Below are 71,412 nucleotides of genomic sequence, written 5' to 3'. Positions count from 1 at the left end.
TAGACCTTTCAAGCCAACAACACAGTGGAGGGTATGTGTCCTGATGAAGGGGTTTAGGGGTGAGCCCTCCGTCGCCGAAATTAGCTAAGGCATTGCTCATGCAAATGATCTTTACAGGACCTACTGTGTGCCATGCCTGGCTTCTGGCTCTGAAGATGCATCGGTGGAGGAAAGGCAAAAATCCCTGCATGTGTGTGTGTGTGTGTGTGCGCTTTTCATCCTAACTCAAGGAAATAAATTAACCACAGTTGCATGGCATTGCATGTTACAAAGTATAACATGATCTCCTGCTGCAGGGCAAAGGGATACAGAGAAAGGATCACAGTTTAGGATCTAGAGGTCAGGTCTTGGAGACAGAGATGACCCCCCCAAGCTGAAACCTGCAGGGAAGAAATGATGCTTGAATCTCTCTGAAGGTTGTCTGGTTGGGCATAAGCAACGGTGTTTTGCACCCTAGGAATTCAACGTTCGAATAATATCTCAAGAGAATCGGAAACAGGGGAACTCCCCATTGCCACACCAGCTGGAAATGAGGATGCCCATAGAGCTGAGCTTTCCCCAGCACTCATCTGTCGGCACACGTGTCTGCCCAAGCCCTGGAATTCTTGCGATTCTCCCACCACCATGAGCCGGCATCCCTTCCCGAGTGGTCTTCCCCCAGGTGCCTGGATTCCCAACACATCACTCGACCTATGGTGGGAACTCAGGCAACGTGGCCCCAAACGGCTCTTGACAAGGGAAGCAAAACTCAGCGGAACACCCAAAACAGAGCAACCAAGGACAAAGAGAATCCCCTTCCTCCATAGTGACGTGAGATGTCTTTGGGGCGCATTGCATTTTTTTCAGCCCCAAACCAAACCAAACAAAATGCATCCTCCATCAACAGAGGGATTGCTAACAGCAGGTGAACTCCTTGTTAAAGAACCTCTGCATATTTCAAATGCCAACTCGTATTTCACCATTCCAAGACAGAATTCCAAGATGGTCCGTTGCATCCCTCCCAACGCTTCCAGAAGGTGTCTCAACACTCAGGACTCACCTCCACTGTTGTCAGAGCTGCCAGGCTGGGGACGTGGCAGTGGCTTTGGCCTTGGATAGATATCTGTTGGAAAACACCAAGGTGATGTTAGGAAAAGAATGACATCTTCCCGCAATGAACCATTCAGACAATACAAAAGACCGAAATACAAAATGACATTCCGGCTTATTTATATTTGCTGTTTATCGCTTTCGCAGGACCTCTGGTACTCAAAGTCTCCAAAGTTTTAAAAACCATGTTGATTTTGGGGCCCAGAACCTCCTTATTTGGTTCTGAAAGCAAGAAGTTCACGGATTCCTGAAATGAATCTGGCAGACGCTGCCCTGTGAATGTTCCAATGTTTAGCGTTATCGCGAACATCAGGTTGTTTGCAAAAGCCCGTCGTCAGTATTAGGACAAAAGCATCTCACATTTTTGATGACGTGTTACCCTTCCTGCTGTGCGTGTGTACATGCCCTCACTGGAGTTAATCTTAACTTTTGTCACAAATGCCCTTAATCTGTCCTTCAAACTTAGCCCAAGCTTCCTGCCCCAGAGCCTTGGCACAAAACACTGTCTCTGCCAGGATCTCCCATTCCGCCTGCAGGGCCTTTCTTGCACAGCAGAATGTTCCAGAACAGCCTATATTCAAGGGACTGCTCACCACTGCCTTCAATGACTCACCTTTCTTCTCGAGAGACACATACAGGAACTGGGTGAGCCAGGGAGCAAGCATGAAATTTAAGGAGATCTTCTACTCCTGTATTGCCATTTCCATACTTAAGTTCTAATCAAGTCCTTTCCCTTCTTCGTTTGCTGTGTGTGTCGAGTTTGCTGAGTCCCTGTTTTTACATGTTTTATCGTTTCATTATGAATCATTCCAAATGGGTTAGGCAGAAAGCATAGTCACTGAGGCTGATCAGTGTCCAAAACCTCTTAATCAAGACGTGTTCCCCCATAAACAATAAACCATCAGAAGAACTAGCATCTAAGGGAAAGTCAGGCTGATACCAAAAGCCACATAACTCATATCAAATATAAATTCATTATTTGGGGGCACCATTTTAAAGGCATCTCCCCACTGGATTTTAGCAAAGCTTGAAAACAAAGGCCAGAAAGCAACCTTCCTCTAATTTGGAATGTGTCAGCTGCTGGAACCCTGAGTCATAGAGGGACCCCTCCCAAGCGTGAGGCTTGCTACCCACGCCCTGGGGTGGATGAGTCACCCTGGTCCTGGTGACTCATCTTACAGGATGGCCAGCATCTAACATTCTCTGGACCCCGTAGGAGGGAAGCCCATGGGAATACGTTTAACCCGAGATCCCTAAATAGACTGTAGCAAGAAACACTCCCCAGGAGGGATTTCCATTGGCACCTTGTAGAATAACAGCGCTCCTTCGGACAATAGTTTGTTGAAAAGGCTGGGAGGAATTTTTACAAGAAAGGAATCGATGGAGCTGGGATGTTAAAATTGGAGGGGAAAAAAAAAACCAAAGAGGATGAAACCGAGCTCCCCGTGGAGCTCCTGGGCACAAAAGCCTTCCTGTGTCCCCCGTTTCTTGATTACAGGAAATAGGCTTCATTCAGCCCCCATGACCTTCCCTGAGTTCCAACGGGCAGATTCAAGCAGTTGCTAATCAGGGAAGGGAGGGGATGCAGAGACAAGGGAGGAGCCGTGAAGAAACAATAGTGCAGCCTTTGGGGCAGGTCCTGGTTCCCCCTCGAGGGATACACATGACAATACTGTTTGGCAGATATTGAAACCCCCAACAAACGGATGATGTTGACTACTTGATAAAGCATTCTTCATTCCAAAGAGAAGGCCACAGTTTGATAACCTCTGAGAAGCACAGAAACCCATCAGGAGACCACCTGAGCCCAGGTGATGTCTAGATTGAAGGAGTGCAGGCCCTGCAGGCACCCTGGTCCTTCTAGGCAACCCCACCCTCTGAACCATGGCTATAAAACTCCTCACCGAATCCCACCCCAGGTAGGGACACAGTTTTGAGGGCAGGAGCCCTCTGTGTCCCCCTTTGCTGGGCAAAGCAACGAAGCTATTCTTTTCTACTTCACCTGAAACTCTGTCTCTGAGATTCAATTTGGCATCGGTGTACAGAGGCCAAGTTTCGGTATCAAGGATGACAAAGCAGTGACGTAAGCGTCCCTTAACTAACGCAGTTAGTGGCCTGGGCTGCTTTGCAATTAGGTAACAGCTTCGTAGAACCTTACGTCTTACTTTTCGTGACATCTCCCTCACCATGGCCATCGCCACCGCCGAGGAGATGAATTTCCACCCATCTCAAGGCCACACTAAGCTTCCAGGAAGCTTCCGCAGGCCGTCAACTTGGCCAGTGTCACTGGTCACCTATGCCTGGTCAGCTTTTAGGTCTTTAGGGTTTCTGAATTGCTGAGGACTTTATGGGCTATTGGCTAAGATTACCCCCCGCCCCAGCCCCTTTTTTTTTTTAAAAAAGGTGATCTATAGGCGCAGTGTCTGCCAAGCTTTTAAAACAAAGGAGAAACTGAGGATAAATGACCTAAAATGCACAGTGCACGGGAAGTCATTAGGAACCACGGAAACAGCTAGACAAAGACTCGTCCTCCAGCCTGATTAAAATTCCAGCACAATAATGACCACCGTCCCCAAATGCTCAGTATTCTCCAAGCGTCTGAGCAACGAGGAAATAAAATAATGCAATCTGCTCCCCCCGCCCCCGGAAAAGCTAAGCTGGCTCTTACTTCAGAAGCAGCCAGATGAAAACTCGTAGTTAAAAACAAAACAAAAAGAAGCACCTTTCATCAGACTTGTTTTGAAATGAATGAACATTCTTACTTCCACTGTTGTCGGGATTTCCAGGCTGTGGCTGGTAGGGAGGCCTCGGCTTTGGGTAGATATCTGTGGGGAAGACAACATTGCATGTTTGGAAGAGAAAAATGTCCTTCCGTCAGTAGCAGCCTATAAAATAAGAACTAGAGCTTATATTTTATTCACAGTTGCTGCTCACAGACTTACAGATCACCATCGAGCCGCTAAAAATCACTTAGCCGCTAGAAATAAAACCTCAGAACGTAGAACTTAAAGAAAAAACTGCATACACACAGTTACAAGACTAACTGTTTAGCCTTTACATTGTACGCAAAAAAAAAAAAAACCCAAAACTGTTTATTCCTTGAAGATTATTTTGTCTGACATTGCTACGTGATGCCATTTTCCTCTGGTTAGTATCTGTCTCCAAATCTTTACCCAAACATTTACTTTCACTTTGTTTAATAGCATATTAAAGTGCTTTAAGCCCTGTCTTTTAACATAGTCGTTAAATCATTTTACATCTACAGTAATTAACGTTACGTTATTCCTACTATTTTTTTTTTCCTTTCTTTTCTTTTTTAAAATTTCTGGACCTCTACTTAGTTAATCAAGTTTACTTTATTCTTCATTCAATCAAGTTTATTTTATTCTTCATTTAATCCAGCTTATTCTTCATTTTTCTCTATTTAGTTAATCAAGTTTATTCTTCATTCAATCAACTTTATTATTCTTTTCATCAACTTTATTCTTAATTTTCCTCTCCTGGACTAATGTAGGAATTATACACGATCAACCTAAGTGTGTTCATTTGGGTCTATACCCAGGAGTAGAACTGCTGCATCATAGGGAAATTCTATACGTAGCTTTCTGAGCAGCTGCCAGACTGTTTTCCGCTGAGGCTGCACCATTTTCTATCCCCACCAGCAATGCACGAGGGCTCCAATGTCTCCACACCCTCACCGACACTTGGTATCGCCCATATTTTGATTCCAGCAGTCCTAGTAGGAATGACGTCTCACTGTGATTTTGATTTCCAGTTCCCCAAGGGCTAGGCTTTGCTTTAAACACCTGCCCCCCTTTCACACGCTCCACGTCCCTAGAAACACCTTCAGAAAGCTCATCTCAGGGGCACAGCCTCCTTTCTGTGCCGTAGTCACTCACCTGAGCTCGGCTTCTTGGTGGGCTCTGCGGACAAAGAGAGAACGTACATTCAACAGGCATCGAGGATTTACGTGCAGCTCAAAGAAAGAATCGTTAACGCCCTAATGAACCATGAGAATTTCAAGGCACTAACCCAGACATGATATGAACACAAATTCCACTCTGTATTCAGGGGGGGAAAAAAAAAAAGAACAAAAGCATCCTTAAAACCCATGCCCACCAGTCTCCACGGGAGCTGTGCAGAGGTCCAGCTAGGGGAGCAAAGCTTTCCTGAGGTGGTCAGCTCAACTCCTTAGGAAGTGAGTTTCATGCGAGCCTTGCAGGAGGTGAGGGAGCGAGATTTCGGACGCCCGCGGGATGACCGGCTGAGCAAATAGCATCCAGGGCAGGGGTGCGCAGAGCTGGTGCCACACAGGCGTGCAAGGTGACTACACGCCTGCAGAGCAGAGGAAGGGCGGGTGAAGGCCAATCTGGAGAGAAGCTTCCCCCGATTCCAGGACAATGCTTCTCTCACTTTCTTGCACGTGTTTCTTCACGTGACAAACGTTTGCGTTGTGCCTGTTGTTGCCGGGGGTGTGTAAACGGGGTGGTCCACAGCTTCCCAGGTGGCTTCGGTTCCCTGAGGTCGGCACTCACGGACAGGGCATCAGGTGCACAGTACCTGTCTGCCAGGCTCAGTGAGTCTGGGGGTGGAGTGTGGGTGGGCAGACAGGGGCAGCAGGAGGAGGGGGTTTGGGGAAGATGCTCGGAGGGGTGGCACCTGACAAGGGTGAGGGAGGTTGGAGCTGCCCGGGGGCACAGTGGACAGGGTCCTTCCTCTCGGCAGAAAGCCCTCTCTCATTGAGCATCGTGAGCTCAAGGTCCATCCACGTGGTAGCCTGGGTCAGAGCTTCACTCCTTTTCGTGGCTGAGTCATAGCCCACTGTGTGCATGGACCCCAGGCTGTTTCTCCATCCATCTGTCCATGGACATTTGGGTGGCTTCGGCCTTTTGGCGATGATGAATTACGCCGCTATAAACACATATGCGTCTGAGTCTCTCCTTTCAATCCTTCCCTTTCTTCCTAGGAGGGGAACTGCCAGCTCACAGGTTGATGATATTTTTTAACCGATAAAACGCCTCCGATGATTCTGCACCACAGCCCTCAGCTGTGTGTGCCCTACCCTGGGCGTGCTCCTTCTTTATCCATCCCAGACCCTGTGCCAACCACCCAGGCTGAATTTGGGGGGGTACCTCCCAATGCCCCGCAGTGTGGCTGCAACCACTGGCCCTCCTATAACCCTGACCTCGCAGCCCGTCCACTCTGGGAAGGACCGAGCCCTTCACCATTGCAGTCTGATGGGGGAAGCAGTGTGTCAGCCTTGACCTCCATCATTAGGTTTGTCCGCTGTTCTGACAATAATCTCATATCTGCTCTGTCACGGTTACCACTAGCAAAAGCCTCAGTTAGTGGGGAAAACTGGGGAGGGAGCTAGTCTTGCATCATTGGTTGTCATCCTTTTTCTTTTTTTCCTCATCCATTATTTTGTTCTTTCTATTTCTTACATGTCTGCAATTTTTCTGATTACAAAATAATACATAGTAAAAATTCCAACATATCAGAAATGTAAAGACTTAGATAATGAATATCTTTCAAAATGCAATTCTCTAGAGAAGAAATCTTGTTAAAATTTTATTATTCCTAAGGTGTATTTTCGTTTTAAAAAGCAGCTCCTTTGAGAGTACAGAAGTACTAAGTGTTGCCCCCTGGCTCATAATCTCTAGGAAATAGTGGAGAAGAGGTGACAGGCTGCTATAGGAGGTCACTCTGTCCCCTGGTTCTCAAGCTTCTTTTTTTTTTTTTGGTTGTCATCCTTTTTTAAGTTGAGGGGGTCTGGTGATCACGTCCCTTCCTTACTTCTCGGAAAATCCCCCGTAACTGATGTGCGATGAGTGACCTGGGGTTGCCCTGATGACAGAAGAAGCTGATTTCTCTCTGAGTAGACAAGCACTCATCTTTCTTCCCACTGTGCCTGCAGGTCACACCCCTTCCTTCTTCCCCAAGCCCCCCAGGTCTGAACGCTCCTGCCACCCAGCTCGACTGTGGGCCTTAATCCAGACCTTCCTCCCGGGCCCAGGAGATGTACAGTCAGCTTTCCAGCTGGCAAGAAGGTCCAGCTGACCCCAAGGGTAGTGGCCACACACAGGCGGGGTGTAGGGGGGGTCTTCCAAGTCGTAGATGCCCCGCGAGTAGAGGTGAACCACATTTAAGCGAAGGAAAACCCTCCAGCGTATGCTCGGACCCCGGGCTTGGGGAGCCCAGACCTACCAAGACATAAGACCGAGCCCCACAGCTAAGGCAGGACGTGAAGGACCATCTCCCGGTGCTTGTAATCTGGGGTGAAAACCAGAGCTCTCCCTGCCTGGAATTCGGAATCCCCGCCCCAGCCAACCCCAAGCCGCCACAGAGCTGCCACAGGCTGCGAAGCACAGCATCTCCTGGAGAAAGACGGGCACTTACCGGGGTCATTGAGAGCATCGGCCAAATCAAAGTCACCTTGACCTGTGGGGAGACATAGGGCGTTAGGTCACACCGCGATGCGACCGTCAGGGCCCCCTGACACCTGTCACCCCGACCCCCTTGGCCCCGTCTTCCCAGACATCCCCCCTGGTGCAAAGGTCAAGCCCACCACCCACTGTGAGGTCAGCGGAAGACCAAAGTCCCCCTCTCTCTCCACCTCCCCTGTGGTGTGTTTGTCAAACCAACATCTCAGCTTTCCTGGTAGGCTGTGCCCCTCACCAAAGACGCCTCCGAAGAAAGATGACGGCACCCACGTCTTTTTTTTTTTTTTTTAATTGAAGTATAGTTAAGCTACAATATTGTGTTAGTGTCTGCTGTACGCGGAAGTGATTCAGTTACACATATATATTTCTTTTCAGATTCTTTTCCCTTATCGGTTATTACAAGATATTGAATGCAGTTCCCTGTGTTGTACAGTAGGTCCTTGCTAATTATCTATTTTATACACAATAGTTGATATCTGCTAATTCCAAACTCCTAATTTATTCCCCCCTCCCTTTTCCCCTTTGGTAACCGTAAGTTTGTTTGCTATGTCTGTGAGTCTGCTTCTGTTGTGTAAATAAGCTCATTTGTATTATTTTTTAGATTCCACGTATAAGTGACACCATATGGTATTTGTCTTTCTCTGTCTGACTTATTTCACTTAGTATGATCATCTCTAGATCCATCCATGTTGCTGCCAATGGCATCCCCATCTTTTTTTTTTTAATTAGAATTTTTTTTTAAATTATTTTTTTGTCTGCGTTGGTCTTTGTTGCTGTGTGCGGACTTTTCTCTAGTTGCAGCGAGTGGGGGCTACTCTTCGTTGCGGTGCACGGGCTTCTCATTGCGGCGGCTTCTCTCGTTGCGGAGCACGGGCTCCTGGCACGTGGGCTTCAGTAGTTGTGGAACGTGGGCTCAGTAGTTGTGGCTCGCGGACTCTGGAGCGCAGGCTCAGTAGTTGTGGCGCACGGGCTTAGTGGCTCCGCGGCATGTGGGATCTTCCCGGACCAGGGCTCGAACCGGTGTCCCTTGTATTGGCAGGTGGATTCTTAACCACTGCACCACCAGGGAAGTCCCTGGTATCCCCGTCTTAAAGAGGAGGGAGATGCTCCTAGAATCTCAGCTGCCTCGAGCAAAACACATAGACGTCTTGGAAAGGCAAAGAACCCGTGCATTCTGCAAACATTTACGAGCTGCGACTCTGATCCAGGCACACTGTTACCCAGTGGGGACGGGACCTTCAATGACACTGGCCCTGCTTCCTGGTTCTTTAGGGGAGAGAGACCCGTGAATATCCCTAAAGGTGGGGACAGGGTGCAGCGGGGACCACAAGGCAGCGGGGGCAATTGCACGTCTTGTGTGAGCCGACCTGGAGGTCTGCCTGGAGGAGGTGACACATGAGCCATGTGGAAGATAGTGGTTTACTCACCGGGAAACACTCTGACCCCGGTTTACAGCTCAGGGGATGCCTTTGGGAAATGCGGTACGGTGGCGGCTCTGTGGCTGGAACTGTGGATATTTTCCTTTATGGCTAAGACAGACTGCATCTTGGACTGAGGCCCAGAAACACGCTGCCCTTGCCTCTCCGTGACACCCCCGCAAGCGTTTCACAAACATTTCAACCCCGGCTCCCTCCCAGTGCTCAGGGGCTCAGAAATTCTGTTGACGTGCGGGTTTCAGACTTGCTAAAAATACGATGAGGAAGTCTAGGGTCTGGAGAGAAGCGGAGGCTGGATTTCAGTTTTCTTACAAGCTCAGCTCGGAGAAACTTGGGTGCATAACAAGTGAGTCGGGGGACTGGCACTGACTGCTCACGGGTGCGGGGTTCCTTATGGGGGTGAGAAGAACATTCTGGCATTCGACGGTGGTGATGGTTGCATAGCACTGTGAACGTGCTAAACAAAAATGTCTGCACTATTCACTTTCAGAGGGGTCACAGGGTGACTCTTACGCATGTGAATTTTATCTCAAAAAAACCCAGAAAACATTTTTAACGAGCTGAGGGCTCCTTTCCTGCCAGTTTAAGAGCTTCTTCCCACACACAGCCCACCCATCACCTTCGCCGCCTCTAAAACTACAGAAGCCCGATCAGAAAACCTCTGAGCTCCTGACCAATTTGTATCTCATCTTTGGCTGATAAAAAAGAGCTTTTTAAAAGAGCTTTGTTGAGACAGAATCCATAGATTATACAATTCATCCGTTTAGAGCACGCAATCCAGTGGCATTTAGTATGTTTATAATGAAGGCTGTGCAACCACCACTTCTATCTGGTTCCAGAACATGCTTATCCCCCAAAAGGGACCCCGTCTGCATTAAGACTCACTCCCTATGCCCCCTGCCCAGCCCCTGACACCACAGACCCACCCTCTGCCTCTGTGGACTGGCCTGGTCTGGACGTTTCCTATCAACGGACTCACGCACGGTGTGTCCTTCTGGGTCTGGCTTCTCTCACCGAGCATCCTGTGCTCAAGGTCCAGCCACATGCTCAAGCGTCTCAGTGTGAAATCCTAAATCCGCCCGGGGCAGGGTTTCCTCAGGCAAAGACACTGCTTTCAGGCCCCCATGACCTGCTCCCCGCTTTGTCGCTCTGGCCCGCAGGCTCTCGGACGGCTCACCGCCCGTCGCTTTGCTCTCCAGGACCTCTGACGGCTGCCACGTGCAGACAGGCCTGCAGGTGGGGGCCTGGAGGCACCACCCCGTGCCCCCTGCTGCCCCGCACCAGCCCTGCCGCGAACACGTCGCTGGGGACCTATTAGGATGCGCAGCCGTCTATGAGCACCTACTCTGCACCAAGTCCCACTGCAAGCATCTGCAGGTCACCCGAGCATCCCTCTTTCCGCCCACGAGGGGACATCAGTGTTACGACTATGCACATGTGCCAGCCGAGGGGCCTGAGTTTCCAGGAGCTTAAGGGCAACGGCAGGTTTTGCACCCAGACCCTCCAGGAGCCCCAGTCGCAGCCCCTGTGCCTGGAAGGGGGCTGGCGGGAAGCGGGGGGACGCCGTTTTCCTAGACCCTGGGCGTCCTAGACTCCCCGAGTCTGCCTGGAGGTCGTTTTGACCCATCCAGCCTGGGGTCAGGGAAGCCCTTGGCCTGGCCCGGCTGGGATGCTGTGGGGGCAGCTTCTGGGGCTGCTTGTCAAGGGAACTGGGACCCCGGTGCGTGGACACCCCCAGGCAGGGGTCTCCTGACCTGGGACCGGCCCAGGCACGGGAGGGCAGAGGAGCTGAGGGCAGAGGGCACCCACTGGCAGCCCCATGGTCCGGACTGCAGGCCGGGGGTCAGCGCGTTTAGAGGCCGAACCCCGGAGAGCCGTCTCTGACACAGGGAGGTCCCGCATCTGTGCCCATCGCCCCTCTCTTTGGCCAGGATCTGTGTCCCTCCAGCTTCTGCCAGGTCCTCTTTTGGGGATCAGGCCGGCCACTCTCTGCTCTGGGTCACTGTCTAGGGGCTGGGGGACAGGACTCGGCACCGGCCTTGGGGACGCTGAAGACACATTCCTGCCAGGGCTGCCGTGGGGCTGTGGCGGACCCCCCTCTAGCGTGAAAGGACAGATACCCGTGCGGGGCCCCCAGTGCCCTCAGCTACGAGGGCAGCTCCGGAATTTGCATTCTAGTCGCCCATTGACAGTTTACAAACAACTCTCACCAGGCTCTTGCCAGGAGTTCCAGGCATCCAGTAAAGAGGCACCGAAAGGGTGTCCTCCAACCTGAGTGTCTGGCCACTCCCTGTTCTGAGATGATCGAAGCCCCTGTTATCTGTACCCCACCCCCACCCCCCACCCCCGGCCCCTCCCGAATCCATCGCACAGCTGGGCGGCAGCCGGCTGTTTTCTAAAGGGCCTCGGGTCGCCTCTGGGGCGGCGGTAGCCTTGCCAGCCAGCCTGCTTGCAGCCGGAAGCCAGGAAGCGCCCTCTGGGGCTTTGAGAGCAGCAAGTCCCTGCACGCTGCCCCAACCCCATCCTGTGTCCGCTTCTCTTTCCAGCAGCTTCCTTCCGTTTGGAAATGCTTCTGACGAGGAGGAGAGGTCGTGGAGGAAGCTGTCCCCAGTTGTGGCGCTACTGGGAGGCCCGTGAACATGACTGACGCACAGAGCCGGCGGACCGCACCCAGTGTGAGGGCTCCCCTACCCTCGGCTCGGCGACGATCCAGCCCCGCAGGCCAGGCTGCCGTTCAGCCGACGCACTCTGCTCTCCGGAGTGGCTGCAGCCAAGACCCTCCCCACGTGCTTCAGATCGCAGCCCCGCCGGGTGCAGCCCTGCCAGGCACATGGCTCAGGTGTAAGAGGCTGATTCAGAGGCTCAGTCTCGGTGGAGCTGGGGGGCGGGGGGGGGCAGCTCCCCAGGGCAATTACTTCCACTAGCTTTTTTTTTTTTTCCACTCAGAGCCTAAGACGGGGCTGGGAACATAAGACGTGTTTCTGATCTGCTTAGTTTAGCTGGCTCGGCAGTTTCTAATCAATCCCACATGTTCTGGGATCTGTAAACACCGAGGGGAAAGCAGCCGCGTGGGTTCTGGGATCATAATGCTGGTCACCCATTGCTGACATCCTGGAGACGGGGGTTTAAAATGACTCATGCTGCTGGGTGGGAGGTCTTAGCATCATACCCAAGACCCCCTACCCTCCAAAAAAAAAATCTATTTAGGAGGGATTTTGAGACGAAACCACCTGAATGGCCCTTGGAGGAATTCTTTCGTTATCTCTAGTAACCAATCCCCTCCCTCCCCCGTCAAATTCTACCCCAACGAGATTCTAAGATGCTTTGTATCAGAGTTTGCGTCCCTGAACTTCTCAGACCCACAAGCCTACAGAAGAAAGGGCATTTTTGCAAAGGGCAGAGCTGTTGGAATAATCGTGACACGGTGCCAAGGATGACGCCTTGCACTAGAAAAAACCCACCACGCCTTCACGGCCACCACGATAGAGGCACACGTCCAAGTTCCCACTAACTAATCCCTGAATTATTCCCTCTGAAGGAGAAAACCAGCCCCAGGCTAGCTCTGAGAAGAGGGGGGAAAACTGATTACTATCTAAAGCCCTGGCACCAATTACAGCCCTTACCAGCAGAATTTATAGGTGCTGAATTTAATTACCTTTGAGTCGGTCCATCAGGGGATAAAAATCCCACCCCTCACAGGCAGGCAGGATCTTAGATTTTATTATTCCGGCCAGTGTCCTTGTATCTGCGTCCCCTTCGGGAACGGCTGCCCTTCAAGACAATTGCTTTCCATTTCTTTACATAGGATTTTACAGGCTTCCTCTGAAGCGTGGGTTAATTTAAGCCAATCCTTCCGGGGATCATCAGTCACAGATTAAGCCACTTTGCAAGCCATAAATCGGTAGGACTTTCTTGTCCTTGAGGGATTTCACCCAGCTGGAGCAGGGACTCCCAGGGAACAAATCCCGACTTCCTTCAGGCAAATTTAAGGTGCCCTTTTTGACACTGGCTCAATTGTCTTTAAAAATACTGCAGGGCACTTCCCTGGTGGTCCAGTGGTAAAGAATCCGCCTTCCAATGCAGGGGACGCGGGTTCGATCCCTGGTCTGGGAACTAAGATCCCGATGCCGCGAGGCAGCTAAGCCCGCGCGCTGCAACTACCGAGCCCGCGCGCCTCAACTAGAGCCTGTGTGCCACAAACTACGGAGCCCACGCGCTCTGGAACCTGCGGGCCACAACTAGAGACAAGCCCGCGAACTAGAGAGAAGCCCGGGCGCTGCCGCAAAGATCCCGCGTGCCGCATCTAAGACCCAATGCAGCCAAAAATAAATAAATAAATATACATTAAAAATAAAATAAAATAAATAAAATACAAGTACCATACTTCAATTTTTAAAAAAAATATGTACAGAAAGCATATTACAGCGGCTGTTTCCCAGGACGCTGAGATTCACGGAGTAGAGAAAAGTAAGCATCTGCCTAGGTTAGCAGTTCAGATTTACAAGGGAGAAAAGGAAGGGATGCGTCCAAGTGGGGAATTGTTCCCGGTGGGTCTTGGTGCATCACCGGCAGGTTTCCACCTCCTCCTCCTGGAACAGCTGTGTCACTAAATCCATTCCAGTCTCTAGTTTCTCCTGACATTTCGGTTTCCTGCAGGACAGCAAATATTCTTAAAGAGAGCTGGGTTCTCACCCTGCACAGCTCGAAGTGAATATCCAGATACTTGGTGACTGACACTCCACACAACTCCTGCATGACCTCAGCCCCTGAGAGCAGCCCAGTTTCACCCCAGAAGGTCCACCAGTTGTCTGGGTTCCTGACATCCCAAAGGGCCCTTCTAGCACATTGCAGACGGAAGCCCTCTGCACCAACGCACAGAGTCCCCAGGAGGAGAGGTATTTGGTCACAAAGCAGTAAGGAATGATTATCTGCCAAAAAAGGCAAGACATGCGTCATGAAATGGAGACTTGGGAAAAACGCTGCAGACCGTCTGAGGAGGCATCGTTGGATGGCGTGTCCTAAACCAGCCTTCCCAGAGTGACGCGTGCACAGGGATCCCTTGGGGCACGCGTGACACACAGACACTTCTATGGCAGGTCTAGGTTGGTTTGGGAGGTGGCATTTCTTACCAGCTCCTAGAGGTACTGAGGCTGCAGTTCCAGGAACCTCCCTTTGCAGGATAAGAACTTTTATCTTTTTTGGGGGGCTCCCACAACAAAATACCACCACCTGGGCAGATTAAACAACTGACATTTATTTCTCCCCGTCCTGGAGGCTGGAATCTGAGATCCCGGTGTGGGCAGGGCTGGTTCCTCCCAAGGCCTCTCTCCTGGGCACGTAGACGGCTGTCTTCTCCCTGTGTCCTCACAGGGTCGTCCCTCTGTGTGTGTCTGTGTCCTAATCTCCTCTTCTTATAAGGACACCCATCTCATGGGATCAGGACCCACCCTAGTGACCTCATTTTATTTTACACATTTTTTTATTTGTTTAAGTCTTCTTTTTCAAATTGAATTATAGTTAATGTACAATATTACATACATTTCAGGTGTACAACATAGAGATTCACAACTTTTAAAGGTTATACCCTTTTCATAGTTATTATAAAATAGTGACTATACTCCCTGTGCTGGACAATATATCCTTGTGACTTATTTTAGGAGTTGGGATTTTTTTTTTTTTTTTTTTTTGGCTGCGTGGCTTGTGGGATCTTAGTTCTCCGGTCAGGGATGGAACCCGGGCCCTCGGCAGTGAGAGAGTGGAGTCCTAACCACTGGACTGCCTGGGAATTCCTTGGAACTTATTTTATACGTAATCGTTTGTAACTCTTAAGCCCCTCCCCCTATCTTGCCCCTCCCCCTCCCCTCATCTTCCCTTCATCACCTTTTTAAAGACCCCCATCTCCAAGCACAATCCCATTCTGAGGTCCTGGGGGATAGGACTTGAACATATGAATTTGGGGGGGACACAGGTCATCCTGTAACAGACTCAAAGCCACAGGAGAGTCTCAACCATCGTGGAGGCACCATCCGACAGCCTGGTGGAATGGGATGGGGCAGAGGCAGTCACCCGGGGGGTGAAAAGGAGAGGGTCTTCAGCACAGCCGTTTGAAGACAGGCCACTCACGGCGCGCTGGTCCACGCCACAGCTGCCCCATCAGCCTCAGAGCTTCTGTCTCAGCGCCTCTCAGACCCTCAAGGGCATTCAAATCAGCCCGGAACCTGGCTACAGGCAGAGTCTAGGTCAGCAGGTCTGGGTGACACTAAAACTGCATATCTCACTAGCTCCCAGGGGATGTTGGTGCCACCGGTCTGGGGACCCCACTTTAGAAGTTCATGATGCAAACAGGAATCATCCTTAGTGTCCGGGGATGGTGATCCTTTTTGCACCCTCCAGTTGACTGAACCCCCAAGGTCCAGGAGGTCCTCACCCTCCAGGGGTATCACAGCCTCAGTTATGGAGGGAGTCATAGAAGAACCCTTGTCTGCTTCTTCCAACAGGCAGGAGAGAAGGCGGCCTTGAACCTTGACCCCCATGGGTGAAGCCCCAAAACACTCCAAGGGGATGCCAGTTGGACCAACTTCAGATCCACCCTGCAGGTAACCCCAGGAAACAGCAAGAGAAGAAAATTCCACTCTTTCCTTGAAATACCCCAGCTCCATCACTTTCCTCAACACCCCTTGTGCATTGGTCTTCAGCTGGCGACAGCTCTGCTCTCTTTTGAAAGGAAACGGGAGTTGGACGGATACGGGAAGTGGCCGCTTCCCAAGAGACCCCTGAAGATGGTGAGTTTGGTCTCATCTTCACCCGGAGCCTGAAAAACTGGCAAGGCTGCTTCAAGCATCGGTGTTCGTCCTCAGGGGGACGGGGGCGCTGAGATGTTCCGCATCTGATTCTGAAGGACAGTGGATGACTGGTTGGGGCCCCCCGATTTGCTGACACTCAGGACAACCAGCTAGAAGACTCGCGAAGCACCCCATGGAGGTCCTGGAGGAAGGGGGGTCAGGCGTGGGGACTCTGCATTTTTACCCTATTCCCCAGCAATACTCACACCCACCAAACTTTCCCAACTACCTCCCTGGAGTATCCGAATTTTGTGTAGACCATGTGTTATCACCACAAGGATAACGAATAAAAAATAATTGGAGGAAAATACTCACAAGGCATTCATCTAATTCTAAGACCATGCTTTTTGGGTGAAATGGACTCTTTTACTTTTTTTTTTTCTTCTTTTTGGCTGCGTTGGGTCTTCGTTGCTGCGCGTGGGCTTTCTCTAGTTGGCGGCGAGCGGGGGCTGCTCTTTGTTGCAGTGCGCGGGCTTCTCATTGCAGTGGCTTCTCTTGTTGCGGAGCACGGGCTCCAGGCGCGCGGGCTTCAGTAGTTGTGGCACGTGGGCTCAGTAGTTGTGGCGCATGGACTTAGCTGCTCCACAGCATGTGGGATCTTCCCGGACCAGGGCTCGAAGCCATGTCCCCTGCATTGGCAGGCGGATTCTTAACCACTGCGCCACCAGGGAAGTCCCTGAGTTTGTTTTGTTTTTTTTTTTTAATCTTGAGAATGACTTACTCCAAGGAAGAGCGTAGTGCTTTGCACCCATCAACTCTTGGGGCTCAAGCATTTGTCAGTCTCTACAGGAGCTGTTTTCACCGCAAAGGCAACCCCCTTCAAGGGGGCCATTCGTGGTAATAGGGAAATTGGGGCAGCAAAAAGATTTAATAGTGCTGGCTCCACCCCACGTCCTGCAATAGCCACAAACACGGAAATATTTCTTAAGACGCAGACGTGTGGGCCTGATGATGCTATAAGGCAAGAGGACCTCGGAGCCCTCCATACAATTGTCTACAGAATCAGCCTCTCGGCCAGTTGAAGTGGAAAAATGAAATCATACTGAACGGTGAATTTTATGTGTCCACTCAGCCAGGCTATGGGGTCCAGTTCACTCAAACACTAATCTAGATGTCACCATGATGGTATTTTGTTGATGGGATTAACGTCTACAATCAATTGACTGTAAATAAAGCAGATTATCCTTGATAATGTGGGTGGGCCTCCCCTGATCTGTTGAAGGCTTTTAAAGCAAAGACTGAGGTTTCCCGGAGAAGAAGCAATTCTGAGTCAAGGGTGCCAGTTAAATCCTGCCTGAGTTTACAGCCTATGGGCCTGCCCTACAAATTTCAGCCCTACAATCTTGTGAGACAATAGATGATAGATAGATAGATATGTGATTGCTAATAGATAGATAGATAGATAGATAGATAGATAGATAGATAGATAGAGACACTGATAGATACACTGATAGATAGATACATAGGTAGATGGAGTCTCTCGTGCTAGGGCAGGGTTTCTCAACCTCGGCAGTCCTGACATTGGAAGCTGGAGGACTCCCTGCTCTGTGGGATGTCCTGTGCACTACAGAACACGAAGTGTCACCCCGGCCTCCACCCATCTGATGACAGCAGCCCCCTCCCACTTGTGACAACCAAAAATGACTCCAGACATTGCCAAGTGTCCCCTGGGGGCAAAGGCACCCCTGTTTGAGCATGGCTGGCTGCAGCATCTCTACCCCGGGGGTGTCACTATGCACCTGTTGGGTGAGGGATGCATCACGGAGTCAGGAACCATGGAGCAGAGGCCCCACAGTGGCAGGGACCCAAGAGGCTCAGCCCCAGGTTTAAACCAGATGGCCAGATGCTCAGATATCACCTCTCAAGGGAGCCCTCACTCCAGCATGGGCGTCACCAGGGTGCTTCCCGAAATGCAGGTACCCTGGCTCCCCAGCACCACACCCACCTACCTAATGAAGATCTCGAGGGGCTGGGATTCAGGTGGTGCCTTTAAACCTGCTCCCTCCCAAGTAATTTGTCTGCACATCAAGGGCTGAGAATCACTGCCCTAAAGAGGGGGGCAGGTTCAGTGTTACAGATGCGCATGGGACAAGGGCAGTTTTAATGACCAGCTTGTGGGGTGACTTGCACACCCCGAGATTGGTTAGATCAAAGGGAGGTTGGGGGCCATGAGGAAGGAGGCAGAATCCAGAAAGATTCAACTCAGGGCTGTGGGGTGAGGCCAACGAGGGCTGGAGTCTGGTAGCATCACGTGGGCTGGCTTAATGCCTTGGGCAAGCATCACAACTTCTCCAAATCACCATTCTCAGAAGGAAAGCCCAAACATCCTGCCACATCTGAAGGCAGCAACCAACCTAAAATACCTCGCTCAGCACCTGACTTACCTTTATTCAACGGCAAGTACTCAGAACCATGATGGGCTGCTGTTAAAAAACTATAAAGAATATCACTATCAGTTTTTATTGCAGTCAGAGCTCCATATCTGCGGATTCCACATCTGCAGATTCAACCGACCACGGACCAAAAATATTAAATTTAGGGGGAAGGGTAAGCTGGGACAAAGTGAGAGAGAGGCATGGACATATATACACTATCAAATGTAAAATAGATAGCTAGTGGGAAGCAGCCGCATAGCACAGGGAGATCAGCTCGGTGCTTTGTGTCCACCTAGAGGGATGGGATGGGGGGGTGGGAGGCAGACGCAAGAGGGAGGAGATATGGGGATAAATGTATATGTATAGCTGATTCACTTTGTTATAAAGCAGAAACTAACACACCATTGTAAAGCAATTATACTCCAGTAAAGATGTTAAAAAAATAAATAAAATAAAATAAAATAAAAATATTAAATTTTTCTGGGACTTCCCTGGCAGTCCAGTGGTTAAGACTCTGCACTTCCACTGCAGGGGGAACGGATTTGATCCCTGATTGGGGAACTAAGATCCCACATGCTTCAAGGCCAAAAAAAATTAAATTTTAAAAAATTCCAGAAAGCTCCAAAAAGCAAAACTAGCATTTGCCATGTGACAACAACTATTTACATAGCATTTACACGGTGTTAGGTATGATAAGTCACCTGGAGATGATTTAAAGTCTACCGGAAGGGGACTTCCCTGATGGCGCAGTGGTTATGAATCCGCCTGCCAATGCAGGGGACATGGCTTCGAGCCCTGGTCCGGGATGCCGTGGAGCAACTAAGCCCATGCACCACAGCTACCGAGCCTGCGTTCTAGAGCCCGCGAGCCACAACTACTGAGCCCGCGTGCCACAATTACTGAAGCCCGCGTGCCTAGAGCCTGTGCTCTGCAGCAAGAGAAGCCACCGCAATGAGAAGCCCATGCACCGCAATGAAGAGTAGCCCCTGCTCGCCACAACTAGAGAAAGCCCGCGCGCAGCAACAAAGACCCAATGCAGCCAAAAGTAAATAAATAAATTTATAAAAAATAAAAATAATAATAAAAAAAAAAGTCTACGGAAGGAGGTGCGTGGGTTATATGCAAATACGACATCATTTTATATAAGGGACTTGACCATCCACAGATTTTGGTGTCCCAGGGGGTCCTGGAACTAATCCCCCTCAAATACCAAGGGATGCCTGTACTTTTTTAGTCTGTAGGTAGAAAAGGAGCTCTATTTAAACGCACACAGATGTTTAGTCTTGTCTGATAAGAGGAGAAGATACAATACATGTAGAAGGGAATTTCAGAGCCATTGTATAATATAGACACAGGAAAATGGTAATGTATACCCAGGATACAATAGATATACAGGCAAAAAGGGAATATAAGGAAATATATATATATATATATATATATATATATATATATATATATATATATGCACACACACATAATCTAGAGTTATATCTGTATTATAGCTAGCTAGCTAGATGATAGATAGATAGTTGATAGATGTTAGATAGTTAGTTGATAGATAGATGATAGGTAGATAGATAGATAGTTGATAGATGATAGATAGTTGATAGATGTTAGATAGTTGATAGATGATAGGTAGGTAGGTAGGTAGATAGATAGTTGATAGATGTTAGATAGTTGATAGATGTTAGATAGTTGATAGATACATAGACAGAAGATAGATAGGTAGGTAGATAGATAGGTAGGTAGATAGATAGGTAGGTAGGTAGATACATAGATAGATTTTTTTCTCAACAAACCAAACACGACAAGCAGCCCCTGGAGTTTCCATTTCTGCTTCTATCAGCTTTTAGAAGACCTGACTTGGTCTCATGGTCCTTCAAGAGCCTCCAGGTTTGATAGTGAAAGGTAATTAAATACACTGGAAATCTGAAACCGCCAAATTGTAAACCCCTATGCCTCAGGACTATACCCATATTCTTATTTTATTTTACACACACAGTTTAGTCATTATAAGAATGGTTAAGTGATGTTCACCATAATGATAGTCTGCTTTTCCAGAGCCTTTGTAACAAGCATCTTGGCAGCCTTGCAGGAAGTGTTTGGGGACCTCGTGAACTCCCTCACGCCGAGAGCTGCTGGTGGTTTGGGGTGTGAGGGGGCGGTCCATGCATTTAACAAACTACCCAGGACTCGGGACATCTGCACAACGTGTTCACACCGACGCGCCCTGACCCAGACCTCACGACCTTTCCTATCCCTCTTCACACCTCTCCTGCCTGTGCACTTCCCAACAATGTGACCTCAGACAAATGATGGAACACCTCTGTGCCTCCGTGTACCCGTCTATAAAAGGGCATCAAGGGACTCCCCTGGCAGTCCAGTGGTTAAGACTCTGCGCTTCCAATGCAGGGATGCAGGGGACACGGGTTCAATCCCTGGGCAGGGAACTAAGATCCCACATGCTGTGCGGCATGGCCAAAAATAAAATAAAATAATATCATCTTCAAAAAGAAAAAAAAAAGTTCCGTGTTAGATCAAAAAAGGAAACATATTTAAAAAAAAAAAAAAGAAGAAGAAGAAAGAAAAAGCGCATCAAGCCTGGCAGCCCCAGCCCAGGGCTGTGTGAGAATGAACTTGATTAACACCCGCAGAGCCTGTAGGAAGTCACGCCCTCATCAAAAGAACGTAACCTGGGCATCCTCAGAAGAACTCGGCTAACATCAGCCAGGGCCGGCTCCTGCATTTTTTTCTCTTCTGAAGAACGGCGGTTAAATCCACAACAAGTTTCCCCAGCACATATGATGAGGCACGTGAGCAGCTGAAGGAATCTGACATCCCATTATCCCCAAAGGAGCAAACCAACCGCGCCTGGTAGGAGGCTGAGTGGCCTGAGCCCGCAGGTAAAGCCACAGCTCCTGCTGCGTGCACAGCAGCAGGAATAAACCCTCAGACGGGTTTTGCTGGCTTGGCTTCTGGGCGGGTCTGTGTAGAATCAGAGCTCTGCCCTCTTGCTGTTCCTTCAGCCCTGGTGTCAGATCAGGGACTAACATCTCCCTGCAAACAGAAGCGCCTGGACTGCATTTCTGCGTGACCCACGTGCCGGGGGGGGGGGGGGCAAGATGCGCAGACAGCGAGGACTCCTGGAAGGGTCTCGGGGAAGGTGCTGGGTGCTGGGTGCCAGGATGTCTCACAAAACCACATCTGCTCCTAAGCAACCATCCTCAAACAGGATAAACAGGAAATGCCACAAGAGTGCCATCCAAACGAAATCCTTTAATTCCTAACCTGCAACACTTCTCACTCTTAAATCCTGCCTGGGCCTCCATCTCCTAAAATTCAAATATTCAAAGGGCCAAAGGAGCTTATCCAATTGCTGTTAAATCCTACATGTCCTGGGTAAATTATAGTTCCCAAACTGGGCCCCTCCCCACCTCTGCTCCCCGACAAACCAAAATCCCGGCATCACCAGAAGAGCCTGTATTGAAGTTTGGGGTGTAAACAATTCAGATGCTTTTAATTTGCCGACAGGAGGGGTGACACTGATGAGAAATGTCTAAAAACCTGAACGGAGGCTGCCCTTCCAGCAAACCCAATCTTGGGTGATCAGTCCCACAAAACCAAGCTGTGTCTCAGTTCCACTGTCCCCGTACGGAAACGCAGCACTCATATTTTAAATCGAAAACAAGGAATTGAAAAATCCCAGCACGCCCCAGGAACACGGGTCACTTTTTTCCATGTGTGACACACCCAGAGATCAAAAGCAGACAACAAAAACAGTTTGCTTCTAAGTGCTGTGATCCACATCCTACACTTCTGGGTCCAATTCCCAGACCCCGAATTGGTACCCGGCCCCTTTTTCTCCCCTCAAAGCCACCATACTTGGTCTGTTTTTTGTTTTTTTTGTTTTTCTACAATCTGGCACGTTAGAACCATTTCCCGAGTGGTAGTGGTTTGGGGCGGAGGGTTTTTTTTTGTTTTTTGTTTTAAAGCAGCCAGATAGAAATGCACACCCACACAGCTCTCCCCAGAGCAAACCCTCCCTTACCTCGGATGTGCATCAGAAAACACAGGAACGTGAGGTGGAAGATGCCCCACCAGGGCTCCATCCTCGGTTAACTTTCAGGCGAACCTTCAGTGTGTGTGCTGGGCGATCTGGCCACGCAACCCTTGCTGGACGGATGTGCTGACTTCTGCTTCCCCGTTTGCAAGGGAAACAGGCAATGTCTCCAAGCAGAAAGGATGAACCAAACTTGTGTGCCTCTGCCAGAATCTGAAGGGCTGGGCGTTCCGTCCCAGACTGCACCGCCTGGAGCCCGTGAGGCGTGGGCCTCCATGCTGAAGGGCATCCTGGGGAGCCCGCCTCCCTGCGCTACGCTGGCCAACCAGCCTCAGGATGCTGGGGAAACAGGTGGCTCCCCCGCACCAATGGGTTTCCTGGGCTTCGGGTAGCTGGCACACCTGCCTGGCAGGTCTGCTTCCCGCGGGCATGGGAGATGCACCAGGATCAAAGGCGACAACCCTGGGTGCAGGCAGGACACTCCCTGCCCGGCATCCTTCCCCAGCACCCTCCTGCAGGGCGATGCCAACGCCAGACCCAGCAGAGCGCCAATGCAAAGATCAGAGTATAGACCTATGTTCAATCTCTGCTTCTGCAACTTGAAGACCCTGTACCTTTAAAGAGTAGCGCTGCATCCGTGGACCTCAGTTTCTTTGTAGGTGGCCGGGGCAGTTAGTCTGGCTGGGGATGCTGGGGGCCAGAGAAGCAAATTTCACCTGGCCCTCCCTCTGTGTCTTCCACCTGAGCTGTGTAAGAAGTGGTTGGATATAGGCTTCTAGAAAATAACCCCTCTGTGTGGAGGGAAGCATTTTGTTTCCAATTGTATACACTTGAGTTACTACACCTTTCAGATAGAAATTATATTATATATGATATATATATTATTTATATATAAATGTATAAATTTTACATACATCTCGGTATATATATTACAGTACAATCTGATGTAAACTATTATATATAGACTGGATCAACAAGGTCCTACTGTACAGCACACGGAACTATTGTCAATACCCTGTGATACACTGTCACAGAAAAGAATATGAAAAAGAATGTATATATGTATAACTGAGTCACTTTCCTGTACAGCAGAAATTAAACACAACATTGTAAATCAATGATACTTCAGGAAAAGTTTGAAAAATAAAAAAGAACAGGTTGGAAGCACCAGATTTATTTTTTAAACTTTTATTGGAGTATAGTAGACTTACAATGTTGTGTTAGTTTCAGGTGTACAGCAAAGTGAATCTGTTATACATATACATAGATCCACTTTCTTTTTTTTAAGATTCCTTTCCCATATAGGCCATTACAGAGTATTGAATAGCGTTCCCTGTGCTATACAGTAGGTTCTTTTATTTTTAAATTTTTTTACATCTTTATTGGAGTATAATTGCTTTACAATGGTGGGTTAGTTTCTGCTGTATAACAGAGTGAATCAGCTATACGTATACGTATATCCTCATATCTCCTCCCTCTTGCGTCTCCCTCCCACCCTCCCTATCCCACCCCTCTAGGTGGTCACAAAGCACCGAGCTGATGTCCCTGTGCTATGCAGCATTGGAAGCACCAGATTTATAAATTCCAGGGTTTCCATCTCCACAGTGTGGGACATCAGGTGAGCTCGTGCATTCATTCAACAAACATTTGACGCACAGCGGTGTTGAGCCAGAGAGGCAGGCTAGATGCTGGCTGTGCGGAGATAGAGAAAGAAAAGTTGTTTACAAAGAGGAGGAGAGAGTTGCAGTGTAATGTTTGGTAATATGGGGGAGCACACCAAGGCCGGGGGGCTCCTGGGAGGTTCTGCACCCAGCTTGTGTCCTAGAGGCTTCTGGGGAGGGTTGTAGCCTCACGCTGATTTGATTTGATTTGATTTTCTCTTCTCTTCTCTTATCTTATTTTATATTTTATTTTATACCAGCATACGTGATCTTAGTTCCCCGACCAGGGATTGAACCTGCGCCCCCTGCCGTAACCACTGGACCGCCAGGGAAGTCCCGCCTCACGCTGAATTTAAAGGCTGGGTAGGAAGGGAACAGGAGGGGAGGGATGGAGAGTGGAGGCTGAGGAAGGGGTGGGGCAAAGGCACATGGTAGGAAGGGGGGACCCAGGGCTTCTGTGGGACCACCTCTAGGGGGTGCTGAGCACATCGCCCAGCGGTGTGGACCGAATGCTTGTGTCCCTCCAACACGTCATCTGTTGAAGCCATAACCCCCAATGGGATGGTGTTAGAGGGTGGTGTCTGGGGAGTGATTAGGGTTAGATAAGGCCATGAGGGTGGGGCCCCCATGATGGGATTAGCATCCTTGTAAGAAGAGACACCAGACAACTCTCCACCAAGTGAGGACACAGGGAGGACAAGGCCTTCTACACGCCCAGGAGAGAGGCCTGGGGAGGAACCAGCCCTGCCCACACCTGGATCTCAGATTCCAGCCTCCAGGACTGGGGGAAATACATGTCTGTTATTGAAGCCGCCCCATCTGGGGTATTTATTTCGGCAGCCCGAGCTGACTAATGCAGCCCCGAACTGAAGCACAGAGAGGGCAACGTATAAACCGTCTTCCACCTGCTATTTCACTCTCCCTGATGCCCGGGTGCCATGATCTGGGGGCTACAGTGGGGCTTAAGACACCAGTTCTGGCCACAAGGAGTCAAGGTTCCCTTGACAACAAAGACACAAGGCTTAAAAACAAACAAACAGGCCACGGAGCAACTAAGCCCGCGCACCGCAACTACGGAAGCCCGCGCACATAGATCCCGTGCTCTGCAACAAGAGAAGCCACCTCAATGAGAAGCCCGCGCACCACAATGAAGAGTAGCCCCTGCTCGCCACAACTAGTGAAAGCCCGTGTGCAGCAACGAAGACCCAACGCAGCCAAACATAAATAATAAATTAATTTAAAAAACAAGCAAACAGAAAACACCTTAACTGCCATGAAGGGCGATCATTCAAGTAAGTCTATGTGCTTTGGGAACCCCAAAATCAAGACCCTCAAATATTTGAGTTGAGGTGTGAAGAGTGAACACAAAGTTGCTGCAGGAGAAGGGAGGGAGGACATTCCGGGTGTGAACGTCCTGAGTCTGGGGTTGGGCTGGGTCCCTTGGGAATGAAGTGGCAACACGTCGGGGCTTGATTTTGCTAGTTCCATGTGCAACTGAAGATCTGTGTTCTGCAGGTGGCAGGGAGGGGGGGTAACGTTGCACTTTGAATCGGGGGGGACAGAGACGGGATCCTTACGTGAAGATAAACCCACGAGGGGTCTTGGAGGTGGTTATAGATTGGGGCAAATTTCTTCTTTTTTTTTTCAATTGAAGTAGAGTTGATTTACAATGTTGTGTTAGTTTCAGGTATACAGCAAAGTGATTCACTTATACATATACATACTCTTTTTCAGATTCTTTTCCATTCTACATTATTGCAAGGTTTTGAATATAGTTCCCAGCGCTATACAGTAGGTCCTTGTCGCTGACCTGCAGATAAAAAATGCATTTTCTGTAAGAGAAATCCTAGGAACACAAAACTGGGCTGTCCGGCAGACACGGAGATGCAGAGAATGATGAAGAATTGAAAGTCAAAGTAGAGCTAGCATACTAGAAGACTACTACAATCACCGTGTTTCATTACCCCGAAAGAGCTACTCAATGGCTCACGAAGAGGGTCTCGGATGTGATTTGGAATAATTAACTGCTCTGCCCCCTCCAAGACCCTGCGATGCAATTCAGAGATCTACAGATGTTGCTTTCAAGCTCCATTTGATTTTGGAAAAATGTTCCCCTTCGTTGTTTCATTTGGACTTTGTTCCACCAAAAAACAGCAAAAATGGGTGAACATACATTAACTTAAGTTGGAGGCCTTTTGCTGTAACTTCCACATTCTCTACATCTTCACTTGAAACATGGTCTGGCGACTGAGGCCAGTGATTATTCCTAATTTCACCCAGTCTGTTATTATTTTCTGCCCTAAGGCTTGTGACAGGGCCTCATTTATCCATATACATGTTGTATATGTAAGGGTTATATGTATATGTAACACATAAGGTTATATGTATATGTAAGGGTTAACCCTTACAAGCTACCCACCTCTAAGCAGTGGGGAAGAATAAAAGGTTAACATTTGCAGAAGGCTTTGAATCTCTCTGATACACGGAATAAGTGCATGAGAAAGAAAAAAAATTTATCCAGGTTGGGAAAGCAGTTTTTAAATACCCACACAGGCTGGTTTGATGCCAAACAGACCTAAAAGGAGAAATGAATCTTGACATTTTCTGCATTTGGGGAGCATCTAAAAATGTGCATATATTTTTCTTGATCATCTGGTGTTTTGGTTTTTTTTCCCTTTTACCTCTTTGTGAAGCTCAGTCACTTAGATGGATCATTTTGATGCACACAGGTGCGTGTGTGTCTGTATGTAGGAAAACACTCTAAGGAAAACTGCATGTAAAATCCTAAACTGTACGTACAGCCGTCAAGGAGAGCAGATGATGTGGTTGGAAAGGGGCTTCCTTCCAATTTCCCCGTCCGTAAACATGAATGAAGCTCGGACACAGGACACAAAATGCATGAACTTCAAAAACTACGCTCAGTGAGAAAAGCCAGGCAGAAAAGAGCACGTCGTGTGTGATCCCTTTTATATGAAATGTCCAGAACCAGCAAGCCCATAGAGACAGAAAGCATATTGGTCGTTGCCAGGGGTTGGGGGGAGCAGGGGGAGGTTATGTGTTGAACTGTGTCCCCCCCCCCAACAAAATCATAGTTTGGAGTCCTAACTTGCAATATCTCAGACGGTGACTTGTGTTGGAAATGAGGTCAGTGTAGATGGGATTAGTTCAGACAAGGTTGCAGTAGAGTCAGGTGGGATGTAATCCAAAACGACTCACCCCCTTATACTAAGGGGGAAAACTGGACACAGCACACAGGGAGACAGCCGTGTGACGATAAAAGTAGAGATTGCAGTGATGAATCTATAAGCCAAGGAACATCAAAGATGGGCAGCCAGCACAAGAAGCTGAGAGAGAGGCTGGAACAGATTCTCCCGTGGACCCTCCAGAAAGGAACCAGCCTGCCCACACCTTGATCTTGGACTTCTGTTCTCCAGAACTGCAAGAGAACACATTTCTGTCGTTTAAGCCACGCTCCCCCCACCATCTGTGGTGCTTTGTCACAGCAGCCCCAGGACACTCGTCCAGGGAGTCGCCTGATGGGTGTCCTCTGGGGTTCATAAAAATATCTTGGAACCAGACAGAAGCCGTGGTTGCACATGGTGAAACCATCAGACGTTGAGACAAACAGGACTGTTCTTGCTTCGAGGTTGGCCCTTGGCAGCAGACAACGTGGCAGGAAGACCTCCACCGTCCTGCCCTGCGTGAGGCTGGGGAAGACCCACATTGATCAAGGCGTGTCCAGGGCCTCATCGGCCCCATAAAAGTTGGGTGGAAGGAGAAAAAGCAAGCAGAACAAAAAAATGCCTCTGCTCCTACCTCCCCCAGGCTGACAAGGAGTGCTGGGTCACAGAGGGGACGGTCACAGGAAGGGTGCCCTGGGGCAGGGGATGGCGCTGTGTGTGCTGGGAGATGCGGGGCTTTCTGAGTGGGCAGAACCCCAATGCCTTTCTTAGGAGGCCCGCTGGTGGAGAGGGGGCAGCGCTTGGGAGCCCCCAGGGGCAGGGAGGGTGAGGAGTGGCTGGTGGGGACGCCTCAGGTTAACCTGTTACACCTGGGGCTTGGGGTGTTTCCAGGAAGGTGGTTCGTGAGGATGGACACGGGCCTGGGGTGACATAAAAAGAGCAGGAGACCCGACAGCAGGTGGCCTGTGGCCCCGTGGGACCTGCTTGAGGCCAGAGCTGAGGTCCAATCACGTGCGGACGAGTGTGCGTCTGGCTGTACCTGGGCATCTCTTAAGCAGAATGACGGACGCAGGGATGCGTTCTCAGGCATGGGTGTGGGAGAGGCAAGCACTGACCTGGGACAGCAGTTGCTGGAAATCCTTGTGGATGCAAAACGGGTGCAAAATAGCCACTACCTGCTCCACCACGCCTGACCCCTGCAAGACGCAGTTTGAAGTACAGGTATTTTATGTATTCAAGCAGGTGTTACCAACCTTTTTCTGTAAAGGATCCGATAGGACAGAAAAAAATAAAGAAACACTTCCTCCCCTGGGAGGTCCAGGAATTTAGTGGATGACGTAAACTGCATTTCAAATCAGTGGGAAAACATGGATTATTCAATAAATGGTTTGGGAATAATGGGATTATCTCATGGCGGTTTTTAAAAAACTAAATACCAAGGAATCTCTTCCTCATTCCCTTTACAGAAATGCATTCCTAGGGGAGCAAATATTTTAATGTAAAAGAACCCCACAAAAGTGTTAGAAGTATGACAGCAAGCCCAGAAACTATTAACTAACTTCACTGCACAAAAATAATAAAAATGAATGGGGGAAAATATCACTTCAGAGTTAAAAGGTGAAGGATAAAGTGAAAAAGAGCATTTGCTACTTACTTCACAGTCATATCTTTAATATGTAAAGAGTTCCTACAAATCAATAAGGATAGGACCGATAACACATATAAACATAGGCAAAAGGCACCTTCATTTCCCCCAGAAATAGAATGCAAATGGGTCCCCCACACAGATTCTCAACCTCACTTGTGTTAAGAGAAATGCAATGTAAAAGCAGTTGATTTGATATCATTTTTCAACTTATAGATTGGCACCGATCAGAAAGTTTGCATGGCATTGAGGAAACAGATCTGACATCGATGGGGGGTATCATGAATTTGCACAACCTCTATGGGGGATGACTGGGCAGTGTCCATAAAAATTAAATATACACATGCTTTTTTTTCTCACAAAGCCAACTTCAGGCACTAATGCAACACACACATTTGCACAGAGCCACAAAAATGTGCTTACAGAGATATTCATTGCAGCATCTTGATAGCAAAAACTTGGCCACAGCTTAAGTGGGTTGATCAAATCCATTATGACCCAGACTTATAACAAATCCTCCACTGGTATTGTCTCCCTTTGGCCCGTAAATAAAATCTTTATGTTGACTTCAAAATCTGTTGGATTGTGATTTCTTCATATGGGAGTTCCAAAATGACTTTAAAAAGCAATCGTCATGCCAAGTATTTAATGATCCAAGCCACATAATTTAAATTCAAATTTTCAAAAGACAGACCTTTGATAAAATCATGTTTATTTTAATGTCAACGTGAAATTAAACTGAGTCTACAACAAGGTACATCCACCGTCCATAAGAAAAGCCCAGTTGACATATTTCTTAAATGTATACTTATTTCCGAATGAGTCATAATTTCATATCCTTAAAAAAATACCCATCCTTTCACTCTTCTCTTCTTTAATGAGGCATTTATGCTTATAGTATGATTGCAATGCTTATAAAATGCCAACGTTATTCAGAGTTACAAAAAGATTTTATGCATTTTTTTCTTTTGAAGCAAGTCAGTGTGCACAATCTGACCTCAAAGGCAACCCCTGATGACTCACTGGGGAGAATATGGACACTCTCTGCTACCTTGGTAACCAGGTGTTCTGAGCCAGTTAGCGAGGGAACCCAAGCCTATTGACTAATCCGGCCCTCAGCTCTTGACAACTGGCTGACCCCATCCATTGATGGATGACATTTATTTGTGTTCCATCCTGTAGAATCCAGAATTTCATGCTCACCACTGTGCACACCAGGTCATAGGTATTTGTTGAATGAAGCAATGAATGGATATGATAAATAGCCAATCTTTTTTTTTTTAAACCATTTCATATACTCAAAAGTTATCATAGTGTCAAAGACAGAACAAGTTAAATAGCCAGATGACGGTCTCCAGCAATACCTTGAAAAAGAAACTCCAAAGGCTTTTAGATAATGCGGTGAGGAGAGGTCACAGAAAGGATACGGGCGTCCTCAACAGCAGGGGGTTGGCTCAGATGCCTACCCCTCAAACTACTGGCAGAGTTTCTGAGCTTCAGAAGTGAGAAAGACCCAGAATTCATGACTGATACTTCATAGCTGCCCTTTCCCAAGTCAGGGGATTTGTGAAGGCAGCCCATGCAGGTGTGTTAACGTCATACCCTTGAACCTGGAGAGGCTGATGTGAAACACACAACAGTTCTTTACACCATCATCCGTGACAAGATTAAATCTTCCCAGGAAACCGCCACTGCTCTGGATTACCATCCTAAGAGCTTTACGCGAGGCAAGCCTGTGCCACTGGAAACTTAATATTTCCGTGGAGGGTAGTCTATGGGTGAGGTCCAGCCCATCTGCAACATCAGGGCTTCTGCACTTCCCGAGATGAACACAAAAATCCAAGCAAACAAAGCCCTTCTGTATAAAAGCAAGCATTCTGGAAGCTGTGCAGTGTGTATGCTGGCCTAAATGGGGGGAATGCTTCTAAAGGTGGAAAAGTCATCGTTTGTTACCAGGAGAAGAGGAGGCATTCCGTTCATTGCAAGATGTTATAAAGAGCAAGCACTTCGGGTGATCGTCTGTCTTAGAGCCGCAGAAAAGGGAACAGGGGATCCATCCCACTAGCTTCACAACCTTTTTTAAAAGTCACCCCATGGCAAAACATTAAGTAAGAAGTACTTGGTTTCTAATTTCTTTTTATTAGGTTGGTGTGGGGGAAAAAAAAAAATCCTAATAAACGGAAGAACTTTTGAGGAAACTAGCTGAAGGCTTACCTCACTCTATAAAAGGGTCAACGATAGCGGAGGTTCAGACGCATTCAATTTACAGGCAATTTGTAAACAGCCCGGAGTTTCTGTTTGGGGAACTTCAGTGGGGCTGAATGATGGGGACTTGGTCGGTCAGCCTTTCACAGCACAGGGGAAACGCCTCAGGGCCGTGGAGAAGGTGAGTGTAATTCCCCTCTGGAGGCAAAACTCATCACAAGTCAATCTCATCCACCCAGCACGGTGGTGACGCACCTCAAGATTAAAACTAGGAATCCCAAGTTGAGCAAAGGCACAGACAAGCCGGGGCTTGCTCCCGGCGGGACCGCTCTGTCCCTGCAGGCGATCTTTGCAGAGGCTCAGCAGGCGAGCTTGGGATCCTGCTATGAATCACTTGGCTGCCGACCTTCTATTTCTCCAGAAGGGTCTGTTGAACTGCAGAGGACCAAGACACAAGAACAGATTTTAAAAGGCATCCCCAGCGGACCCCGACAAGCACGCGAATACCTGCAGGTGGAAAATTCCAGAAGCGGGTGACTCTATTTCTACAGAAGATAGAAGTGTGCTCAAAACTCACTGCTGACAGAAAGGAAAAACTAAATCTAATGGGTTAGGAAAAAAAATTCAATAAATTTCATACTACGATGCAACGGTCGCTATTAGAAAATGGACACTTCGGGAAAAGTAGAAAGAAACTAAGAAGAGGCAGTCTCTACTAGCGACTTCTCTGAGATGGTAAGAAATGTCTGTAAACTACAAATTTCAGAATAAATAATTTTGTAAATGAGGGTCCATGGCGTTGGTTCATTTACAATGGTGCAGGGCTAAGATTTTCGGATCAGTTCATTTCTGTTTTGGAGGTCTCTTTCGCATTTTCTCATGCTTAAAAAGGATAGCTCATTTTATACATCTTTCCCTTATTTGAAAGAGCAATGAGCTAGACACTTTCTAAAAGTCCGTATTTTTAGAATTAAAACTATGTTAACTTTTCACTAAAAACTTATCTCGGGACTTCCCCGGCGGTCCAGTGGTTAAGACTCTGCCTTACAATGCAGGAGGTGTGGGTTCAACCCCTGGTTGGGGAACTAAGATCTCACATGCCACGGGGCGTGGCCAAAAACTTAAAAAAAAAAACAAAACAAAAACTTATGTCAATTCCACAGGCGTCCTATGCAATACATGTTGCCTTTCTTGGGCAAAGGAGTGGGTCTCCACATATATACACAAATAAAAGAAAGAAACACACACAGGTGTAGAGACACATAATTTGTGTTTTCCTGCCATTTTCAGAAGTGGTCCTAATCACTGAACGTCCATCTCTGGCCCTGAGAAGTTTCCGTAATTTGTACCACCTCCTCTTGGTCCAATTCTCCACCGGGTTGGGAGGATCCTGTAAAAGTGACCGCAGCACGTGAAAATGCTGCAAAGGGTGCATCTCAGAAGATGCACGCCGGCCAGCTGCTGACTCTGGCCATGCGGCAATGGGGCGACACTTGGAAAATTCTCGTAGCCGACATTTAAAGAGAACTTGAAGCAGACTTAGGTCTCATCAGAAGCCTCAAGCCCCGGCAAGTCTATGTAGCATCTCCCCAGAGAACCCCCTTGAAAACTTCGAGATCCCATCCAAGAATCTGAGCAGGGCAGCAGTGAGAGGAGGTAAAACAGACCCGCGGGGGGGCCGGGAGGGGGCCACTCGGGTCGCTTCTTACCGGGTGGCTCGGCGTTGGCGCCCTGATGGTTCTCCATGTTGACCTCGCCCTGGTCGGCTGCAAGCAAGAACAAAACGCCCCAGGAGAGTGAACACAAAGACAACGCACCCTGATGGTCACTCTCAAGCTGAACTGGCCTCCCACCTCCTGCCCCCAAGCAGAGGACCGCCCTGGTCATCAGGGCATGAAGGGCACCTCGTGGGGTCTGGTTTGTTCGCTCCCGTGCTTTTTCAGTCTATCATTTTATTTCCCAATTTCTACTCCAAAAGTTTTCGAACACACGTCAACGCAAAGAGGACCATGCCGCGCCCCACCGGCCCCCAGAAACGATCTCCCAGCATACAGCGTGAGGCGACAGAATTCAAAATGCACGAGCGAGCGGGGCGGGGGACGGGACGGGACGGGACGGGACGACAGGGTTGAGGGAGGGATGGAGTGGGAGTTTGGGATTAGCAGATGTAAACTATTATACATAGGATGGATAGACAACAAGGCCCTACTGTAGAGCACAGGGCACTCGATTCAATATCCTGGGATAAGCCATCATGGAAAAGAATACGAAAACGAACATATATCTGTATAACTGAATCACAGCTGTACAGCAGAAATTAACACAACATTGTAAACCAACTATACTTCAGTCAGAAACAAACAAAAACGCAGGAGAGATTCCCAGTCAAAACATGTTTATTTCTTTACTGCATGCTCGGGAAGGGACACGGAAGCATGTATGACATGAAAAGGACTGAAGTAGCTCACGGGACCCATGACAACCGTTCTCCTATTTTCCCGAAGCTTTGATTTTCGCAAAACAGCAGCATCTGGGGTTAGCATCACGCGTGAACACCCAACACCCCTTTTAATCCCGGTCCCAGAAACACACATCCCCCGTCTGTATGAAATGGATTCCGTGAGCCATCACCCTTTCCCCCAACCACGAAAGGAGACCCCAGTTAGAGACCAAAATTCTAAGATGACAAAAAAAAGAAAGAGAAACACCCAAAGAGGAGAGAGTTTGAAGAGATCTGTGAAAACACTGCAGGGCGGTCACTGCCAATGTCACGTCTTCTGCTGGCCAGGCAGGAGGTAGGCTCTGAACACACGCACATTTTAGAGTGAACTATTATGACGAGAAATCCTAAATGTGCTTTACTTTCACATGACAAAGAATCTCCCTACCAAAAGAAAAAGAAAGGAAGAAAAAACCCAGTAAAAATATTCTAATGGGTCCGCAGAAACCCTATATCTGGCTACGTTCAAGGAAAAGAAAAAAAGAAATGCCCCTGGGAAATAATAAAGTACAGCCAGACCCAAATCCATTTGGGGCCAAACGTTATTTCCAACAAGTAAAAGGCACGTTCAATCCATTATCTGAAGAGACATTTGGGGGGAGGGGGAGGGGATGCTGGCACACTTGGTGTCACCAACGCCCAGCATTTGGGGAGAGCCTGAGGGAGGGTGGGTGCTTCGTGGGTGGGGAAAAGGATCGGCCCCCTGGGATCCCGTTTAGCTGGAGCCGTGTGGTCAGGGATGCAGGGCCGGATTCCCCGTTGCCAAGCGCCCAACCCAACCCCAGGGACCCCTAAGAGGAGACCCGGGCTCCACAAGGTGCATCATCCCGCTGCAACCTCAACACTTAGAAGGCCAAACACAGCACATCTCAAAATCAAAACCAAAGCAACTCACATGCTTTTCTTTTAAGCGAGGAGCCACTTGAGCTATGAAGGCAATTACAGCAATGGCAGCTTTAGGGGTCTCTATGTGTGCGGGCTATTTACGTAAACACAGCAAGCACTGGGGCCAAGGGCAGACCCCAGAGACCACTGACCGGCAGGGTCTCATCTGGAGTTCACACCGAGGACTTAATTCTTGGGGCACAGAGATTCGATTTAAATGCACCCCTGTGCTAACCGGGACATGGGCTTTATTTCATCAGAACCAAGAAATCTGCAGACGCTTTCTTCAAAGACCCAGACGGCCGGCAAGGTGACCACTGTCAAGGCCATCAAGGTGACCGGCGGAAGATGACCAGGCCCACGGGAGGGGCACGGAGAGCCTCCATTGCAGGGTTCTTAACCCACCTCCTGATACTAACCCCCAAAACCTGCCACTCGGCCACCAGATCACCACCAGCCATTTCACCCCGGGAATGGACGTGACCCTGACGCTCAGCACACGGTCGGAAAAAGAAAACTAATATTTACGCACAAGAAGGAGATGGTCTGATGTTAAAAAGGAAAAAAAAAAAAAAAAATGCAGCGATGACTTCCATGCTTACAGGGATATACAAGGATGCAAGAATTCTAGGGTGTCAAGATCCCAACACTCACTTCTCCACTGACCTTAGAAATTTAAGATCGTGAGATTTTTAGGTTTTTCCTAAATATGTGGATTTTTTTTCCCCCCGCTGCAAACTGGGAAATTCACATAATTGGCAAAAACTGATCCGAGAAAGAGTTAGGAAATACTTCATGGAAATGGACCATAAAAATCCAAGGGCTATGGAATGAGAAGGTTAAAAATCCCATCATGAGCGTGAAAGATGAAACCCTATGACCCAGGGCCGGCTTTGCCCCAGGACTCTGAAAACAAGACGGCTAACCCCCTGCAGGATCCACTGGCAAGGACGGGGGATGGTGAGAAACCTGGCTAGTTCACGGAAGCCCCCGCCGGCACCATTTCTTTCTGTTGGATTTCACTTTAAAAGGAAATGTCTGCATTTCTCTTCTTTATTCTGAAGCTACCTGGGCCTTAAAATATAATATCATACGCTTCTGTGCACCGTGAAGGGAGAAAACATATAGGATTCAAGGTATGGCATCTGGTCTGGGAGAAACACATCACTGTGGCAGTTTTACTAATAAAGAAAAGGACAAATGACAACAAGGTCTGCTTTCGACTCTGCGTCTTTGTAGATAAACACGGATCGGAAAGGAGGATCTTGAGGCCCCGCCTGGGGTTTTCTGCTCGTCCCTAGGTCTTCGACTCATCTGAAACGGAAGGTCAGAAAAGGAAAATGAAAGAAAAACAAACACCGAGAAGTAAACGTCCGAAAGGTTTGCTTCAGGTGCGTGCCCACAGCCCAGGCAGCAGTGCAAGCTGTTAGAAAGATGCCCTCTGGGCTCAGAAGTTGAGGAGACAGGCTGACAGAGCAGAGCCTCACAGAGTGGACACCGGAATTAAGTGGGGGGAGGGAAGGGGGGCGGGGAGGAAAGAAGGAGGGAAGGAAGGAAGGAAGGGAGGGGGGAGAGAGAGGGAGGAAGAAAGAAAGAAAGGAAGGAAGGGAAAGAGAGGAAGAGAGAGGGAAGGAAGGAAGGAAGGAAAGCAGGGAGGGAGAGGACATGCCAGTAGCTCATTTCACCAAAGCCTCAAAAATCTGCCACCATCAAGGACAAGGGAAGCAGCGGGCGGATGGGCAGTGAGCAACGAGAATCAGCCATCGACCACATCCAGTGACAACAACCGAACACTGTGCCCTGTGCAAGCGGTCAGTCTCAGCATCATCCATCATTTAAACTGGTGACTTGAAGCCAACCCACGAAAACGCAAAGACACACATCCACCAGGAGCCTGCGTCCCAAAACGGCTTTAAGAGGCCAGCTTGCATCACTTGGAAGAAAACCAGATTAAACTCCTAGAGTCACAACGTCAAACCTTTAGGAATAAAGGACAGAGCTACCAAACTTTGCTGGCCGTGGAGGTTTTCTCCTATCTTCTCACGGAGAAGCTCTTAACTAAGTACATATCAAGACTGACAGTACCAGATTGATGTATCTCCACGATGGGAAAACACATCTGCTTCCCCCGTAAGTGCTCGAGAGGAAGCTTGGCGCAAATTCAACAGACACTACAAAATTCAGTACAGCAACGAGGTCCTGGCAAGTCACTCTGTGAACTGCCACGCTCGGAGAATAATGGTTTACCCCAAAGCACGCTTCCTCCAAGGCTGGGAGCTCACTGTACAGGGTGTAGCCACATCCCCCTTACCAAATCTCCAAGCTCACCACTGCACACCTTAAAATCACCACCCCAGAAATAAAACCTATAAAATAGTCCTGCACGGACCTGAAAAGGTCTAGGATCGTCATGCACCCGATACCTGGCCATCTCTGTTCATAAAGACACATAACTGACAACAAACACTAAATTCATTTTATAAGGCAGGTCTATAAACAGCAGTATCTACCCACGTAGTCAGAAAGACGCTCACTGTCTGCATTAGACTCGGTGCTTCTATGAGAAAAGGGACCTAATTTTCTTTGTGTCAATGCTGGACATTTTACAGCTGGAGACAAAAGTGCCTAATTACTGAAATCAGAACTACCCGCTTCCTTCCCTCATGAAGGTTTGCCCCCCCCCTTTTTTTTTCCTTTTTCTTTGTGCATCTACATCAGCCCAAGACCATGAACCTGTGAAAACCACAAAGCAAATCAAAAATTTAAAGTCGCACCTAATGTTAATTCAGCCTACGAAGAGAGACTGAAGGACATATTCTAGGGGAATGATTGCAGCCAGCCTCTCCGGAAGCATAAGTTGAATCCTAGCCTGCCCTGAGCCAGTTCTTCAGAAAGTTTGCTTTCGGTTTTGAAAATCGTACGTGCAACTCTTTCTACCCGGGAAGCTTTCTGTTTCCATGCCCACCCCTTCCCCCTGCAATGGGGGAAGAGTGCTTGAACCCAAGGCCGAGACCCAGGGGTGGGGTAGGGTGGGATGCAGAACACTTGGTTTTCCCAATTTCTGAATCCCTTTTCCAAATATTAGATGATGTCAAGTCTATTAAGACTCTTGGGTGCTTCCTCAAATCCCTGTGTCTTGACATACGAACATCCAGAGAATCATATATCCCATTCACACGGTAACAGAAATGCTTTGTAATTCCAGAGTCCAACTGGGGTTCGCCTGAAGATTTTCAGAAAATTCTGGGGCCAGGACTTCCTGTGCATCCTTGCCTAGCGAGTGCCTTCCTCTCCTGGCTGAGCGTCGAGCTCCGAATTTGAGCATCTTCAGAGAAAGCGGAAGATGTAATTGAAAAGGAAACAGAAATTCACTTCCATCGAATCCCTAGTCTTTTAAGTCTTTGCTCGTTCTAGGAGAAGCAAAAGAAAAAGGTGTTTTCTTTTGTTCTGTTTCCCCCCACTCGGTTCTAACTGTAGATCTTTTATAAGTATCTCCTGGAACTTGGTCATCTGTCCATTTGGGCATTGCTGGATGCCCGCCATTCCGCCAGCCAACCACACTTTCCTGAGCGTGGCCAGATGGAAGGCGACCACTCCCACGAGGGAAATAAGTTGCACTCAGGCACCCTTACCCTCCACTGCAAGGAGAGGGATATAAAAATGGCCTCTTATTTTAGGTCTCTGAATCCAAACGCTGTGTCAGACTTTCAATATCAGGCTATAAATAGTGTTTGTGAACCTAAAAATCTGGAATGATGGAAGATGAAGGTAAACTCCATCCCTAGAGGGTAACTTTGCCTCTATCAAGTCTTCTGGGAATTTCCCAAGAACCCTCAGGAAAGGGTCCTTTAGGCAGATGACACCAATGGCCAACGGCAAAGTATGGATAAGGACTTAAGGTCATACACAGAAGGGAAGTTCAGATACCACAAGCCTCCTCCGAGGAGGATGGGCTGCCACGGTCCATGGGGCCACCACACTGCAACCCACCCCTCGCTGGTTCTCAAAGCAAGACCTAGACAGAGCCTTCCAGAGACGCACAAACATTAACTGTGCTCAAAACAGTAGAACTCACTGATGTCAGGACGAATCCTAAGTAACTTAGCATTTGAGTACAAAGTCCCAAAATGCCCAATGATGGAATTCTGATCTCTGGGCTGGTAACGGTGGCATTCGGAGGTCCATGTAAATAACAATGAATGAATCGTAAGAGCGCACATTTCTTCAACACTCACTCTCTGCCAGGCAACCTGTCAAGACTTTCACACATGACCTTATTGACCTTCACACATGACCTTATTGACCTTCACAAAAATTCTAAAGCGCAGACTATCATCTCTCCTCGTTATGGGAACGCCCGCCCCCCAAAATGGAGTGGTTAGTAACTTGCACAAGCTCACACGGCTAAACGCAGGAGACGCTGGGATCAAAGCCACAAAGTCAGATCCCAGTTTTCTAGCGACTTCAGGACCCCCTCGGCCGCCTTCCACGTGTTTCGTGCCAACCTGAGTTCTGCTTTTTAGTTTTTTTTTTTTTTAAAGAAAGCACGGTTTTCAAAGTAGCAAGGTCCCACGGAAAGGACGCGGCAGTGAACGCCTTACCGTTCTCTTTGAAGCACAGCTTCTTCTTCTGGTAGGCGATGAAGCTGGAGATGGCTCCGGCCACGGCCACTGCGACGGCACCGACGATCCCAGGGACCACACCCGGGGAGTCGGCTGAGGGAGGAAGCACATGGCACCATGACAGGCAAACACGTAACCCTCACGGATGGACCACGGGGCGGGGGGCTGGCGGCCCTGCCCGGAGGAAGAGGATGGGGCTGAGGCCTGAGAGGTGGGGCCCCAGGGTAACCACGGAGGGACCGTCACTCCGGAGCCTCTCCCGGAAACCCACGTCGGAATTCATTTGACTACGTGAGCTGTTTCCAATCCAAGAACTGGCTCCCAGTGGGATGCCAAACCCCACCTCTTCCCCATCCCTAGGACCAGCTCAGGTGTCCTCCCAGCTCAGTGAGGAAGCTCTCAGGTGGGTGACAAATCCACAGTGGAAGGGGGCCCAGCAGGGACCATTCAGAGGCCGTGTGACCTCAAGCAGCCAGATGCCCGGCTCTTCATGTACCTTCTGAAAAATCAAAGTCACCGACCTCTTCGTTACTCTCATGTACTCTACGGTGACGGTGTTTCCATCCACCATCAAGAATTCTAAAGCTACCTGCATCCATCCCACATCTACAGCTGTTTCTTGACACGGCAGGTGCACAAGACATCCTCCCCCATGAATAAAAAGAAGGACGATGTGATGGATGGTTCATCTTATGTGTCAGCTGGACTGGCCAGGGCCTGCCTAGGCAGCTGGGAACACTTTATTTCTGGATGTGTCCATGTGGCCGTCTCCAGGAAAAAAAAACATTCGAACCCGTTAGCCTGGGTAAAGCGAGCTGCCCTCACCAACATGGACGGGCACTGTTCAATCCATTGAGGGTCTGATTAGATCAAAAAGGGACAATGTGCTCCCTGCCTGAGCTGGCACGTCTATCTTCTCCCGCCCTTGGACATTGGTGCTTCTGCTTCTTGGGATTTTGTACTCAGACTGGGACCCATGCCATTTGCTGTCCTGGTTCTCAGTGTTTTGCACTGGGACTGACTGGCCACCTTCCTGAGTGTCTGGCGTGCAGACAGCAGATCGAGGCCCTTCTCAGCCTCCGTAACTACGTGGGCCAACTCCTTATAATAAGTGTCTTCCTACTCATCTCTATACATCCCAGTGGTCCTGTTTCTCTGGAGGACCCTGGGTAATACGGATGGCGTTCCTTCTTAGGGCACTTTGGCAGGGCGACTGAACTTAAAATGCAGATCCTGTCGGTACCAGCTCCAGGCAGACCTCATGCGAGAGCGCTTCATGGATACTGTGGGGTTTTTTGTGTTTTTTTTAACAAATGGAAGGTTTGCGGCCACCCTACGTCAGGCAAGTCTATCGGCGCCATTTTTCCAACAGCATTTGCCCACCTCACGTCTTTGTATCACGTTTTGGTAATTCTTCTAATATTTCAAGTTTTTCATTATGATTCTATTTGTGACGGTATCCGTGATCTCTGGCGTTACTCCTATGACTCGCTGAAGGCTCAGAGGATGGTGAGCCTTTATTAGCAATAAAAAGTTGTATAAATTTAGGCCTGTACGTGGTGCTTTTTCTTAGCCTTAATGCCACGGCACACTGAATAGACTACACTGTGGTGTAAACGTCACTTGTAGATGCACTGGGGAACCATACAATTCGTGTGACTTGCTGTACTGCAATATTCGCTTGATTGCGGTGGTCTGGACCTGAATCCCCAGCATCTCCGGGGTCTGCCTGTGTTTCCACTGAGCCCCCTTGCAACGCGTGTCCAGAGAACCATTCTTCATTCCAGTATCTTTCAGATGACGCTGCAAATACTAAAAGTGAGGCTGTGACCACTGGCTCCCGCTTTCCTCAACAGTGCATGTGAGGAACCCAGGACATCGGGAACCAGGAGTACGTACCCTGCTCCTCCCCGTCATGCCTCTGGTTTCCGCCACCACCGCCTCCTGCAAGAGAGGAACAAGGCTTGGTGACAAATGGCGCTGGGGAGACGCTCGGTAACTGAAAACTCATACCAAGGACCAACTCCTCTGACCTTGGCTTGGGAAGGTTCCTTAAGAGAAATGACCATGGGACTGACGAGGCCATTAATATCAGGGTGTCCCTTTCCACTGCTGGAAGGGGCTGTCCTCGTTCTGCGGGACGTATCACCTGTCTCGCTCCCGTGTACCTGAAATCCAGGCTTGGCGCCTGACTCGAGCCCCTGGCCCCATGGTGGGCTCCAGGGGACCCACTGAGCCCTCAAAGTCCCCCAGGGATTTGGGGAGAAACCCAGCAAGGGCCCCAGAGCCCACCTGAGACCCTCGCATGGCTATGGGGTCATCCCAGGCACATTCCTGTTAACTCTCAGGCCCCCCAGTCTCACTAGGGGTGGTTGTCGGCCATGTGCTATCCATGCACCCACCACCTCTGGGTATTGTCTTCGTTCGTGCCTTATAAACAGACTTATAATCCTTTGGGGGCTGGTTCATTCATTTATGCCAATCAATGGCGCTCCATCAAGCAAGGATTCAAAGCAAAAATGTTTCCAGTAACAGTTAAGGCTAAGGGATACCACCTCACCACCCCCTCTACTTTTTCCACATTTAATGCCAATGGATACTTGATGTTTTTGTTGCTGTTTGTCTCATTTTGTTTTTTCTTTTTGCCCACACTACGCAGCTTGTGGATCTTAGCTCCCCAACCAGGGACTGAACCTGCACCCTCGGCAGTGAAAGCGAAGAGTCCTAACCACTGGACCGTCAGGCAATTCCTGATACTTGATGTTAAGCTGATGCTTGTACAATTATGAGTGCACAAACCAGGAATCCACCCAGTGGACTGTACACTTGTGAGGGTGCCTTTGGCTTTGTTTAATGTCAGCCAGTCACTCCCAGTGTGTCTTTACGGTATAGTCACACAGGCACTGCATGTTACATGGCTATGAAGCAACACTGGCTGCTACAAAGGAGGGGCTGCATGTTACACAGCTACAGAGCCAGCGAACAGCCTATTACATTCAGTGGGTAAGAGCACGTTACACGGGTATCAAACTAGAACCCTGCCTGTTACACTCCTCAAAGCGGGGCGATCTTGTACAGCACCTAGAGATGTAAATTTAAACATAATTTAGAAGGTAGATGGCTAGCCACTGTAGACATGACTTCGGGGACCAGGGTGGAAGGGGTTTACTCTGAAAGGTATGTGAGCTCAAGAGGGGAGGTAAGGGCATTTCCGGTAGAAGGCAAGCGAGATGATCAAAAAGCATGTCACCGTAAGGGCGTGACTGGTATAAACAGACTTATAATCCTTTGGGGGCTGGTTCATCCACTGATGCCAATCAATGGCGCTCCATCAAGCAAGGATTCAAAGCAAAAATGTTTCCAGTAACATTTAAGGCAGGCCAGGGAGGAATGAACCCAGCAAACTCTTACATGATCCTCTTACCAGTGGGACCATCAACGATCCCAGCCATTCTGGAAAGCAATTTAGCAACCCATGAAGGGATGTAAAAGTGGGAACTCCTTTCAGAAACCCTACTTCTTAGAAACCACCTTAAGGGAACCATATGGAGGACATCCAATATCAAAGCGTAAAGATGTGGACAAGAAACTGGTGCAGAATCTAAAAAGCACAACAAACCAGTGAAAATAACAAAAAAGAAGCAGCCTCACAGATACAGAGAACAAACGAGTGGTTCCCAGTGGGGAGAGGGAAGGGGGATGGGCAAGATAGGGGTGGGGGATTAAGAGGTACAAACTACTATGTATAAAATAAATAAGCTACAAGGATAGATTGCACAACACAGGGAATAGGACCAATATCTTACAATAACTTTAAATGGAGTACAACCTAGAAAAATACTGAATCACTATGTCATACACCTGAAACTTATACAATACTGTACATCAACGATACCTCAAAAAAAGGTATTAAGGAGTATCAGGCAGTTAACTAATAAAAATGTTATTTTTCTATTTAAAAAAGAAGAAACTGGTATAACCTAAATGCTTAAAAAGAGAAGGGAGCATAAACAGATTTTACATGCAGGGGGAAGAACACGGGTCAGGACGGGAATGGGGAGGGGCCATCAGAGCATGAAGGTCCCTCCCCAAGGATGACAGAGCCATGGGTCACCTCCTGGGAAATCTTCACATCATCTTACTATTATTCACCGTTTACGCTCAATTCTCCAAGAAATAAACAAGAACCAGAGCTCGATGGCAGAGTTAGAAATAAAAGATTTCCCGAACTGGGGGCTGGAGCCCAGGCTTTTCTACCTGGGGGGGAAGCTGGAGTTAACTGCCATGCAAGGAGCTTCCCTCCAGGTGGACGTCCCGAGGCTCTGAGTTTGCAGCCCTCCTAGGAGGCTGTGGGTCAAGAGTGATGCCCAAATTCAAGGCTGGCGCACAATCTTTCCCCACCTCCTGAGGGTGACCCAAAGGAATCCTGGTGGAGGAGATCTTTACCTTGTGTCTGGCTATGCGTTATATATTATATACACATATACTAGACGTAATACCTATTTTAGATTACATATGCATAATAGATGAATATAGTAAAAATATATTTATATGTAACATACGTATACACTATAATTTATACATACATAAATACATAAAAATGACTATATATTTCATCAAGTTATAACTATTCTAAGCATATATTAATCTTATACTTATTTATTTATTATATTTAAATACTGCTTTGGCCCCCATATTGACCTAAGATTTTAAAGACAGAGGTGGAAACAAGGACCTGCTGTAGAGCACAGGGAACTCGGCTTGGTATTCTGTCATAACCTATACAGGAAAAGAATTTGAAAAAGAATAGACACCTGTCTATGTAGAACTGAGTCACTTTGCTCTACACCGGAAACTAACACAACATTGTTAATCACCTCTACTCCAATATAAAATAAAAAATTGAGGGACTTCCCTGGCAGTCCAGTGGTTAACACTCTACCCTTCCACTGCAGGAGAGCGCGGGTTCAATCCCCGGTCGGGGAACTAAGATCCCACATGCCGCACGGCGCAGCCAAAAGATTAAAAAAAAAAAAAAAAAAGAAAGAAAGACAAAAAAAGAAGGGGAACCCTACCTCCACCTGAAGTCCCATCAGTCAGATCCAAATCCGAAAAGCCATCTAGAAGGAAAAAGACAGCAGCATCTGTCACATGAGAGCTATCGGCAGTGTCTTGATGTCTTGGGGTGAAGGGAACCACATCAGAATCAAAAGCAGACCTGGGGTGGCGGGGAACCCCATAAAGGTACGTTGAATCTTTCAAAGATACAATTATTGGACTTCCCCAGTGGCGCAGTGGTTAAGAATCCACCTGCCAATGCAGGGGACACGGGTTGGATCCCTGGTCCGGGAAGATCCCACAGGCCGCGGAGCAACTAAGCCTGTGCGCCACAACTACTGAAGCCGGCGCACCTAGAGCCGGTGCTCTGCAACAAGAGAAGCCACCGCAATGAGAAGCCCGTGCACCGCAACGAAGAGTAGCCCCCGCTCTCTGCAAGTAGAGAAAGCCCGTGCCCAGCAACGAAGACCCAATGCAGCCAAAAATAAATAAATTAAATAAATAAATTTATTTATTTAAAAAAAAAAAGAAATAAAACCATAAGAAAGCATATGAAGATGGCTTCAATTTGCTTTGCAACTCATACTTCTAAAATAGCAGAGAAACATAACATTTTCAAAATTAAGGATTAGTTATGATAGTATATAACTGCCAAGAAAAGTCATATGATAAAAATTATTAAATGACATAAGAAAATGCTTATGGAATACTCATAAGGAAAAAATAATGTTATGACACAGTGTGAATAAAAGATTGACAGTTTTACTTAACAGTTGTTTCACTTAAATTGATACAGAATACTAGGGAGAATAACCATCTTCACTGTGGTACAGGATGGACAGTATTTCTGTTTTTCTGCATTAAAAATTAAACAAATATATAAACAAACAAAAAAGCCAACTCAAAAATCTGAAGTTTCAATAGACATTCAACTCACAAGACTGATGTTAGTCAAATACTCAGAGAATACTATGATGTGTCAGAAAAAAGGCGGCAAAAACCTTTAAAAAAGAAACAAACCAAGAGCTTCTCTAAAGGGAAAGAACAAGCTGATATTTTTCTCCATATTGATTCTCTATATTTAAAATCTTACATTTAATTTCTTAAAGTTTCCATTAAAACCTTGGAAGTAAAATCAGCAAACTAAAAATCAAATCCGAACCAAAAATATCTTTTTGAAAACTGTTTTCCACGACTGGAAAATTGGCATTACCTTGCACAGAGAGTTCACAGTAAGATCATGCTAAATCTGAAATTACCTCCTTTCAGCTGACATGGAAATCAACTGTACTCTGAAAAACACACAAGGACCCACAGGGGCGAGAAGGTCTTACCAGAAGAGCCGGGCTGGTTGGGGTTTGGATTAGGTTTTGGCTTGGGTGGTTCGGGTGACACTGGGTCATCTGTAAAAGAGGAGAGTTGCAGTTATGAGCACTTTGCAGTCCAGAAAACAAAACGTGCATTTGCACACAGATGGTTTACTAAACAGTTAGAAATGGAAGCATGTCCTTTGTCATGGCGGGGCAAGTACTTTGTCATGATGGGGATACCCATACACACAGGCACCTGTGGATTTCTTTCCATCATCATCCAGCTGCGATACTTAAATTCAAGTATTTCCAATAGAAAATAAAGCAGATGGCTGGACCAGCTACAGAATTTGTGGAGCCCAGGGCAAAATGAGAATGCAGAGTCCCTTGCTTAAACTGTACTAAGAAATTCAGTATGGCAGCCACAGAGCAGTCAACCAAGGAGGGAAGCCCTTCTGAGTGTGGAGCCCTGTGTGACCCTACGCGCCCATGAGGCCAGCCCTGGCAAGGATATTCAGTTTGTCTTATATCACCCCAAGGACTGTAAGAGCTTTAAAATAAAAGTAGGCATACGGATAAAAGCCAAAAACTCAACCACAACAAACAATACATATATTCCTTAGGTTTTCGTGGTAAAAACTAATTCGACTTATTTAAAAGAGACAAGCCTCTTTGCAATGATAAATAAGCTAGTCAGACACATAGGAGATTTAAGAGGTACTACTTACTGTTCCCTCCACCAAGGGCATCTTCTAAATTGAAGTTATCATCTAAAGGAGAAAAACAGATAGTTAATACTGAAGTTCTGGGTGAAACGAGGAACAGAAATGACTTCCTAAAAAGATGGAGGAAACACTCCATCTCCACATCTCAGAACACTTTCCTGAATATCAGTCTGACCAAGGTCTCAACAGAAAAACCAAATTCCTGATCGTATTCATATCATCCTTCTCTCCAAGGAAAGGAATAAAAGGCAAAACCAAACCAAAACAATGAAAGTAATTTATAAATCAATTACGCCCCACGGACCGAGTTGAAATTCCAACTTCTGCCTGCAGACAAGTCTTCCCCGGGGACTGCTCATCCTAGCATCATCCCCTACCAAGTTGCCAACAACTTCCGCAAGGTAGATACTACGAGATTAAGGGGGGAAGTCTGTGGCCAGATTTGGGCTTGTGCCCTCCAAGAAAATGATTCAACTGACCCAGGTGTGCTTGACAAAATGATGTGACAACTCCTGACGGCTTCCGAGGTTGCCTTCTTAGTTTTAAGGACTCTTTGCAAGTCCCAGCAACATCTAGGTGAGCTTGTGTATCCACCCAACACGATGTACTGACCCATCACGAGTCACGACTGGGAAATACCGTCACTGCCCCAAGGAGCGCGTGACGGTACAAATTCCATTGTTCAATAATGACTTGTCCAGCATCCTCTGTGTGCCTGCACAGGTCAAGGACCTGGCTCTGAACAAGGCTATCTTTTTCCTCATAAGATGCCATTCTAGATGAGAAGCCCAACATTTGAAGAGAGCTATCACATTTTTAAAAAAATCTGTGATAAGAGCTCTGTAACTTTGGGCATCGATTTTACTGTGGGTGACTAACCACCAATGAATCTGACCCTTGGTCAATTCCATGATCGGTCTGATTCCTGACTTTTATTGGAAAGGGTTAGTGACAACTACTATGCTCCTCCTAGAGGCTGAGATCCAAGTTTGCTCATGGGTTATACGAGGGTCCCAGGTCCTAAAATTGTTCCTCCCAAGAAATAAGTAACCAAAACCAGGGACAGACACTCAGAATAAAAGCATCCCGAGATGCCTTCCAGGGGACCCAAAAGCATCTCGCCAAAGTGTCAGCGTCCGTTCTCTTACAGCCACTGTGGACTTGAAAGCACCAACATCACAGCATAATTCAAGTATTAACCAGGCTGGATCCAGAGCCGGTGAACAGCTGACTACGGCTCACCCAGCTCTTGGGAAAACTGGGGTGCACGACAACGATTTCTCGGCTGCGTTTGCGTGCTGGGCACCTTTGCTTCTTACCGGTGCCTTGTTTTGGTGGGGCGGGAGTGGGTTTCTTGTCATGGTCTAAAGAGAAGAGACATGTCTGTCAGTAAAACTTGCAGCTGGGAAACAGCATCAACTCTCGACACTGTTCTGTTTCCTTAAAAAGACTCAGAGAACGTGTGAAGCATCATTTTTTCCTGAAAGTTGAGGCAATAGCCAAGCACTGCAGGACGACTCCAGTGAGCCCAAGGAGCCATGGCAACAGGAACATAGGACGATGTCGACCACGGCTGCCACCGAGACTAAGGACCCCTCCCACCTCATGACGCCAAGTGGGGGGCTGTGAGTGAAAGAGGAACCCGGGAGAACACAGGACGCAAGGGAGAGCCCGGGACCTGTGCGGGAGAAGGAGGGACCCGGGACCCTTGGCTCAAAGGCTGTGCACGTTCACTACATGAAGCACACCTTTTGCTCCTTGGGACCCCCCCAGGCAACCAAGGCAAGGTGGGCTGAGGTTATTAGGACCACAGACACCTCCCCGGCATCTCTCCCCACCAGCCAATGAGGGTTCCATCGTCGAGAATAAGACTATCCCCCCGTTGGCTTTTGGGAACATTACTGCCCTCACGGTTTTGACTCACACCTCTGCATCGGACCCCAGGAGTTAAAAAGATATCTTGGGGCATTGACATACATACAGTACTATGTATAAACCAGATAACTAATGAGGACCTACTGTATAGCACAGGGAACTCTACTCAGTGCTCTGTGGTGACCTAAGTGGGAAGGAAATCTGAAAAAGAGGGGATATATGTATACGTACAGCTGATTCACTTTGCTGTACGGCAGAAACTAATGCAACATTGTAAAGCAACTCTACTCCAATAAAAAAAAAAAAGATGTCTTGGGTTGAATGCTGGGCTCCCAAATTCACATCCACCGGGAACCTCAGAACGTGACCTTACTTGGAAACAGTGTCTTTGCAGATAACACTGGTTAAGAAGAGGTCACAGTGGATTAGCACAGACCCTTATAGACGAGTGCCTTTATCAGAAGGAAACTGGAAAACATAGAGGCACTGATGCACAGCAAAGTGGCCACGTGAAGGCAGAGGTTGGGGTGATGCAGCCACCAGCCAAGGGATGGAATCAGTGAGCCCACGGGGGACCAGCCCACAGGGGACCAGCCCACGGGGGACCAGCCACTTCCCCAAGCGCACGGCGACCCTGCGTGGCATTCATCCACCACCACAGAGTGTGGAAATTATTCCACCGAAAAAGATTTATTTACCCTGACAAGGGCATCTTGATTTTCTTCATCCTACGTGAGTCTCTAGTTATCACAGTAAGACATATTTCAAAAGATTTACTATGGTCCAATAAAATATTCCCTGTAGTTTATAAAATGTTTTAATATTACTCACCATCAAGGGCGTGCGATAAATCAAAATCTTGGCCTAAAAGAAAAAGAGTCCAATTAGAAATAAGTCAAATAAAAGTAAATTGGGAAATTAAGAAAACAATTAAAAAAGGGCATGATTTTGGATTCTGAGATGTCTGGCGGCTTTGAAAATGCATCACCATGTTGTGATTTCTCATTTGAAATATTCACTCTCGTGCGTAAACGTAAGAATATGTCAGCTTATGTTTTACATTATGGACAACCTTAGAATTTAGCAGCAATTAAATTAGTGGGAAAACATAATAATTCTGCACGTGCGTTATTCTAAAATAGCAGGTGTTTTGAAATAGGTGAGTCACAATTTCCAATACATGATGGAGAAAAAACATGGAGAGAAAAACCCCTTGGAGTAGCAACATCTCTATAATTACACAACCAAAATGTACTTCTCGTAGACACACCAGACAACCCAGAAAAAGGTAAATTTTCTTTTTAATTTCCTGTGATCCCAGAGAAGGGGGGAAACTGCCTTTAATTCCATTGTTCTTCTATCCTGTTGCTACCGCTTTACTGAAGCAATTTCAATACTATTTCTATTTCTATCCAATTAATGATGGATTGAAGGAAAGCAAAGTAAGGGAATTTGGGAACGGTCCACTTGGACCGTCTGGTCAGCGGAAAGGAGAGTGACAGCGGGTTGGAGGATCATCCTGCAGGTGCAGAAGCAAAGGGCACACGTGTCTCGTGTCGGGAAGTGCTGGGCGTGTAACAAGCCACCTTCATCCCCGGGGGCCTCCAGAAGGTTGCAATGTGTTCAGTCCCCCTGAATGTCTCACAGACAGGTGTCAGCCTGTAACTCTCTCTCTCTCTCTCTCTCTCTCTCTCTCTCTCTCATGTGTGTGTGCAGCTATGTGTGTGAGCGATTGGGGGGGTGTGTGTGTGTGTCCGTTTACTGAGTGGTTTGGGATCCATGGGGTTTTGTGTGTAGGTATGTGGGTGGTTTGTATGTGTGTATTTGTGTAGGTGTGTGTGTGCGCTGTGTGTGCATGCTTTGTGTGTGTGCACATGTGTGTGTCTAAGTGCAGTTGGCATGTGTGTATTTGTGGTGTGTGTAGTCTATGTGTATATGTGGGGTTTTGTATGTGCGTGTGTGTAGTTTGGGCGTGTGCCCATGTGTAAGTGTGTCTACGTGTAGTTTGGGAAGTGTATTTGTGTGTGTGTGATTTTCCATGTGTGTATTAAGAACAGGCAGGCAGGTAAAAAAGAATGAAATAATGCCATTTGCAGCACCATGGATGGACCTAGAGATGAACATACTAAGGGAAGAAAGTCAGACAGGGAAAGACAAATACCCTATGATATCACTTATATGTGGAATCTAAACTACGACACAGATGAATCCATATACAAAGCAGAAACAGACTCACAGACGTAGAAAACAAACTTATGGTTACCAAAGGGGAAAGGTTGGGGGGACAAATAAATTAGGAGTTTGGGATTAACAGATACACACTACTGTATATAAAATAGATAAACGACAAGGACCTACTGTAGAGCACACAGAACTCAGTATCTTGTAATAACTTATATGGGGAAAGAATCTGCTATATATATATATAACTGAATCACTTTGCTGTACACCTGAAACTAATATTGTAAATCAACTCTACTTCAATAAAAAATACGATATGAACAATGAGATGTGCCCCAAATTAAAAAAACAAAACCAAACAGGCAGGAGAAGCAGCGTCATCTGGGAAGGCCCTGCGCGGGACGGACCCCAGCCCTCACGGGGGGAGGGGCGCTGTTTCTGCACCGCACAGCCCGGGAGGGACAGGTGTGGTTTCAGCTCTTCCTGCAGCACGTGGCAGATGCTCACGAGGTAGCCAGGGCGGCTGGGGAGGGTGGGATTTGTTCAGCCCCGAAGAGCCCCCTCCTGGGCAGGCGCAGAGCCTACACATAACATGCGCGTCTCTGGTCCTGTACGTCTGCCTAGAGACCCACAACCGTTATCACTCCCTCTACGCTCCCTCTGCCGAAGCGAGGGCGCTGGGACCTTCCTGAGATGTTCAGCATCCCTGCCATCGGGACGCCTCCACACCTGACGGCGGTGGGTGGGGGGTGGGGGGGTGGGGGGGGGCAAGTAGCCCCAAACAGAGCGATTCAAGGAGTGGACGATGCGGCGTTTCGGACGCGGATTTGGAAAGAACAAGCAGACAAGGCTCTTTGGAATGCTGAAACCAACAGCAACACACTTGAACGTAAGATGTTTTTACACGTGGCGCGTGCGCGTGCATGCTCCTGTGTGGGCGTGTCTGTGTACGGATGTGCACGTGAGTAGACTCGTGTGCGTGTCTGCGAGCACGTGCACCCGCGGGCGTGCACACTGCATGTGGGTGAACTGCACGCGTGCCCACGTGGTGCACTGGCGCGTGTGCGGCGCAGGTGTGTGCTCACGGGCGCGCGCGCGTGTGCGCGCAAATATGCATCGAGCGTGAGTGTTGTGTATGTATGCGTGTCTGTGCCCTGCGTGTGAGCATGCGTGCACGTGTGTGTGCACGTGTCTGTCTGTCTGCCTGGTAGCTCCGTGTCCAGGGCCTGGAGCCTCCCCAGCCCAGCTGGGCCCCGTGCCCCTGCCCGGCTCCCCGCGCATCTGGGCTCCTGAGCACCGCTGACGTGGCCCCGCTTAGGGGAGAGGTCACGGCTCAACTCAGCCCTCTGCTGAGCCCCCGGGGTCCCGCACGCAAACCCAAGAACAGCAGACCCAGTGGGGCTGGGGGAGGGGCCGGGGGGAGGGGCCGGGCATCCGAGCGGGACACCCAGGCATTTCTCTTCCTGCTGCCTTTGCCCAGCCCATCGGAGGCAGCCTGCACCGCCTCTGCGGCTTCCAGGCGGCCCCTCCAACCTCCAGGTGTGGAGGGGGACATCTCCAGACGTGAGGTGGCCCCGCCGGACGCAGGGCCTGAGTCATCCCCACCGCGCACACACACCCCCTGCCGTGCACCCTCCCCCCCCCCGCTGTCTACCCTCCCCCCTCAGCCGTGCACGCCCCCCCCCAGCCATCTGTTAGGTTTCCTCCTCCCGAGACCCAGGACAAGCCCCAGTACGTCCCCAAGGCCACCCTGGGCGCGGGGTCCTCCTGGGGAGCCTGTGCAGCTGCACGTGCCTCACAAACCCGCTGAACCGCGAATCTGAGGTTCCACAACCATGAACTGTGCAAGTGACAAGCGCACAGCACGAGGCCCGAATCCGGTTTCCCTTAAATTCCATCAGGGTGGCGCACTGACGCAGCCATCACAATGAGGATAGAAGTACTACTGACGATAATTTATAGAGATGATCAGTTACACAATTTATACACGGAGCTTATAAATTATACAAATGGAAATAGAACAGAAATAAATACGGGAGACAAAACTAGAACAGAAAGAAAATATAGATCGGGGCTTCCCTGGTGGTGCAATGGTTAAGAATCCGCCTGCCAATGCAGGCGACATGGGTTCGAGGCCTGGTCCTGGAAGATCCCACATGCCGCGGAGCAGCTAAGCCCATGCGCCACAACTACTGAGCCTGCGCTCTAGAGCCCACGAACCACAACTACTGAGCCCGTGAGCCACAACTACTGAAGCCTGCGAGCCTAGAGCCCGTGCTCCGCAACAAGAGAAGCCACCGCAATGAGAAGCCTGCGCAGTGCAACGAAGAGTAGCCCCCGCTCGCCACAACCAGAGAAAGCCCGCGCGCAGCAACGAAGACCTAATGCAGCCAAAAATAATAAATAAAAAATTAAGAAAAAAGAAAACTAGAACAGAAAGAAAATATAGTTGCAATAATAATTACAGAAATTACAAACTATAGAATTTATCATTTATATACAGAACTTATAAATTATATAAATATATAAAAATAAGTAGAAATAAGCTTTAGAAACAAAATTAGAAGAGAAATTAAATATAAATATAATTATAGAAGTTACAAATTATGTCATTTATACTTTAGACACAGAATTTATACGCTATATAAATATATACAAATAAAATAGAAATAAATTATAGAAACAAAATTAGAAAAGAAATAAGATAAAGTTGCATAATAATAAATTACAAATTATATAAATTATAATTTATACACAGAACCTATCATTATGTAAATGAATATATGTTTAAATATAATAGAGATAAATTCTAGAAATAAAATTAGAATAGAAAATAAATTGTTATAATTATAAATTAAAAGTTAAATTATAAATTATGTAATTTATAATTTATACACAGCACCTATCAATTATGTAAAAGAACACCTGTATACACATAATAGAAATAAATTCTAGAAATAAAATTAGAATAGAAAATATAAATTTTATAATAATGAACTATAAATTATATAATTTATAATTTATACACAGAACCTATGAATTGTATCAATGGATATATGTATACATGAAACAAACTCTAGAAAGAAAATAAGGGTAGAGATAAAATTTAAATTTTTATAATAAGTTATAGAAATTATGAATTATACATAAATTTTACCATTTATACACAGAGCCTAATAATATAAATACAGGCACAAATAAAATAGAAATAAATTCTAGAAATAAAGTTAGAATCAAAATAAAAATTAGGCAGTTAAAAGATTCCTTGGGCTTTCAGATTTTCATACTAATGAGGTAAGAATCACGTAAAACTAACAGTAGCCATGGATGAATTTTCTGGATGGCCTGCATGCTCCTGGAGCCGTCTAGATAATACCGTTGATCTGCCAAGACTCCCCTTTAGGGAGGAAGAAACGGAGACCCTAGAACTCGCCCCCCGTCCCCTGCAGTGTCAACGGCAACACCAGGGTCCCCCCGGCCCTGGCCCCGTGCAGGCTGGTCACTGCTGCTCAGGGCTGGTCCAGGGCCAGAGGTGATGGTAAATCCTGTTTGATCTTATTTTATTTCTAAATATTAGAGATGCCCTTATTCTTCTGTAGCTAGGAAGGAATTGCTGCAGACATAGTTTTGCCGTTTCTCGAGCCATGTAATTTAACATTCTGCCTTACAGATTTTGTGTCAAGGAGGGGAAAGATTCTTCTCTTGTACTGTAACCCTGGGGGTGCCACTCTGGGCTGTGTCAAGCTTTGGAAGAACCCAGAGCATCTGGGGACGCTGTGGGCTGGGCTCCGGGTGCCGTGGACCAGTGAGTTTTAGAATTTGGGGAGCCCAGATTCCTGGGCCCCGATCCCGAAGACACTGACTCAGTGGGTGGGAGCCAGGCCTGTGAATCTGCATTTCTAACCATCTCCAGGTGAGTGGGCTGGGATGGCAGGAGTGGCCCAGGACCCTCATCCCGGCTGTAGGGAGGTAGCTCTAGGACCCCGGTAAATTCAGTCTCCCTGAGCTAGGAAAGCAAGTCATCGTCCCCCTGAAAGATAATCTCCAGGATCTGACTCAAAGCCCCAAATCCATTTCCAATTTTATCACCCTTCACCCTGGGTCACCACCCTGCCCCTTCGCACTGGCCCTAAATGACCCAGTCAGAAGGTCCCAAACTTGATCAGTTCACGGAGGCTTTGCATCTCCAGAAACTGGCCCAAGGCCCCTAAACTAGATCTGACAGTTCTGTTTATTAATCACAGTCAAGGCACATCATCCGTAGTGGTTTTGTTTTTACAGTCGCCGGAAATGCTGAATGAGCTAATATTCAATCATGGCTCCTGGGGAACTCCAGGGTTAAGTTCCTGCACCCTCAGGTCACACTGCCATCAGCTAATCGCACATAACCTTGCTTCATGCATGTTTCTGTGGAATTTGATCTTATTTAATCTGGAGTGTTGATGCTCACAGCACTCTTTCTCCTGCCTAAAGGAAGCTCATCTCACACACGTATTTCAGGCACACGGCAGCCTCCTTGTGCTTAGAAGCAAAATCGCAAGCATAAAGCACAAAAATGCAAAAATGTGGCACTACACAGATACTTGTTTACAATCTGAGACCGGAAAGGTGACTCCGTTTTTTTGTAGCTGTGCACAAATCCCTGAACTCAGAGAGTATCAATTTGGGAGTTACAAATAAATTGTAGCAAGTAGGCAGATTTGCAAATACGGAGTCTGTGAATGCTGAGGATGGATGGTACAATTACTACTATGATTGGCCAAAAAGTTCACTCGGGTTTTTCCGTAAGATGTTACGGAAATACAATAGATGTCACTCTATGTCCCTCGAAAATTTACAATCCCCCCAGCATCCTGTGAATGATTTGAGGGGTCACATAGTTTGGGCACCTTGTCCGTCCTTGGGGCTTCCCTCGAATCCTCTACTTGGCCATAAATGCCAATCTCTTCTGTCCATACCAGGAAAACTCCTATTCAGGCCTCAAAGCCCCGATAAGATGCTGCCCTCCTACAGGAAGCCCTCAGCATCCCTCCCAGCCAGACTAAAGCATTTCCATGGGTGATTCCTATGCACATTACAGTTTCAGAAGCTCGAATACAGATCTTGGTACTCAACTCTGGCTGCACATCCAAGGAGACCTCATAAGTCCCAAGGCCCAGGCTGTGCCCCAGGCCAATTAAAGAAAAAACTTTGGGGGCCGGTTTGCAAGCCACTAGTATAGATTTTTATTTTCTTACTACTCCTTAACACAGCTGGTCCCTTCTCTCTCATTTCTGCTGTCTTGGTCCAGGCTCTGCCAACACCCTCGGCTAAGGCCAGCAATTTCTTCCCCTGCACACTGGGTAGCTGGTTTAATATCATCGGTTTCCCTGGCAGTCCTATGTATTTTATTTTATGCATTAAAAAGAAACGTTATTCTGAGAGGGAGTCCCCAGGCCTTCTCAAAGTACCTGAGCATCCAGGGAAGAAACTGGTTAAGGGCTTCTTGTATTCTTCCTGAAAGGATTTCGGCTGGGGGGGGGGGGTGGAGCCTTAAAAATGAAAGCAGAAATGGAGACAGGAGCATAGGTGGAGAAAAATTTAGAAAATGAAATCAACAGGATTCACTAACATCGGATATGGGAGAAGAAGCTGGCAGGAATGAAAGGTGACTTTTCATTTTGAGAATCTGGGCAAACGGTCCTATCACAAGAAGCAGGAGTGAAGGAGGAGATGCAGGCCTGGGAGAAAATCATGAGAAGCCGGGGATATGGAGCACTGTAGACGCCATGGGTGCAACCAGACGGGCCAGATCTATCAGCAGTTACGGAAGTTAGCCTAGGGTGGAGAGAGATTTGGGGGTGGGACTTCAGGGGAACCAGCATGAGCCTTCCAAGAGGTGGAGAGGGAAGCTTTCTCTGTGGTAGCAGGATGCAATCCACACCCCAGCTGAGACTCATCTTCTGCTCTGTCCTTCCCATGCCCTGATTCCTTCCCCAACTCTGAGTCAGCTCCTGATCTTGTAGGAATGCAGACATTATAGCCCACTGCCTGGTGATGTGCTTACGGTGAGTCTAGGTGCTGGTGGTTTCAGAGCAGTGAGATAATGGTCCCCCCTCCAACTGGAAACCACTTGAGATAGGTACTACAGCTATCTATCTATCATCTTCTATCTAATCTGTCATATCTATCTATCATCTATCATCTTTTATCCATCCATTCATCCATCCATCACCTATCTTTTGACATCTCTCCATCTATCCTGTGTCTGTCTATCATCTATCCGTTATCTATCTTCCACCATCTGTCTGTCTAGCCATCCATCCATCTATCCATCCATCATCTGTAAACCTATGATCTATCTACCTCTCATCCATGCACCAATCAATCATCAATCACACCTATCCAGCGCTACCTCACTCCAGACAGGCCACTAGTCTTTAATTAATTCCTCAGCATGGAGTCGAGTCAGGGCGGGGGGAGGGGGAGGGGAGGCTGCCCTCGTCTGTCCAGCAGCACCGCATGTGGGTCTCTGAGAGACAGTCTTTGACATGCATCTCCCGCGCCCTCTGAGACCCAGCCACACCCTTTCCTCTTCCTGTGCTGCGGTGTTACTCTGTGTCAAACACCTAAGAATTCTCCTTCCTGGGTCTCCTTCACCTGGTGGGGCACATTCTGGGCCAACTACGTGGCAAACAGCACCCCTTTAACTTCCATTGAGAACTGACCCCAGACCCTTTCCTAAAAGAAAATAGCTAAGGACAGCAGACGCTGATCGGCAATATTTGAGGTCTTGCCAGAGGGACAAGGTCTATATGCCGCCTTGTCTGTGTCTTGCCCCCAAGACAACGTCATCGATTTACTCTTTGTGCACCAGTAGGTCGGGTCCAGTGCGTTCCTGCGGCCGCATTGCCAGAGCGTGATCGCACTGGGCGGCCGGGGAGGGGGAGGGGGAGGGGAGGGGGAGGGGGAGGGGGAGGGTGGAAGGCCCTGCGGATGCACAAACAGAAACAGCCGGAATTGGAATTCGCTGGCTGCATTGTCTGCGGGTGACGAATGCCTTCCAAGTCCCGGAATTCAACAGGTCTGGCTCTTCGCCTTCTCACGAAGGGCGGTGAACAGGCAAGAATGAAAATGAATTCTCTCTCTCTTTTTTTTTTTTCTCAAAAGCACCCTTAGGAGTCATTACTTGGCTCTTTGAAAAGTTGCTGATGCCCTGCAGCTTTATGGCCTTTCTTGAAAACAAAGGGATTCTATCAAAAACGTCCAAGTGCAGAAGGCAAGAGCGATGGAAAAGGGGTTCAGATTTGCAACGGATTTCAAACGCCCCTGCCTGCCGTCTGCGGAAATAAAGACATTTTACGACACGACCCAGTCCACTCAGACAGATGAACGGGCACCAAAGCCACACCGATGCTTACTTAGCAAAGCGTGGGTAAAGCATGCTGGTGTTTCCTACTCTAATCTATTTGATCTTCTTCGTTTCAACGCTGCTGGACGGGCACTAAATTCCCAGCCTGTCCAAGGGGTCCCTAACCGCCACTGGAAAAACACTGCTTAGAGGGCCTGTATCTAACTCTAGGGGGAGGAAAAAAAAAAAAGTAAGTTTCTGGTTTTCTGTTTACGGGATTTTTAAAAAATAATACGAGTAGCGAGACGGTGGCCACACCAAGTCATTCAAGACAAAGCTGAAACTAACACAGTTGTGTACCAACACCCAAAAGTGCCGTAAGAATTAGGCGAAGAGGGGCTTCCCTGGTGGCGCAGTGGTTAAGAATCCGCCTGCCAATGCAGGGGACACAGGTTCGAGCCCTGGTCTGGGAAGATCCCACGTGCCGCGGAGCAACTAAGCCCGTGCAACACAACTACTGAGCCTGCGCTCTAGAGCCCGCGAGCCACAACTACTGAGCCCACGTGCCACAACTACTGAAGCCCGTGCGCCTAGAGCCCATGCTCCGCAACAAGAGAAGCCACCGCAATGAGAAGCCCGCGCACCGCAACGAAGAGTAGCCCCCGCTCGCTGCATCTAGAGAAAGCCCACGTGCAGCAACAAAGACCCAATGCAACCATAAACAAATAAATTAATTAATTAAAAAAAAGAATTAGGCAAAGAATACAAACAGGAGATTCCAAAAAGCAAAAAAAAAAAAAAAAAAAAAAAAAGGAACTCCTGTGTCTCATGTGGACAGATACAGATGCAGATGTGAAAGACACAGGCAGACCTCATTTTATTGCGTTTAGCTTTACTGTGTTTTTTACAAACTGAGGGTTTGGGGCAGCCCTGTTTCGACCAAATTTATTGGTGCCACTTTTCCAACAACTTTTGTTCACTTCATGTCTCTGTGTCACATTTTGGTAATTCTCGCAATCGTTCAAACTTTTCCATTATGATACGTGTGTGACGGTGACCTTTGATCAGTGATCTTTGATGTTACTACTACAACTCTCTGAAGGCTCAGAGGATGGTTAGCATTGTTTAGAAATAAAGTATTTTTCAATTAAGCCATGTTCATTGTTTTTTTTTTAAAGACATAATGTCACTGCACATCCGACAGACTACAGTCTAATGTAAACATGACTTTTACATACACTGGGAAACCAAAAAATTCATGTGACTTGCTTTTACTGGGGTGGTCTGGAACCGAACCCGCAATCTCTCTGAGGTGTGCCTGTCCCATTAATTAGGTAAATACACATAGGAATTCTGGTTAGTTACCCTCTTTCACCCAAGAGATTAGGCACAAACAAAAAAAGAACATCTAGTGTTGGGTGGTCAACCAGAACTCCCTGGGAGGATAAAGCCAAAATCAGAAGCAATATGGCAGCATCTCGTAAGACCAACCATTTGTGTATCCTACACAACCTGGCCATTCTCCCAGAAAGACACAAATATAACAAAATATTCATGGTTGTTGACTGTGATTGAAGTGTGTGTGTGTGTGTGTGTGTGTGTGTGTGTGTGTGTGACGTGGGTCTTTGTCCTGTAAGGTTGGAAGGGTGACTGTAAATTAAAAATAAAAGCCCTGGTGGAAACAAAGGAAGAGACTTCTCTTCCCTCGCCCTTTGTTTCCAGAAGCTCTTTCTCTGTCCTTTTCAAAGATGGGTAAATATTTTTAATGGCTAAAGGAGCCTGTTTTGACAACCTGTATAGAGTGGGTGACATTCACTTAGCTGCTTTTAAAAGTGCGTCTTTGCAGCCTTAGTGGGTCACCTGTGATGCATGTCACATCCTGGTATCATGCTCACTCAATCATAAAATGGGTTTCTTTCCCTTCTACCTTGGCGGAGAGGCTTTCTGGGTTGATGTTGGGTTGAATTCTAATTCCCCAACAACACCTTCCCTGTTCCACCAAAGACGCTCTGGTAAACACTACCGCCACGAAGGGGCTGCCGTGACTTGTATCATGAAACCCATGTTGATGACAATGCTTGCGGGTAGTTCATTTTCAAGTATGTGTCATCCTCTGAGGGTTAGAAAACACCCCTCTGTCTGCAGAAAACACTTCCAAAACCATTGTATCCCCCCAAAAGGACTTTTGGAGATCTGTAAACACACAGTCCATCGTTAACCCTAAGAACTGGCAAAGGAGATCAAAAAGCGATCTCCACTGATTTACGTGGGACGGACACCCGGGTGTCAGAACAAGCCACGTGGGGACTCAGCGAGATGTCTTGTGCCAGATGTGTCTCCCCAACTGCCACCAGGGCTGGGCGTCCTCAAACAGCTGGGTGTCTGAAGGATTGCGTGGAAAGCCAGGACGCTGAATGAGTTGGCACCTCACCCCCTCTAAGATAACCTCCGTCTTCTTTCTAACCCTGTCTGTAAGTCATACACAGCATGGGATTCTTTTCTCCCTAAAAGAAGCCACCGTGATAGGAAAATCTCAATAGGAACAAATACATGGGCTCTATGTGTGTGGTAGTCAGTCTCCTTTGGGAGGAAAACCTCAGCTGGAAAAAATTCCAGATTTCATCCGTGAAATCCCTGCATCCTACACGTCGGATGGATTTCACTACTCAACCACCTGCATTCTTTTTCCGAACAATTAGCATATCATCCAGATGAAGAGAAGTGCATCCCCGCCCATGAAGAAACCCCCCCAAAATTAAGTATTTTAATATCTCCAGATGCAAAAAAAAAAAGGGGGGGGGGGTTGAACCATCATAAACTGAGAATGAAGAAAGAGCCAAAGCCCTGAAGGAAATAACACGCAATTAACTTTTTATCAGAGCCAAACACGCAGGCAGGACAATGAAACTCACTTTCTCTGCCTGGTAAGCGGAAACAGGCAGAGCTGGATGGGAAGCTGGAGAAGCCCACACCTGCTTGGGTGGGGATGATGAGGGAATCCCCGGAAACCGGTCAGTTGCCCAGGAAATGTCGCTTTCCCTAGGCGTTTCTGGATTTTCAAACAGCACTGGCTAGTGTGCAGAGGCTGGGATGGAGCGTGGGGTCCTGGATTCAGCACCTTCCTGGACCCAGTTCCCACCCGGTCCGCACTTAGGTTGCCCAGGTACCAGGAGTTTTAAAGCCCGGGATGTGAGTGTCCTACCTGGAGGAAGATGACTGAATCCAAACCCCCAGCTACCAACAACCTGGAATCTGTGACACAAATTCCAGGGTTTCTCAGCCTCAGCACGACTGACATTGGGGCTGGAGGACCCTCTGATGTGAGGCGTGCTGTGCCCTGTGGGCTGTGGAGCAGCTTCCTTGGTCTCCACCCACCGGATGCCAGGAGCTCCCCTCCCCCCAGTGTGACACCAAAAACGTCCCCAGACATTGTCATATGTCCCCCTGGGGGACCAAGTCATCCCAGGTTGCAAACCACAGCCATAAGTAGTCAAACAGATGGATGGATGGGTGGATAGAGAGATAGATGATTGATATTATGTCTCCATGCTCGGTCAGGGTGTCTCAGCCTCAGCACGACTGACATCTGGGGCTGGAGGACCCTCTGATGCGGGGCGTCCTGGGCCCTGTGGGCTGTGGGGCAGCTTCCCTGGTCTCCACCCACCACATGCCAGGAGCACGCCCCCTACAGTTGAGACAACCACAAACATTTCCAGACATGGCCGAGTGCCCCTGGTGGCGGGAGGAAGCAGTGCTCTACTGGAAGCCGAAGTTGCCTCTTTCCTTCTAGGGCGCCTGCGTCTCTCCACTCCACACTATCCCACGGGGATTTCCAGAAAAACCTGGGAACACAAGAGCCCTGGGTCCCAAGGCCTCGGAAACCAGGCCAGTGCTATCTGCACCCCGATGAAGATCTACCCCTGACTCAAGGGGTTTCTGTAGCCAGAATGGAAACGAAGCCAAACCCCGATTTCTATAGGGAAGTGTGTTCTGAACTTCAGCAACTCGAAAGCAAACTTTCCTGATAAAACCCCATTTGTATCTCAGGAACAGTCCGTTCCCTGCCTCGGACCCCAGAAGGATCCGGCGGGGGAGGGGGAGGCGCCCTCCAAGAGATCAGCATGTATGAAGGCTCTGTCCTCCCTCTGTTCTTTTGGGGCGAGGCTGGCTCTCCATCCACCCCCCGCCCCCCACTGCTGCAACCCGGAGTAGCTGGGAGCAACCTGCATAGAAATCAGGCAATTCTAGGCTAACGGTGCTCTGGGTTTTTTCTAAAAATTACACATTTTATATACAGGGTAGAATATAACCTGTATGTGAAACCTGTTAAAAAACAAACAAACAAAAAACAACTGTCACCAGAGACAGCTTCCAACTCAGCCAAACCCTCACACTGGCCAAGACTGTGTTCTCCACCCCTGAGTTCTTGAACTGTGGGACTGTCACCGTTCTTTGGCCCTGTGTCCTATCTGCCTGATGAGATGTTTCCCTTCCTCCAGCAGATGGTACCTTCTTGGGCGACCAGAACCCCTTGTGACCCATCTCCCTGGGGCGCGGCCACAGTTAAGGGCTCGGAGGGGAATTAACTCATGAAACATGAATAAAGGTGTAGCCAGGGGGACGCACGAAAAATTCTCGTGAGCAGGTGTGACTCAACCACACAGCAGGAAAAACAAAAACAAAAACAAAAACTAATGAAGAACTCTGTGGTGAGGCAGCTAGGTGGGATTTACGGCAGGAAAGAGAAAACAGGAAACCCATCCCAGGCCCTCCCCACCAAGCTGTAAACTATTCCAAGAGGTCCCCACGGATCAGGCTGAATTTCTTCTAAAGACTGCAACGAACACACAACTCCTAGAATACACGGCACACATTTTAAAAATGCAGATATCAATTAGCAAATCCTCCCTAAAATAAAAATCAGGCGGGGGACCAGGGCTCAACATTCAATCTCTAGCGCTGAGCTGGAAATTTCCAGGTAAACACCGGGCCTTCTCTGTCCTGTGTCTGGTTCCTACAATGTGTCCACCACCGATCAGGCCACTGCTGAAAGACACTGCCCTAGTGGCTGTCCACTTAAAAATAACCATATAAAGGAGAGAAAACAACCGTTAGTCGGAGAAACCTGTTTTTCATGCCACGCCCAGCAGGATCCCAACTTTCCTTTTAAAAGAGAAGAGAGAGAGAGAGAGACAGGAAAACAGGATCTCAACTTCCATTTTAAAAGGAGAAAGACAGAAAAACGCAGGCGAGAACCAGAAAGAGGCCAGGTTGGCTGGAGAGTGTGGGCGTCCCGGGCGTCCTGCCCTTCTCCGGACACTTTTTTTGGGTGCGGTTTTTCGAATTACCTACTCGGACACACGGACGATCGGCTGAGAATACGTGTCCCTTGGCGGCGTCGTTCTGCACCCGACCGCGCGCTCGCCAGAAGTCCCCGCGGCCCGGACACCCCACGAGCTGCTGGGCGTTTCTAGAGCTCCGAGTTTTTCCTGCCTTCCTCCCCCTTTCCCGGGTTTCAGGCTCCCCGGCCGAGTCCAAATTTAGTCCCGGGCCGCAGGGCGTGGCGCCCGGAGGCGGCCACCGAGCGCCCGAACAAAGACGCGGTCCCCGGGCCCTGCCAGCGCTCTGGCCGGGGCGCGGGGCGGCCGCAGGGGCGCACACGCGCCCCCGGGAACTGAAGGAAACGCCGGGGGGAGGGCGAGGGGGACTCGGGGGACTCGGGGGACTCGGGGGCCGCCGCCCCACCCAGGGGCCTCCCAACTTTTAAGAGTCTGTGAATCTGAAAACAAACGCTGACGTTCCGCCTGCGGAGTGAGTCCAAAGGCGCCCGGGAAGAAAGCGGGGAGGAAAGGGTAAGGCCGCCTCCTTGGGGCGTTGGCCACCCGTTGGCACAGCGGGTCCCTCTCGGCGGGAAGGAGGGCTCGGGGGTCCCCGGCGCGTCCCCCTCCACGCGCCCCCCCCCACACACAGTGCGCCCCCAAAGTACGTCCCTCGCCATGCGCCCCCCCAAGGTGTGTAGGCCCCGCACAGCGCGCCCCCGAGGTGCATCCTCCCCCAGTGCGCCCCCCAAACTGCGTGCCCTACGCACTATGTCCCCCGAAGTATGTCCACCCCACACGGAGCGTCCGTGCCCCAAGGTTCGACCCCCCCCTCCCGCGGCCCTTCCCTGGGGCCCCGACGCGGGTCCCCAAGCCAGGCCCGCGCCCCCGTGAGCCCCACCGGCCGCCGCTCACTCACCCCGGGTGGGCACCTGGGTGCCAAGCAGGCCGAGCAGCAACAGCGCGAGGGCCACCCGGCGCGCCATGGTGCGCGCCGCGCCGCGCAGGGTCTGTCCCGGGAGTGGCGCGCGGACGGCGGCGGCGGGAGGGACACCCCCCGGGGCGGGGCCGGGTCAGGGTGCAGCGCGGTCGCCCCGCCCCTGCCTCAGCCCTTCCCGCAGGCGGCCGCCCCAGCCCCGGGCCCCGGGGAGCCGCAGGGGCAGGGCGCGAGCGCGGGAGGCGGGGCGAGGCCGTTTCCTCCTGATCCGAAAGTGTAGGGCCGCGCCTCCACCCACCCCTCTTTAACGGGGACCGCCCCCCCGGGCGGCCTCTCTAGATAACGGAGTGAAGCCCCCCCTCCGGGGTCTGCTAAGGGTGGACCCCCTGCCTCGGGTGCAACAGCCCGCGGTCCCCAAAGTCCAGTCTGGAGTAGCAGAGCGCAGAGCACGGGTAGGGGTTTTGGGGCGCAGGGCCGCCCTTACTTCCCAGCCTGACCAAGGACCTCCTTTACAAGAGCCTCCGCGCTCCGGAAGCGTCTCCCCGCCGAGCCGGAGGTGGGGAGGGGTGGGACATGTCTCCCCTCCCCCATCCGAGGCAGCTGGCGCCCAGGTTGGGGGGGGGGAGGGGCCTCTCTGGCGACAGTCACAAGCCACAGCTGCAGTGTGGGTGCCCTTCCCTGTCCCAGGCTTAACAATGTTTTTTAAACTAAGATATTAGCTTAAAATTCTATCCGTGTTCCTTCAGGACACTGGAACGAAGGTGTCAGACTGAGAAATAGCCCTGAATCACATTCCGGGATTCTACCCTCCCGACCCTACCCATCCAGGGCCAGGTCCTACCCATCACGCCCCTCCCGCTCCCGGGATGACTCAGGGCCCCTCCTCCCTGCCCTCCTGACACCTGGCCTAACGCCGCCATCTGCCGCCATACACAACGGACACGTGTACCCCCTGGGTCAGACACACATTTGGCCAGAGGTGCCTGGACCCACACCCCAGGGCCCCCAGACTGCTTATCTTACAAGGCCAGCAGTCTGAACAAACACACCTGGACCCAGGAAGAAGGTGGTTCTTTTTCTTGGCCAACTGAAACCCCACCACATGATTGTAGTCTACAGGCAGGAAGGTAATGTAATCATTTTCGGGGGAAGACAAAAACCAAAAAACCTGCCTTTGAAGTGTCCCTTCTTGTAGCTAACCTGGGTTGACCACTCAGCCAGAGAGCCCCCTACCTCCATGCAAATTTCTCTATATATCTTTTTCTACCCCTCGCTTTTCAGCCTTGACTCTGCCAATTACCACTTTCCCTTTCCCAGACCACAGTCTTGGAGCCCATAGAGGGTATGGACCCTGGGCAGTTGTAAACAAGAGGACCTCCAGGGCACTTCTGAGGGAGGAAGGGGATGCTGGAGCTGCTGCAGCCATTTTGGCACCTTGAGGTAAGTCAGCCCCCGAATGAAGCACAGATAAAAGAAACCATGTGCTTCCTGCCAAGGTCAAATTCCAAAGACCCTTCCCTGGGAACTTTTCAGTTCACCCCAGTTACCTTCAAAAGAAAGGCCCTACCTGGTAAATCTCCAACCTCTGACAATTGAGCTGTACCATGGCTGACACTTTTCTCTTTTTAGAAGCTTCTGGAGGCTGTGTGCATTTGGTCACTGAGGGGCTGAGTCCCCATCATCAGCCATAACCTTAGGCACCATTGCTCTCTGAATGCCAGGCCTGGAGGTTTTTTATTTATGTCCCTACAGAGAGGCATTCTGAAGACTTCTGTAATTTATTAAGATGACTTTTGGCTACTTTTCTTTTTTTTTTAAGTGCTGCCTTTCTTAGTTCAAAATAGAAATTTCCATAACATCATGCAGATGCTTTGGCTTCAAAAAGCTCTAACTTCCAGAATGAAAATTAAATTAGTTGAAAAAGCTTCCTCACTTGTATCCAAACACCATAGAACCCATGTGAAGTCCATAAGCTGGGCTGGGAGCTGGATGGATCGCATTTGGGAACAGGCCTCTTGCTCCGAGTGGGGAACCCAGGGGAGTCATCAGTTAGATGCATTCAACTGTAACGTGCTTAATACATAATGAACTTGGAACCTGCCTTCACTGATCACTTTAATTGTTGCTACCAAAAAAACCCCCAGAAAACAAGAAGCCTCACATGCTCCCCAAGCATCACGGAACCTAAACTGTAAGATGTTTGCCTGAATTATTTTTCAGGAACTTGGGTTCAGCTGTGTCCGGTTTGAGCTCAAGCCGGGTAAGACTGGTCAAGACTACAGACCCTCCAACTGGGCATTTATGAGAGTCCACTTGATGACATTTTCACATCCCAGGGCCAAAAACTCAACCCTCAGAACAAGCTAATGCCAACATTTTCTGAACAATGGTCCCATGAAGAAGCCTGGACCTTAGTTGCACCTTCGCAGAGTGACGATCAACTCACTGTTTTCTTTTTTTAAATTTTTTTTTATTGGAGTATAGTTGATTTACAGTGTTGTGCCAGTCTCTGCTGTACAGCAAAGTGACTCAGTTATACATAAATACATATATATATACACACACACACACACACATTCTTTTTTTTATATTCTTTTCCATGATGGTTTATCACAGGACAGTGAATACAGTTCCCTGTGCTCTACAGTAGGACCTTGTTGTTTATCCATCTTATATATATTAGTTTGCATCTGCTAACCCCAAACTCCCAGTCCTTCCCTCCCCCAATCCCCACCCCATTGGCAACTACAAGTCTGTTCTCTATATCTGTGAGTCTGTTTCTGTTTTGTAGATAAGTTCTTTTGTGTCAAATTTTAGATTCCACATATAAGTGACATCATATGGTACGTGTCTTTCTCTGACTTACTTCATTTGGTATGATAATCTCTAGGTCCATCTGTATTGCTGTAAATGGCATTGTTTCATTCTTTTTCATGGCTGAGTAATATTCCATTGTACATATGTACCACATCTTCTTTATCCATCCATCTGTCGATGGACATTTAGGTTGCTTCCATGTCTTGGCTATTGTAAATAGTGCTGCTATGAACATTGGGGTGCATGTATCTTTTTGAATTAGAGTTTTATCTGGATATACACCCAGGAGTGGGATTACTGGATCATATGGTAGTTCTATTTTTAGTTTTTTAAGGAACCTCCATACTGGTCTCCATAGTGGCTGTATCAATTTACATTCCCACCAACAGTGTAGGAGGGTCCCCTCTTCTCCACACCCTCTCCAGCATTTATTATTTGTAGACTTTTTAATGATGGTCATTCTGACCAATGTGATCACCACATTTTTTTCTTATCTTCAGTCACCTTTCCACACACTCCCCACACCTCAGCTTTGCCCCATAAATACCCTAAGCCCTTCGCCTTCAGGGAGGCCAATGTGAGATTTCTTCTCCTGTCTTCTCACCTGGCTGCCTCGTGAATAAACCCTTTCTCTCTGCTGCAAACCTCAGCATCACAGCGTTTGGCTTGCTTGGTGTCAGGCAAACAAACCTGGTTCAGTAACACGTGCATTATACTGGTTGAACCACAGGACGTGACCAAGGTTGGACCATTTTTGATGGATGCAAAGGGCAATTCTGTGTTTCAGTGTTACCCTTGGTGACTCCCCATCTTAAGCTGGGACTTCGTCTATCTCTTCAGTTTTTAACTGCTAATTCATCTGACTTTGGTCCATTCATAACCTGCTCTCCAAGCCAGATATTCATGCATATGTATGTATTTCCTCTAAAACACACACTCACACACGGCTTAAACAACAGACATTTATTTCTCACAGTTCTGGAGGCTGTGGGTCTGAGATCATGGCGTGGGCAGATTAGTTCCTTGCAAGGCTCTCTTCCTGGCTTACAGATGCCACCTTCTTGCTGTGTCCTCACATGATGGAGAGACAGCTCTGGCGTCTCTTCCTCTTCTTATAAGGACACTAATCCCATCATAGGGACCCCATCCTCATGACCTCATCTAACCCTAATCACCTCCTAAAAACCCCTCCTCCTAACACCATCACCTCGGGAATCAGGGCTTCTACATATGAATTTTTGGGAACACACACACATTCAGTCCATAACAACCTCCATCCATCAAGAATATTCTTTACAACAGCAAAATAGTAAAAACAGACACAACAAAAAACAACTATAGGCACTACAGGAAATCAGTATGTACTGGGAAACTCTGCAGCCATTTGAAAGCATCGTAGAAGAACGTTTAATGATTTGCAAATACTCTTAAATCTTAAAGGCACAGCCTAAGCCAATGCATGTTCTATAGAAACTCTCTACAAATAAGTGAAAGTAAATAGCAGGATACACACTAAACCTTTAGTAGGGATTAGTTCTTATATTATGAGGGATGTTTTGGTGTCTGTGTTTTCTAAATTTTCTGCACTGTATTATTTTTGAATAGGAGGTAAATGTATTTTAAAATTGTAAGAGTGGAAATTTGGAGAACGCCCTATAGTGTGACCTAGTTCAGGAAGGAGGTCCTGGAAATATGATGGTAATTTAATAGGATGGAGTCTGACCTCCCCTCTCACCCCTGGATGTGGAAGCAGTGAGAACAGACAGAAGGACCATGGGAAGCCTGAAGTCCAGAAAATATATGAGCAGAGTGCCCTCCTGGAGTTGGCAGAAAATATCAAGTACTGCCGGTGAGAAAGAAGAGGCTCAAGTTGCATTCCCAGAAGCAGAACCTGAGATGGGCATTCTTGTGCCAACGGGTTATGGAGGGAGAGGTCCCGGGAGGAGAAAGTTAGGGAGGCTGGCCAGGACAGGGGCAAGAGCTGAGCAAGGAGGTAGTGTCAGCTGGGGATGAGGCTTACCCTGACCCTGCCGGGCACTCTGGGGCATGGAATGTATCTCCTAGAGGCCAGAGGGGCTTCTGTCCACCCCAGTCATCAGTCGTTGGCCAGGCACTGCCTTCAACCCTAGGAAGGGAGTATATGGGCATAACCTTTAGGGTGAGGTGGCTCATCTTCAGGCCAGGACCGTTCTGTGAAGAAGGGGCAGTTAATAGCCAACACTCATAGCTGTTGGCAGTCAGGTGTCCAGGCTTGGGGAGCATCAACAATGTCCACCACATCACCACCCGCAATAAAATCAAAACTCCGTACTGTGGAAGAAGGGATAAAGGATATGGGATGGTCAACTTGAAGTCTCACACGTACACAAAATGGATGGCAGGAAGAAAGGAAGCTAGCAAGGAAGGAAGGATATATGGATAGATGGATGGATGAATGAGTGGGTAACAGGTGGATGGATGGCTGGTTGGATGGATGGGTGGATGGGTGAGTGGGTATCAGTTGGATGGATGGAAGGATGGATGAATGGATGAATGGATAGTAGGTGGATGGATGGATGGATGGGTGAGTGGATGGATGGAAGGGTGGGAGGATGGAGGGAAGGAAGGTCAGATGGATGGAGGGATGGATGGATGAATGTTGTTAGCACCTGGCCACACCGAATCATGTCCACCAGACTTTCTCCTGATGTTTAAATTATTCTTGGGTAGTCAGCCAAAATTGACAAATTTGCAATCTGGTGTATATTCAGCCAGTCTGCTACCCTGAATCAGATCAGCTCTAGTGCCCTTTCAAGCTTAAGGCTTTAATCTTCAAGCCTGGGCAGCACCTGACCCGTTGGCCTTTAGCAGTCACCAGGGCCAAGCCCACAAGCATTTCCCTCCTCCAAACCCCCACCTACACAGCTACCTGCCCCCTAGAACTTTATTTCTTATTGTCAGCATTTCTCATTGGTAGGAATCATTTCTTCCCTCATCTATCTGTCATCGAGCTGATGTTAGAAAATTGAGACTAAAAAAATGTATATAGGAGTGTTTGAAATAGTCTTTAATTATATCTGAAATATTGGTGCTTCTTAATATAAAGAGAGTGTATCAGGGAAAAGAAAAAAAAAGAAAAAAAAAAAAGCGCAAGTAGAACACTAGTATAGCCAAAAGTCACAGGAAACGTTTCACAGTCAAAACCGTAATTTTTTCCTGTTTAAATGCCACTGACTGGAAATGATCATGAGTAAGAAATACTTCATTTTTGGTGGTACACACAAAAAACAGATGCCAGCAAGCAAGTCCATGTGGCTTTAATTTTACATCTGAGGCCATGTCAGGAGTGTAAAGTTGTTGGCTAAGACTCTTCCAGAAAGCTGGAAGCCAAAAGAATGAGGTCAAACCCCATGTGGATGGGACTCATCCAACCCACTGAGTGCTAGAATGGAAAAACAAGATGGTGGAAGGAGGAATTTGCTCCCTCTCTGCTTAAGCAAAGACAGCCATCTTCTCAGCGTTCTCAGGCCTTTGGACTTGGACTTACAACACCACCAGCTCTCCTGGGTGTCCAGCTTGCAGACAGCAGACCGTGGGACTTCTCAGCCTCCATAACCATGAGCCAACTTCTTTCTTTCTTTTTTTTTTTAATGATTTATTTAGCTCCTTTGGGTCTTAGTTGTGGCACGCGGGATCTTCATTGAGGCATGCGGGATCTTTCTTTGTGATGCAAAGGCTCTTCATTGGGGCACATGGGCTTCTCTCTAATTGTGACGTGCGGGTTTTCTCTTCTCTAGTTGTGGCACGTGGGCTCCAAAGCACGTGGGCTCTGCAGTTGTGGTGCACGGGTTCCAGAACGTGTGGGCTCTGTAGTTTGCAGCACGCGGGCTCTCTAGTTGAGGCACTCGAGCTCAGTAGTTGTGGTGCACGGGCTTAGTTGCCCTGTGGCCTGTGGGATCTTAGTTCCTCAACCAGGGATAGAACCTGCGTCCCCTGCATTGGAAGGCGGATTCTTTACCACTGGACCACCAGGGAAGTCCCTAATTTCTATAATAAATCTTCTCTTATACATATGTCCACATTTCCTATTTTTTCGGTCTCTCTGGAGAACCCTGACAAATACAGAGGGTGATGGAGAGAGAGGGTGATGAGGATGGAGGATGATAGGCAGGAGGTGGTCCAAGAAGACTATTTGAAGACACAGGTGGCCTCTGAGGCCACATGAATGAAGTGGAGGCTGCAGCATGGAACAGATTCTCCCCCCAGAACCTCCAGAAGGAATCAGTCTCACTGACCTGTTGATTCCAGATTTCTGGTCTCCAGAACTATGAGCAAATAAATTCCTGTTGTTTTTCAGACACCTAGTTTGAGGTAATTTGTTATGGCAGCCCCTGGAAACGCATACAAAGATCAGACCCGTGCTGACAGTCTTTCCCATAAAACAATGATGAGTCCATGGTCTTAACGATATCCTCTCTGCACTCACATGCCTTTCTTCACATCATCGTTTTTTGTTTTTTTTTTTGTGAGGGAGGGTGGAGAGACACAGGACAGTCAGAAGCAGAAATAATTAAGGGACACAGGTGTCGTTTTGGGTCATTCTGCTGCACTGTTGATCTGTCCTCTATTAAGTTTCTTAGGTGCAAGCAAAAGAATAGAATTCTGAATGATGTCGCAAAAAAAAAAAAAAAAAAAGGAATTTGGATATTTGCAGAATTGCTAAAAGAGCCCGTGGGTGCCCAGATATGAAATGTTTATATGTTTATAATCTTGTATAATCCCCTTGCCTTGGGTGTGGGTGGGATCTGAGATGTGCTTCTAACCCAGAGAACATGGCAAAAAGGATGGGCTGTCCCTGCCATGATTACACACGATGTAGCTTTCTTAGCAAGAACAGCTCTATTCTCATTCTCTCTCTCTCTCTCTCTCTCTCTCTC

General features: G+C 48.3%; 2 protein-coding genes across 3 annotated transcripts in view; both read right to left on the bottom strand.

Annotated features, from left to right (window-relative positions):
* LOC133082659 (glycoprotein Xg-like) overlaps positions 1-22,294 on the bottom strand; it is a 38,949-nt gene extending 16,655 nt beyond the window's left edge. Inside the window, exons 1-8 of the mRNA XM_061179342.1 lie at positions 22,234-22,294; positions 11,660-11,787; positions 10,723-10,797; positions 10,171-10,279; positions 7,489-7,530; positions 4,989-5,012; positions 3,852-3,914; positions 1,040-1,102 (exon numbers count right to left, since the gene is read on the bottom strand). Of these exons, the coding sequence (XP_061035325.1) occupies positions 1,040-1,102; positions 3,852-3,914; positions 4,989-5,012; positions 7,489-7,530; positions 10,171-10,279; positions 10,723-10,797; positions 11,660-11,787; positions 22,234-22,294 (565 nt within the window). The remainder of the gene's footprint in view (positions 1-1,039; positions 1,103-3,851; positions 3,915-4,988; positions 5,013-7,488; positions 7,531-10,170; positions 10,280-10,722; positions 10,798-11,659; positions 11,788-22,233) is intronic.
* Positions 22,295-30,852: 8,558 nt separating this feature from the next.
* On the bottom strand, positions 30,853-63,899 carry LOC133081662 (CD99 antigen-like). 2 transcript variants are annotated; one of them, XM_061177988.1, is made up of 10 exons: positions 63,662-63,886; positions 48,745-48,777; positions 47,358-47,402; positions 46,042-46,083; positions 45,338-45,406; positions 44,021-44,065; positions 40,845-40,889; positions 38,925-39,038; positions 32,648-32,704; positions 30,853-31,373 (listed from the first exon to the last, which is right to left on the bottom strand). In XM_061177988.1, the coding sequence occupies exons 1-10, from the start codon at positions 63,726-63,728 to the stop codon at positions 31,348-31,350; spliced, it is 543 nt and encodes a 180-aa protein (XP_061033971.1). In that variant the 5' UTR covers positions 63,729-63,886; the 3' UTR covers positions 30,853-31,347. The 2 variants fall into 2 exon arrangements, with proteins under 2 accessions (XP_061033971.1, XP_061033972.1); XM_061177989.1 differs by lacking the exon at positions 30,853-31,373 and adding an exon at positions 32,222-32,328 and having other exon boundaries at positions 63,662-63,899.
* Positions 63,900-71,412: the final 7,513 nt, after the last annotated feature.

The sequence above is a fragment of the Eubalaena glacialis genome, chromosome X (genome assembly GCF_028564815.1).
Source record: "Eubalaena glacialis isolate mEubGla1 chromosome X, mEubGla1.1.hap2.+ XY, whole genome shotgun sequence".
Classification (NCBI taxonomy): Eukaryota; Metazoa; Chordata; class Mammalia; order Artiodactyla; family Balaenidae; genus Eubalaena; species Eubalaena glacialis.
This window is presented reverse-complemented; position numbering and strand designations above follow the sequence as displayed.

What these genes read in the sequence shown, in the direction of transcription:
- LOC133081662 (XM_061177989.1), bottom strand. Translation starts at nt 63,728, where the DNA reads ATGGCGCGCCGGGTGGCCCTCGCGCTGTTGCTGCTCGGCCTGCTTGGC. An exon ending in CCCACCAAAACAAGGCACCG is followed by an intron (nt 46,084 to 47,357) that starts GTAAGAAGCAAA and finishes TTTCTCCTTTAG; the next exon opens with ATGATAACTTCAATTTAGAA. An exon ending in CGCCAACGCCGAGCCACCCG is followed by an intron (nt 32,329 to 32,647) that starts GTAAGAAGCGAC and finishes TCACTTTTACAG; the next exon opens with GATCCTCCCAACCCGGTGGA.